This window comes from Eucalyptus grandis, chromosome 4, assembly GCF_016545825.1.
Source record: "Eucalyptus grandis isolate ANBG69807.140 chromosome 4, ASM1654582v1, whole genome shotgun sequence".
Lineage (NCBI taxonomy): Eukaryota > Viridiplantae > Streptophyta > Magnoliopsida > Myrtales > Myrtaceae > Eucalyptus > Eucalyptus grandis.
Window position 1 is genome coordinate 9,936,196 of NC_052615.1, and position 72,089 is coordinate 10,008,284.

Below are 72,089 nucleotides of genomic sequence, written 5' to 3' on the forward strand. Positions count from 1 at the left end.
ACTATTCTTCCAGTTTGGCAATGCCCTTGTTTCCTGTTGTCTCATACGAGCATGCCACGTAACTCATTCTTTTGGTTCAGCATGCCCTCTTGGTAGTTCTTGCCCTTACCTGCTATGTGTCTGGATTGCGAGCAAGCAATGACAAATCAAGGATAAAAAATTGTAAATATTATTAATGCACAACTAAAATATGAAATCTTTAAAATAAAGTTGTCTCTCATAATGAAAGACGGAGTCCTAAGTATGACTTTAAAATGCTTCATCCGAGACCTCGTGTGGACCTTGGCTTCCCTTGGACATAAAGCAACGAGAAGGTATTCCCTCCTTCTAGGGAAGATAAATATTGAAAACTGAGCAATAATATGTTTGTCCTCGACATCTATTGTTTGTGAGAATTCAGTCTTTTGACAAAATTTCATTAATAAGGGACTTGGAAAACTGCCTATCTTAGCAACTCCAAACTCTTATGCAAAGACGTCATCCCACAACAATCAATCGAATACCCGTTGTTGACGCCTTAATTTTATTTAGGCTTTTATAATTAAGTTTTAATTTATTTTTCGGATAAATATAAAATAAAAATAAAAACAAAAATAAAAACAAGCAGAAAAATAAGCCAGCCCAGCCCCTCTTTTTCTCGCAGGCCCAAGGCCCAGCCTTTTCCCCCAAAGCCCGGCCCCCTTCTCCTCTTCTTCTTCCTTCTTCTCCCTTCTTCCCCCTACGCCTCTGCAACTCACGCGCTCGAAGACTACCTATGGCCGAGGAGGGTAGGCCGACGTCGGCCGGAGATGATAGATCTCAGGCGCCACTAATGGCTACCTTCAATGCTAAGCACACTTTGTTGGAGGAGCGAGGATGGGACGCCGGTTCGGCCGCGGGCGTCCGTTGGGCGTGCAAAGGCCGGCGGTCGAATCCCCATCAACCAGCCGCCCCCTCACCTATAAATAGCGAGGCATCACCTCCGTCGAAGAGGGTGGCAAGCTCGGAGATCTTTCACTGAGAGACATCGGGAAAGATCGAAGGGTGAGCGCAGGAGAGAACTCGAAGTTGCGAGCTCAGCCCACCCTCCACCGACAGACTTCGGGGAAGGCCGGCGGCGAGGGACTTCGAGAAGGTCAGATCTAGCCGGTGGAGGCTCGGATCTGGCCTAAGTGAGAGAGAATCGAGGCTGAGGAAGCTCCGGCCGACATCTACGCCACAGATATGGAGTTCTTGCTGCTGTTGTTTCGCTCTGAAATGGTTGCTGTGACCGATCCGCCGACGCCACACCGGATCCGAGAGTCGAGAAGCTGCCGCCGCTGCCCTGTCGTCGTCACCACCACCATTCACCGCAACTAGGTATCCGCCACCTCCGGTTGCGTAGCCGTTGTCGTCCCCCCCTCTCTTGAAACCCCTCCATCTCTAGATCTCGACCTCAATAAATCAAGGTTTTTGTCGCGTCTCCAACTGCCGCGCCCGAGCCCCATCGCCGATCCAGTTGAGTGGCCAGCCGCTGTCTTCGCCGTCGCTGAATCCGCCGTAGCCGTCGTTGCCACCGTCGCCACCGACGCCACCGCACACCTCGGCCTTTCCCCCTTGGCGCCGCAGATACGCAAACCTTAGGGTTTGCGATTTTCCGGGTCGTCGAGTCGGATCCGGGTCTCGGAACTGGGTAGGGTTTCGCGAGATTCGGGGGCGGCGGGAGCTGGGTCGCGATTCGGGTCAGATCCGGGTAGGGTTCGCAGGGAGTCAGGTCACGGAGCGGGCCATTGGGCCAAGTTGTCGGGTCGGGCCGAGTGTCCCCGAACGTCCGGCCACGACGCCGTTTTAATAAAATAAAAAATAAAATAAAATAAAAAGACAAAAAAATCCGAGTCGGGTCAGTTTTAATAATATTTTAATATAAAATAATATTATAATAATTAAATAATTTATTTAAAAAAATCAAAAATATTTTATTTTCGAAAAAATATTAAAAAATGTTTTAATTTCCAGAAAATCGAAAAATATTGAAAAAATTGTTGAAAAATGTTTTATTTTTCAAAAAATAAAAAAATCAAAAATAATTTATTTTCCAAAAATATTTAGATAAATATTAAAAAATATTTTATTTTCCGAAAAATAAAAAAATCAAAAATATTCCATATTTTCCAAAAAATAACCAAAAAATAAATAAAAAATCCCTTTTATGTCCAAAAAATTAGAAAAAGACTCAAAAAATGTTTTTCCTCGAAAAAATGCATGAAAAATCCCTTGAACATCCAAAAAGCCTTAGGGTTTATACAAGATTAGGTATCGAAAGGGCATTAGTGATTAACTAGTGTAATCAAGTCCCCAATCCTAATTTCTCTGGTTGCGCAGGAGCGAGTATTTCTCCCGATACTTCGGTTGGGTTTCTAATCGACCCACCCCAAACCGATTAGTGGCAACTCCGTTTTAAAATTAATTTGCAGGTTAAAAACTTGAACCATTAAGTCGTGAATTAGTGGACTTGGGAGAGTCCGGGCTTAACTAATTTCAATCGAGCCATTAGCCTCCTTAGGTCGCCCGTACTCGAATGCGGGCATCAGAAAAAAAGAGGTCGCGACAGCTTGGCGACTCCACTGGGGACGATTTGAGGACTTAGGCCATTTTATCTTGTTTAAACCCTTTACTGACTTGTTTTTTTTTTTTCTTTATGCAGGTTAGTAGCTTAGAAGTTTATCTTAATTTTCGTTAAAATAAAATGTCTTGTGATTATAAATTGCTATGCATGCTTTACTATTTTAACACTACACATGGCACACACAACCCGGCCGTTGGACCTGGGCCGCCATAGGATTTCTAGGATAGTGTTAAGAAAGATATGACCTCGAACGCGAGACTGCGATGTAGAGGTTACCTTTCTTTTCCCCGAATTTCTTAGCCGAGGTTAGGAGGGTATGCTGCTAACGCGAGACTGCGACGGACGAATATCCTTTTAATCTCACAAAACCTTCTCAGTTAGAAATCGAGCCGCACGTCCCATGCGCATGTCTTTGTGCTTGCCATTTTTCTTTAAAAAGCAAAAGTAATTTCTTTACTTTTACTCAGTCTTTTATGGCCTATGGCAAAATAGGGTCAGGTTGTGTATTTCCCTTTCTTATATGCGATGGGAAGATTTGATATCCAGTTCATTCCTACCCCAAAGGGAGAACTTCTCAGATGGTGGAAGCAGTTAGATCAACTCGGCCAAGAGTGCGTCAAATCAAGAATCGGTCATCTCCTCCCATTGCTCCAAATCAATATCCACTCTGGGGTCATGCAAGCACTACCACATTTCTGGTGCCCTGAAACATCCACCTTCATGTTCGGCAAATTTGAACTGACTCCGACTTTAGAAGAGTACAGTCTTGCCATAGGAATGCCCCTGGGAAGCGAGCTTGCCAAGCCAATCGGCATTGACCCTGTGGTTAGTCTATCACGGTTTCTAAAAAATCATTCGGTAAGAGAAATTGTTCAAGCCAACAACAATGCTTTTCCGCTATCATCTTTAACTGAATGCTTTGAAAAACAGTCAATGACCCAAAAGCCAAGATCTTCCTCTTAGCATTCTTTGGTTTTATTATCTTTCCCCATCGAAAGAATGCTATAGATCCTTCAATCACATGGGTGATAAATCAAGTCATTTTGGAGTAGGATATGTGAATATGGTTTTAGCCGAAACGTTTTTATCCCTTAATCGTTTCAAGGACCAAAAAGAAAAAATCATGAGGGCCGCTCCAGAAATTTTACAAATGTGGTTCTTTTCCCATATCAAAGGATTTGGGCACCTCATGCAAATATTTGAAATCAACGAGTTTAAACACCCATTGCAAAAGTTTCAAACCTTGGAAAAATATTCTCCCAATGAAGAGTATTCTCGGTGGATTAACTTGCTAAAAACCCGGTCCCCGAGACATTCCTATGGCGAGCTAAATGGTTCATTGCAGGAGAGGCGCGCTTTGCGCTTAATTATTACAACCCCATCCCGTTGCTGAGCCTCTCCGAAGCTACCTCATATTATCCATATAGGGTGGCTCGTCAGTACAGGGTCCTTCAAGAAATCCCGCCACCGCTCAAATCAGGATTGTTCCAAATCTTTTTCACTCGTACAGACTACAACTACTTGGAGGAGATTCGCATAATTCAGAACGCATGGAGTAGATGTCACACTGAAAAGATCGTCGTTCCCGGGAACAAGAAAAAGTTCATCATGCATCAACATTCTACATCCTCAACCATATAATTCCCAAGGAGCTGCAACCAGTAATCCCTAATGTAGTTGATAAACTTACCCTGCAAGGGCGAATCGAATCTCTTGAAAAGAGCTTGGAGACCAGCAAGAGACACGTATCGAAGCTAGTACGAAGAAGCAAGCGGCTTCACAAGACTGGAACTTCCCATCACATATAAAAATGGGCAGCGGGACTTTTGATGTGAATATTTCTAATGTGAATATCTAGGGTCGTTCTAACTGATGTAAAAAGCCCTTTTTAGCATTGTATAAATCTCCTGTTAATAAATAAGAATGACTCGACCCTTGCCATGAGCCAGTTTTTCATGTGTTTCCCTCATTTACGTTTTCTCCATTTTCTGTGCTAACAGGTAATCACGTCATAATCGTATTCACCAAATCCAAAAGCTAGAATGGCCGAAGAAAATGTACCAAGCCGTGTCGAGATTATGGAAAGTGAAATGAAGCAAGTCTTCAATGTGCTTCAGCAACTCTCAAAGCAGATAGATTCCATCCAAGGCAAATTGGCTCCCGCCCCAGCCTCAATCGAAGTATTGTTACCGTAATCGTCTACCCGAGGTGATCAAGGAAGAGATACCGATGATAACATGCCCGAATTGGAGGATGATACGCACCAAATCGTAGTCGAGAAAGCAAAGCCCAACAGTTTGTTTAAGACTGAACATGACAAACGCCTTAAGAAGCTTGAAGAGAGGCTAAAGCAATTGCAGGGCCTTCAAGATCCTACTCCAACAGGACTCTCCATCTACTCTAAGGTCAAAATGCCGGAAAAATTCAAAATGCCTAAGTTCGAGAAGTACGATGGCACGACCTGCCCAAGAGCTCACTTGCAGATGTACTTGGTTCGAATGACCCAGTATGTTAATAATGAACCTTTAATAATCCAGTTGTTCCAGTCAAGCCTGATAGGTCCCGCCCTGAGGTGGTACATCAAAAAGAACATAAACCTCATCGAGACATGGAGTGAAGCAAGTGAAGCATTCCTCAAACAATACAAATTCATAATGGACATTACCCCTTCTCGTGAGGATCTTGATCGCACGGAAAAGAAAAAGCAGGAATCTTTCAAAGAATATGCTATTAGATGGAGGAATCTCACCGCCCAGATCAGTCCTGAGCCAACTGACTTTGAATTGAGAAAAATGTTCATCAAAACCCTCCCTTTTGAATACCGCAATCGGATGGTGACTACGATCGCTAAATCATTCAATCAACTCATTCCAGTGGGAGAGCAGATTGAGACAGGTTTAAGGGACGGCTGGTTCACTGAGCCTGCACCTGTCAGCAGAAGGCTCAACATGAAAAAAGATAAAGAATCCTTGATTGATGTCAATGCCACCTACACTGCAAACACCGGTAACCCCCCGACTATTCGGACGAGCACAGGCCAACAACAGACTAATAACCGTCCACCCTAGCGCTACAACAACCGAAGAAAATTCACTCCGTTTCCTGGATCTCCCTCCCAGGTTTTGGCAATCCTTCGAAACAAGAGCCTCCTTTCAACTGAACCAAGACAACCCAACGTTGAAAGCTTCTCTAGCTATGACCCGTCCAAAAAATGTGACTATCACATGGGAGAAGTAGGCCATTCAATTGATGAGTGTTTCATCCTTAAGCATCGAATCCAGAACCTGCTAGATATTAAGGCCTTCTCATTCCAAACTGCGAAGCCGAATGTCCAAAGCAATCCGCTCCCTGATCATGCTGACAAAGTAAACATGATATTCAGTTTTGAAGCCAGTTAGATTAGAAATGTCAATGCACATATGGTTGACATCTATCGAGGGCTAGTAGAAACCGGGTATTATCCGGATGATGAAATACCACCCTTTGCAATAATGGAGGAAAGGGTATTAAGAATGATAGAGGCCGGAATAATCGTGTACGCCGGCCACACCAGCATAGTTTCTACCATATCGCAAGTCCTCATCAACTGGGAGGAAGAATTTTCTGCGCTAAATGCGGAAAAGGAGAAGAAGGACTCAACCTCACCTGAGAGCGTCTTTGAAAGGAAGGAAGCCATTGTTCAAGCATCAACAGCAGAAACAGCTATAGTCATCGAGATTCCCCAGCCTTACAAATACGAGTACAACAATGCAGTACCATGGTCTTATGACCTTGATGTTGGTTTAGTCACGAGATCTGGGCGAACCTATGCTCAAGCAAATACTCAGTTTGCTAAGCCCGTCACTGATGAAGAAGCCAAGGAGTTTTTGGCCGTAGTTAAGGCTAGCGAATATAATGTGGTGGAACAGTTACAAAAGTCACCAGCACAAATCTCTCTGCTGGAATTGCTTCAGACATCTGTCAAGCACCAGAAATCCCTCATGAAAGTATTAAGTGAAGTACATCTTCCTGAAACGATTGAGCATGACAAACTCGAGGAATTTGTCAGTACCATCCTTCTAAAGGATCAAATGGCATTTTCTGATCAAGAAATTCCTGAGGAGGGTAGAGGACACACCAAGGGCCTCTACATATCAGTCAAGTGCAACGCATCTCACGTTGCTCGAGTACTGATTGACAATGGATCTGCTCTTAACATATGTCCACTAGCGACACTCTATCGTCTTAAAATAGAGAGATCATGGATCCAGGTACCCAAGACTTCTGTTCGAGCATTCGATGGAACAAAGAAGGAAACAGTGGGAGAGATCAAGCTCGACATTCAAATTGGCCCAACCATATTCAAAAAAATTTCCAGGTGATGGATATCCCCACTGCGTTCAATTTCCTCTTAGGGCGCCCATGGATCCACGTCGCAGGAGTAGTACCTTCGAGTCTCCACCAAAGTGTGAAGTTTGTGGTTGGAGGAAAACTGATCACGGTCCGAGGAGAAGAAGATCACCGCATCTACCACGAGACGGCCATCCCTTATGTTGAACCTAGTGACAAAAGCGAGGCCAGCTATCAATCGTTCGAGCTCGTGTCTACTATACACGAAACTCGAGGGACTTTGCCCCTTGTCCCCGAGGTATCAAGCGCTGCAATCATGGTAGGAAAAATCATGGTTGGACACAGTTTCATTCCAGGAAAAGGGCTTGGTAGGAGAGGACAGGGCATCTGTCAGCCTATTAAAGCCATGAGGAGACCCTATACTATCGGTTTAGGATATTCCCCGAATAGAAAAGCAAAGAAAAAAGTCAGTCTTGTATACCCCCGTCTCGAGGAAACTTTCCCAGGCCCAGCTAGGATGATGCATGAGGAAGAGGAAGTGAATACTCCAAAATGGTTCAACCCCGAAAGTGTGAAATTGCCCATAATCCAGGAAGCCACAACTTGGCCCTCACTTATAAAGAAAGAAGGGCCAGATGACATGACCACCATGTTCGAGGACATTTTCATAGGTGCCATTGAGGAAGAGCAATTAGAAGAAATAGACGATAACTTCTCGTTCATCCAGCTTCAACACCAAGTCGAAGAATTACGCGAGACTGTACACCATTTGACAGAAAACTTCGCTCAAGCTACCCGTGCATTCCACTCTCGTCACAATGAGGAGCTAGTAGTAAATGAAGAGGACCCTACTGATACGACCTGGCGAGGGGCACGGCTACCCTCATCCCCAAGAAGCACTCGGCCATATTCGCCTCTTCCTAAATCAATGGCCATTATTTTCCCCATCCTCTTAGAGCAGGGGATAATCGGTAGGGAACTGAGCCATCCTACTCCCGAATGCTTCATTGATTATGATCCATCCAAGCAATGTGATTATCATTCGGGGGAATTAGGACACTCGCTAAATGACTGCACCATCCTGAGAGACAATGTCAAGATCTTTTGGATGCTGGGGTATTCATGTTCCATTCTCCGTGGCTGTGTTTTGGTAAGGATCACCTCCTCGTGGTACCCAGCACCCGTACCATGTTCCATGAGCATGCTAAGAAAGCGCGTACGGGAAAGGTAATCATGGACACTTTGGGCCAACCAAGTGGTAAATTTGACTACTATGTCAATTATTCAATCCCCCAAAGTTTCTATAATCATCATCACAACATCGTCCCTGATGGATGGGAAGACATAGATGATCTGAAATCTACAAAGCCGGGAGCACAGGAAAACGTGGCTGGCGACTGGTATGAAGACTTCTTCGTGGGCGCTATTAAGGAAGGACCATCAGGGGAAATGGGTGCAAACCCGCTCGAGTAGAATCCTTTTTAATTCCTCTGCATACTCCCCTACGTGGGAGCCTGCACATATTTTTTAATGTTTGGCTTGTTTTGTTTTCAACATCAGTTTCACTCAAGGAACTTTTTTTTGAAATCACCCTGTAAATCCGTCTACTAATGAATAAAGTTGAAAACATTTTGAGGGCATGAGGAGACACACCAAAACGGCCCGTTGATGATAGCCAGCCGTCAAATGAAAGAAGAAATCTAAGGCCCGGGTCTCCTTATGTTTCCTTGTCCTAAATCTTCAAGCACAATTTATCACATTTTCAAAAGAAAGAAGCATGCATGCTATTAACCTTATTTATTCCCTTAGCCTATCTACTCTATGACACAGGAATAATCTAGCGGCAGGTGAGGGTATGGGAACGGTCTAGACCAACACCGTAAGTAGCCATGATAGCAATTCTGATGACTCAGATGATGATTTTGATGATTCCGACGAAATTCAACGGAATTGGAAGCGCCACGAAGAAACAAGGCCCCCTACTACTGAAGACACCATCATTGTCAATTTAGGCAGCACAGAAGATCCAAGGGAGATAAAGATTGGTGCGAGCCTTCCTGAAGAAGAATCTGCAAGCTTAATTACCCTCCTAAAGAGGTATCAAGATGTATTTGCATGGTCATATGCCGATATGCCAGGCCTTGATCCAATGATCGTGGAACATAGCTTGCCAACCAACCCTGATGTAGCCCCCAAGAAACAACGGCTAAGAAGAGCTAAGCCTGAGTTGTCAAAAAAGATTGAAGAAGAAGTAATGAAGCTCCTGAAGTAGGCTTCCTCGAAGTCTCGCAATATCCTAGTTGGGTAGCAAACATTGTACTAGTGAAGAAGAAAGATGGTTGAATCCGGATTTGTGTCGACTACCGCGATTTGAACAAAGCAAGCCCAAAGGATGATTTCCTGCTACCTCACATAGACGTTCTTGTGGATAGTACTGCTGGATTCAAACTTTTCTCTTTCATGGATGGGTTCTCAGGATACAACCAAATAAAAATGAAGGAGGAAGACAAGGAAAAGACGGCATTCATTACTCCATGGGGAATTTTCACTATAAGGTCATGCCTTTTGGCCTGAAAACGCTGGAGCAACTTACCAACGTGCCATGGTCACCCTTTTCCATGACATGATGCATAAAGAAATTGAAGTATATGTCGATGACATGATCGCCAAAACCAGACATGGAGAGGACCATGTGAAGACCCTAGAAAAATTATTCAACAGACTTCGCCAGTTCAAGTTACGATTGAACCCAGCAAAATGTGTGTTCGGGGCAACTTCTGGCAAACTACTTAGATTCATTGTGAGCTGTAAAGGGATAGAAGTGGACCCGTAAAAAACTAAAGCGATATTCGAGATACCTCCTCCCTCGATTGTAAAAGAAGTTCGGAGTCTCCTGGGAAGATTAAATTACATTGCACGATTCATTTCCCAGCTTTCAGAAACTGCAAAACCTTTCTTTAAACTTCTCAGGAAAGATGCACAAATCAAATGGGATGATGACTGCCGACTGGCGTTTGAAAATTTAAAGCGGTACCTGATGAAACCCCCGGTTTTAGTACCCCCAACTCCAGGACACCCTTTGACCCTTTACCTTACCATCAACAGTGAATCCCTAGGTGCAATGTTGGCACAGAAAGGACCCCATGATGGGAAGGAACGAGCCATTTACTATTTGAGTAAAAAGTTCACCGCGTCAGAACAAAACTACTCCAAATCAGAAAAACATGCGCTACATTGGTATGGGTGTTGCACAGACTCCAGCAGTATACCTTGCATTACCAGACATTTCTTGTAACTGAGAGTGACCCAATCAAGTATTTACTCGGTTGCCTAGCCTTGGTGGGAAAATTGGCCAAATGGCAAATCCTGATCTCAGAAATCGACATCCAAGTAATGTCGCAAAAATCAGTTAAAGGTCGGGTGATTGCTGATATGTTAGCAGATTGTCCTAAAGAAGTACGCGAGGATCATTCCCCAGATGACCGAATTTCAACAGTAGAAGAGGACACATGGACTATGTTCTTCGACGGAGCTATAAATTTGTCAGGATCAGGCACTAGGGCGGTCTTGATATCCCCAAATGGGCAGCATTATCCTGTGGCTACAAAATTGATGTTTCCATGCACCAACAATATAGCTGAATATGAAGCATGCATCCTCGGCCTACAAGCGGCTATTGGAATGGAAGTGTCAAAACTAAAAGTGTTCGGTGACTCCGCCTTAATTATCCTCCAGACTGTGGGCAAGTGGGAGACAAGAGACACCAAACTAGTGCCTTATCACGACTACTTGGAAGAATTGGTAGGAGAATTCTAGGACATCTCATTTGAATACCTATCTAGAATTCGTAACCAGTTTGCTGATGCACTAGCAACACTATCATCCATGTTACAAGTAGCGAAGGGGTTAGAAGTAGAGCCTTTGAAAATTGAAGTCCTGACAAGACAAGCCCACTGCATGACTATAACTGAAGAACCCGACAGGAAGCCCTGGTATTACGACATCATGAAATACATCCAGAAGCAGGAATTCCCTAAAAAAAGCACTCCCTCTGATCGAAAATACCTATTGAAAATGGCTTCAAAGTTCTTCGTCAGTGGTGAAAATATGTACAAAAGATCGTATGACTCAGTCCTGCTAAGATGTGTGGATGCAGCTGAAGCCACACGAATAATGCAAGAAATACATGAGGGAGTATGTGGCCCTCACATGAATGGACGTATGTTGGCCAAGAAGATAATGAAACTGGGTTATTACTGGCTCCCCTTAGAGAATGATTGTGCTCAGCATGTACGGAGTTGTCATCGTTGTCAAATTCATGGGGATAAGATAAAAGTCCCTCCAACTAAATTGCATCAGTTGTCTGAGCCATGGCCGTTTTCAATGTGAGGCATCGATGTAATTGGCCCAATTAACCCAAAGGCGTCAAACGGGCATCGGTTCATCTTGGTTGCAATTGATTACTTTTTGAAATGGATTGAGGCCACATCATATGCAAGCGTAATCGCACGGAATGTCATGAAGTTTATCAAACGTGACATAATCGCCCGATATGGCGTGCCGATTCCATCATCACCGACAATGGGACAAATCGAACAACAAGCTGATTGATCAATTATTTTCTAAGTTCAAGATCCAGCATTTGAATTCATCCCCTTATCGTCCGCAAATGAATGGGGCTGTAGAGGCCGCCAACAAGAACATTAAGAGAATCCTAGCCAAGACGGCTGAAAATTATCACGACTGGCACGAGAGGCTACCCTTCGCACTGACAGCATATCGAACTTCTATTGGGGCAAGCCCTTTTTCCCTGGTTTATGGTATGGAGGCAGTTTTACCCATGGAAGTATAAATCCCTTCCCTACGAATTTTATCCCAGGCTGGATTATCTAAGGAGGAATGGACACAACAAAGGCTCGAGCAGCTGAACATGATCGATGAAAAGCGACTGAAAGCCCTCTGTCACGGTCAGTGTTATCAGCAGAAGGTAGCTCGATCGTTCAATCAAAAGGTGCGACCTAAGCACTTTGAGGTAAACGAGCTAGTTTGAGAAAGACATTGCCAATCTTTCCAGAGCCTGGAGGCAAGTTCGCCTCAAATTACAAGGGTCCTTATGTAATAAAAAAGATATTCCCCGGAGGAGCCTTGATCCTAACTGAGATGGATGGGCGAGAATTCTCTAAATCGGTTAATTTCGATGCTGTGAAAAAGTACTACCCTTGAAAGATGTTCATTGTCTGGCAATGCCAAGCACTTCTCTATCAAAATGAAAATGCCTATGCACCTTTATATATGAGTGATGTATTTCCACCATCATAAAAAAATGTGTGTTTGGTTGACTTGATGAAGAAAATTGAATGATAACCACCAGCATTTAAAGAAGTGTCGAAAATCAAGTAGCAAATTCGATGGCATAACTTGAGCAAATTGACATTACCCAGGCAGACGCGTAAGAGCAATCCATGTCAATTTCGCCCAGCTCGGTGTAAAGGACGCGTCATTCAAGAACCGGTCTGGTTAGAAGGAACCTTCTGTCCCAGTCAATAATCTTAGAATCTAGAAGCTTCACTTTTTGTTCTAGACGCAAGCTCTTGCAAGAAGTAATTGCCATAAGAGAAATTAGAGGTTTTGATTGTCCATATCAGATTCCATAGAAGCTTGAAGCATGACTTTACTCAATGCTGCTAATGGTCAGATGGTCGAAGACAGAATTCCACAGAAGGAAGGCGTTGCAAATCATCAATCATGTACACAGAGCCACAAATGAGGAGGGCCAATCAAAAGAGACATTGAACTGTGTCGAAAACAAAAGGCCGTCATTGACATTCAAATATCCCTAGGAGTCAGCAAATATAAACTCTGGGGAAGAGTAATTTGGTATCGTTTCTAGTACTCCTAGTATCTGAACTCACTTTTGACATATTTTCTCCTATTGACAGGAAGCATAGAATTCAAGAAGCAAGCTTAATGGTTAATTTGGACAAATCAAATGACCCATATCAATTTACCTAACTTGGTATGAAAGGACATGACATCTAGGAACCGAGTCGGTTAAATGAAAAAAACAGCACCCTCCGGACACCGTCGGCTCCTCTAGTCGAGTGGTATCCGGGAAGAAGCAAAATGGTCCGAAGTCGGGGGTTCGAATCCCCGACACGGCAGTTAGCCGCTTGGTAAAAAAATAATAAACAAAATTTTGCTTCTCTTGCACCTGCAAATTACGAGAGAGCAGATGACCTAATGAAGCAAAAGACATAAGACTTTGTGTTCCACTTGCACTTCAGGTCCATCCAATCCAGTGAAGGGTAATGTTGTATCGCTTCCAAAGTTATTCGACTCTTGAAAGAGTTTTTGACTAACATGATCCATTTTATCTGTTGCAGGATCACTTGACCATAAAAAATGCGGATAACAAATCAAGGAAAGACATGTCAAACTCTGATAAGCTCTCATAAGCAAAATGGCGGCTCGAGTATCGTCAAAGCAAATGACAGAGATCCTTCAGGCCTCAATTCACCTTTAATTTTGGCCCCGTTGATTGATCCATTTTCATCTTCTCTTCTGTAGGGGCAAAAACAAAGATGCCCGATTAGATCCCCAACCTCGGTTGATCCTTCATGTGTCATATCCCTAATCAATAAGGACAATCATTGACACTCATTTGCAAATAACCCTTTTGATGTTCAAAATTTAACACCATTATGTTAGCCCCTAAAGTTGTCAATAGGGTCTTTTTTTGAGTCAAAACCATTCACTTGTTTTGAAGAGTTCAAACTCCATCATATTAAAAATGTTGCATGTCGTTTCCAGATGGATTCTACATGATGATTTTGTCTATCTAGATCACTGATTCCACTGAGGACTATTAGAATAGACAGCTTAGTGAAGAATACAAGATTAATTGAGCATGCTGGATGAGGCGCGTCAGAATGATGAAAGGCAACCATATCCTACACACAGTCCCCCATCTATACACTTGTGAGATGAGTGCAGAAGATTCCATGACCGCAGGGTAAAGAGTTCTCTCGCGAATGGTATGATAACGAAAACAGTGAGAAGCATTTCACTACTCACCCCATTGAGCCCCATACACTGATGAAATCTCTGTCCTATCCATGTCAAGAACCACCCCACACTGGGGCAGATCGGAGGCAAAGCAACATCACAAGGTGAGAAGAGAGATAGAAATTTTCTTGCTTGCACTTGCATCAATCTCCGAGTGTCTTTATTGCATATGAACACTCGCGTTAATTTAAGTGCCTTAGAGTCATGAAGAGCAATTCTTTCTTTACGCACTTGTATTCATTGTACAACCCAAGTGAGCCTGTAATTTTACCCTCACATCGAGACAAAGCAGAAGTTATTGTCATAGCCTGAGCGCCGGTTGAAGATGAAGACTCAAGAGTCTAATAACGGTGCTTCGATTAAACTTGTCAAGATCAGCTCTCAAGCAACAAGAATAAAAAACATGGGCATAAAAAAGCAGTGTACCTGGTAAAAGCAAGGTCAATACCCATAAATGAAGAACTGGAATAAAAATAGGGGCATGAAAAAGCAGTGTGCCTGGTAAAAGCAAGGCCAATGCCCCCCAGTCAAAAATGCAGCCAAGAAAATGTTGCTATTGTGGTCCATAGAACCTCTATTTGACAGTGAGAAGAAAGACTGGTGACAAATGCCAAGGCAATCACCAGCTCTCACCCTTTTACACATAAATCAAGCCTACATTACATCCCATTGTAAAAGTCTCTTCAGACTAGGGGCACTTCAATTAACGTAAGATTTCATATGTCTATAAGCATCGCTCGAAGAAGTATGAGCAAGACTATTCTATCTCTTTTCACAAGGTTCTTGACTTGTAAACCCGGAGATGATCGTGCAACATTTTCGTCCATCGGCTTCGACCTTGATGGTCCCCTCTGATGAGCTGCTGACCAAGACTTCATCACATTTTCGACAAAGACCTCTCACATTGGTAAAGTCGTACTGTTTGCGAGAATACTCGGACCCCTGCTGACATGATGATAGTGAGATAGTGTGGTTCTTATAAATCCTGCATCAATGGTCGGGATAGCCCTTTCCATGAGAGTGAGTGGAAAGTCCTTTCAGATTGAAAGTCCCTCATCTGGCATGCTCAAGACATCTACATTCTAAATGAAGGTTGTCTTTCAAAATCTTCCCCAGTGGAAATCAAAATATGCGAAACTGACAAAATTATCATGCATGAATCTCATTTGAACTCATAAATTTACAGCATATACAATCATGTGTGCATATTGTGCAAATAGCAGACATACTCTTAGAGATCAGAGATATTGCTAGGTTAGCGTATCTCTATCCCCATTTGTCTTAAAATACTTACCACTGTCCAGGTACTCTCTTATTGACACTCGACCTATTCGGGTTGTCCCTAGAGTATTGATACTTGTGACTAACCAAGTATCCATTTATCTTTGAATACCTAATGATGTCTAGGTATCTCCATATCATCAAGTACCCACCATCGTTCAGGTACCCCTTCGATACTTGCAAACGTCGAGGTATCCTCCAAGAGTTCGCACTTGTAATCATCCAAGTACCCGTCTATTGCCTATTATCAGCCAAATGCCCCTTTTTGATGCCGGAAAAGGCCCAAATATCCTTCAGGTTAGTACTTGTGAATATCCAGGTACTCATTGATATGCCTGTGAATGTCCAGGTATCTTCCAAATCGATGCCCTGAGAAAGGTTGGGGTATCCTCCCGAGAAAGGTCGGGTTCTAACTGGTGTCTTCGATAGAAGTCAGACACCCCACAAATCGATGCCCTGAGAAAGGTCGGCGCATCTCCCGAGAAAGGTCGGGTTCTAACTGGTGTCTTCGACAGAAGTCAGACACCCCACAAATCGATGCCCTGAGAAAGGTCGGCGCATCTCCCGAGAAAGGTCGGGTACCAACTGGTGTCTTCGATAGAAGTCAGACACCCCACAAATAGATGCCCTGAGAAAGGTCGGCGCATCTCCCGAGAAAGGTCGGGTACTAACTGGTGTCTTCGACAGAGGCCAGACACCCCACAAATCAATGCCCTGAGAAAGGTCGGCGCATCCTCCCGAGAAAGGTCGGTGCATCTCCCGAGAAAGGTCGGGTACCAACTGGTGTCTTCGACAGAAGTCAGACACCCCACAAATAGATGCCCTGAGAAAGGTCGGTGCATCTCCCGAGAAAGGTCGGGTACTAACTGGTGTCTTCGACAGAGGCCAGACACCCCACAAATCGATGCCCTGAGAAAGGTCGGCGCATCCTCCCGAGAAAGGTCGGGTTCTAACTGGTGTCTTCGACAGAACTTAGACACCCCACAAATCGATGCCCTGAGAAAGGTCGACGCATCCTCCCGAGAAAGGTCGGGTTCTAACTGGTGTCTTCGACAAAAGTCAGACACCCCACAAATCAATGCCCTGAGAAAGGTCAGCACATCCTCCCGAGAAAGGTCGGGTTCTAACTGGTGTCTTCGATAGAAGTCAGACACCCCACAAATCGATGCCCTGAGAAAGGTCGGCGCATCTCCCGAGAAAGGTCGGGTACCAACTGGTGTCTTCGACAGAAGTCAGACACCCCACAAATCGATGCCCTGAGAAAGGTCGGCGCATCTCCCGAGAAAGGTCAGGTACCAACTGGTGTCTTCAAGAGAAGTCAGACACCCCACAAATCGATGCCCTGAGAAAGGTCTGCGCATCCTCCCGAGAAAGGTCGGGTTCCAACTGGTGTCTTCGACAGAAGTCAGACACCCCACAAATAGATGCCCTGAGAAAGGTCGGCGCATCTCCCGAGAAAGGTCGGGTACCAATTGGTGTCCTCGATACAAATCAGGCACCCGCAAAAGAGATGCCTTGAGAAAGGTCAGTGCATCTCCCGTCAAGGCGACCGAAGAAAGGTTCGGATCCTAGACAAATCATTGATTGTTTTAACAGGCAACCGAAGAATGGTTCGGGTCTTGGAAAAGCAATTTCCCGTCAAGACAACCGAAGAAAGGTTCGGGTTCTAGACAAATTATTGATTGTTTTAACAGGCAACCAAAGAATGGTTCGAGTCCTGGAAAAACAACCTCCTCATATCACCAGGTAAAATGACGCCTTGATACTTGCCAAACTCGGGGTTCACACCCTATCTCACTCACTCTCGGTAAGTAACTACAGGTATCTTATTATCTGTCTTAGTATATCTTTTTTTTTTTTTTTTTTTTTTTTTTTTTTTTTTTTTTTTTGCATAGGACAATAAGTCCCAAATAAAATCTATAATCCGCTGCGCATGCTGGATAAAATTTAAGCATCAGTTTATCTTTGAATGCAACCTCTACGAGCTCACCTTCAAAGAGGGGCGCTTGTTGACGCCTTAATTTTATTTAGGATTTTATAATTAAGTTTTTAATTTATTTTTCAGATAAATAGATAATAAAAAGAAAAAACAAAAATAAAAACAAGCAGAAAAATAAGCCAGCCCAACCCCCTCTTTTTCTCGCAAGCCCAAGGCCCAAATTTTTTCCCCCAAAGCCCGGCCCCCTTCTCCTCTTATTCTTCCTTCTTCTCCCTTCTTCCCCCTACGCCTCTGCAACTCAGGCGCTCGAAGACTACCTATGGCCGAGGAGGGTAGGCTGACATTAGCTGGAGATGACAGATCTCAGGCGCCATTAATGGCTACCTTCAATGCTGAGCACGCTTTGTTGGAGGAGCAAGGATGGGACGCCGGTTCGGCCGCGGGCGTCCGTTCAGCGTGCGAAGGCCGGCGGTCGAATCCCCGTCGACCAGCCGCCCCCTCGCCTATAAATAGCGAGGCATCACCTCCGTCGAAGAGGGTGCCAAGCTCGGAGATCTTTCACTGAGAGACATCAGGAAAGATCGAAGGGCGAGCGCAGGAGAGAACTCGAAGTTGCGAGCTCAGCCCGCCCTCCACCGAGAGACTTTGGGGAAGGCCGGCGGCGAGGGACTTCGGGAAGGTTAGATCTGGCCGGTGGAGGCTCGATCTGGCCTGAGTGAGAGAGAATCGAGGCTGAGGAAGCTCCGGCCGAGATCTACGCCACAGATCTGGAGTTCTTGCTACTGCTGTTCCCCTCCGAAGTGGTTGCCGTGACCGATCCGCCGACGCCACACCGGATCCGAGAGTTGAGAAGCTGCCGCCGTTGCCCTGTCGTCGTCACCACCACCATTCACCGCCACCAGGTATCCGCAACCTCCGGTTGCGTAGCCGTTGTCGTCCCCCCCTCTCTCGAAACCCCTCCATCTCCGGATCTCGACCTCAGTAAATCAAGTTTTTTGTCGCGTCTCCTACTGCCGCACCACGAGCCTTATCGCTGATCCAATTGAGTGGCCAGCCGCTGTCTTCGCCGCCGCCGTAGCCGTCGTAGCCGTCGTTGCCACCGTCGCCGCTGTCGCCGCCGCGCACCTCAGCCTTTCCCCCTCGGCGCCGCGGATTCGCAAACCCTAGGGTTTGCGATTTTCCGGGTCGTTGAGTCGGATCCAGGTCTCGAAACTGGGTAGGGTTTCGCGAGATTCAGGGGCGGCGGGAGTCGGGTCGCGATTCGGGTCAGATCCGGGTAGGGTTCGCAGGGAGTCGGGTAGCGGAGCGAGCTGTCGAGCCGAGTTGTCGGGTCGGGCCGGGTGTCCCCGAACGCCCGGCCATGACGCCATTTTAATAAAATAAAATAAAATAAAATAAAATAAGACAAAAAAAAATCCGAGTCCGGCCCGCATCGCGGGCCCGTCCGCGGCGGGTCGCCGGCCGGGTCGGACCCAACCCGCGGATCCGACCCGGTCAGTTTTTATAATATTTTAATATAAAATAATATTATAATAATTAAATAATTTATTTAAAAAATCAAAAATATTTTATTTTCGAAAAAATATTAAAAAATGTTTTAATTTCCATAAAATCGAAAATATTTAAAAAAATTGTTGAAAAATGTTTTATTTTTCCAAAAAATCAAAAAAATCAAAAAAATTATTTTCCAAAAATATTTTATTTTCTGAAAAATAAAAAATAAAAAATATTCCATATTTTTCAAAATAATACCAAAAAAGAAAATCCCTTTTATGTCCAAAAATTAGAAAAAGACTCAAAAAATGTTTTTCCTCCAAAAAATGCATGGAAAATCCCTTAGTGATTAAACAAGATTACGTACCGAAAGGGCATTAGTGATTAACTAGTTTAATCAAGTCCCCGATCCTAATTTTTCTGGTTACGCGGGAGCGAGTATTTCTCTCGATACTTCGCTTGGGTTTCTAATCGACCCACCCCAAACCGATTAGTGGCGACTCCGTTTTAAAATTAATTTGCAGGTTAAAAACTTGAACCATTAAGTCGTGAATTGGTGGACTTGGGAGAGTCCGGGCTTAACTAATTTCAGTCGAGCCATTAGCCTCCTTAGGCGCCCGTACTCGAATGCGGGCGCCGGAAAAAAGGAGGTCGCGACACCCATCTCGATAAAAAAAAAACATTTCAATTTTATTAGTTCAACAAGTTCTTACAGTTGGTTTTCATAAAGAAATTGCAATGTAGACATGCTAATACAATTGGGAGGTCGACTAGTCCAATCGTTACGTGGGGCCAAATTAGAAGGATTCGCTTATGCTTCATCCGCTTCCTCTTTAGTCGCTCAATCCGATTTTAGACGTCCTCATGAGTAGGCCAAACCCAGGTTTTTGGGAGAGAGGGCAAGTAGGCGTATCAATGATCCGGTTCAGTTTGGGGACTCCTAATACCTAAACTAAACTGAACATTAAAGATGCATGGTCATTCGGAACCAAACAGTGGACCCAAACCGAAAAGACTGTTTGGTTCAGACTTTCGGTTTTTGGTGTCTTTTTCTTATTGGTCCCTCCTCCTCCTCCTTCCATTGTTCCACCTTTCCTTCGATTCACCTCATTCGAGACTACCCCAAAAGTCGCAAAAACTGAGGCTAGATCCATCTATGGCATGGTATGGCCAGAACAAAATCTTCCCAAGTCATCGAAGGAATCAATGTTGTGTGGAGCAAACTCTGAGGCTCGATCATTCACCTTCAAGTTGGGACTGGAGGAGCAGATCGGAGGGGATGGTGCCGGTGGGGTTTGCGGTGGTCGGGGTGGAGGGTGGGTCGGGGCTCGGAGGCGCGTATGGTGTGGAGCTGGTGAAGGAGATGGTCGGGGATGAGCTGTGGGGTGGGGCCTTTGGGGACTGGATGGTGGTGGAGGGTAGTAGAGGGAGAGGATGTTGGTGGCCGCCATGGCCATTAGGAGGACCAAATGGGGTTGTTGTCTGGGAGTAGACGAAGCGATGTATATGGCTTCTCTGAGACAAGTGAAAACCAGAAGGAAGAGTGAAAACTAAAGGGCTTTTGCTGTGTTTCGGTTTGGATTGGATTTTTTATAATCTAAACCAAACCGTTATGATTTCTGCCGAAGTATTCCAGTAAGTTGTGTTGTTCCTTCATCTTTCCTTCCAAATCTTTAGCCCATGTAATCTCCGCAAGCGACAATTGTATTGGGCGTTCCTAACCTCATCCACTTTCTTTCAATATATAGCCACATTGTTTTGTGACATATCAAGGTTCATCAGGGAGAGATCTAGTTAAAATAAGCCTGACCTTAAAGGTGGTGGAAGTATTAGGGGGCCAAACTATCAAGTAACCTTGAGTGTTTAATAGGATGTATACAAAGTGAGTTCCATAAAAGGAATCGGGTTATCCGACTCCGAATTAAGGCTTGTTTTAATTCACTTTGTCAATATTGGTTGGGCGGGGCCAGGGGATGGTAGGCGCGGGGGAGAGAGTCCAAAACTGATGTTGAGGGTCCAAATGAGCCTAGGGCCCTTTTGTAATTTTCAGGTCGGATTGCATAAGAAAAAATCATGATCTTGCTTATGTCTAAGTTCCTAATTTCTAAATACGAAGAATGCAATGAAGAGCAGGACTGCAAGACCAATCTGGATCCTTCTGTTTAAAGGTCAAAATCCGATATTAATAGCCAACTCAATGCGAAATTTTCAAGGAATGCGGAAGGGATTGGAGTAAAAAACTCTAGTATCAACAAAGGACCAAATAGTTTATGGCATTAGTCAAATTTATTGCAACTATTATTTTCTTCGAGGTAACAGATCTAATTTTTTTTATCACGAAACTATCTTCATGATCCAAGGTGAAACCTATTGCTGTGAATGATTGGGGGATACTTCAGCAAAATCCAATAAATATTTGTCGAGTGAAACTTTTCTTACCCAATTCGCTTGATTACTAGGCTTGGATTGCTAAGTTTATAATATGGAAGATCACGTCATTTCTTAGCACAACGGGACAATTCTAAAAGCACTTCCCATTTTAAAAATCTTGCACCTTTCTGACGAAGATGCAAAGGCGTATTTTAACTTAGAGAAATGTTGAAAAAATCAGAAAACTTTGAACAATCTTTAATGTCCAGCAAAGTTATCCTTACTCTAACTATACCTTATTAAACATAGTTTGTTATTGAGTGTCACTAATTCTAAATATGCTAACTAAATATATTTCTATTTTCAAAAAATGATTCTATATATTATGAGAAAAGTGAAAATTTCAAATAAGAGTTCAAAGTGCTCTCAATTTTTCAAATAAAGGCTTGAAGTGAACATTGTTTTTAATAGGGGCTTGAATTATCCTTAATTTCTAAAATAAGAGCTTGAAGTAGACTTTATTTTAAATTAAGGATTGAAGTGGCCATGTTAAACTCAAAAATGACTTGACCTTACTAGTTGGTCAAGGGCATTTCCATCATTTACTCTCTCTTTTTTCTAATTTCTTCCCTTTTTCTCTGTTTTTCTCCACACAAAAAAAAAAAAAACTTAAAATAAAAAAAAGAAAAAAGAAAAAAAAGGCTAATATATACACACACAAGTGAGAGGGTTGGCAACTCTCCCCTGCCTATGGCGGCCACCCCATCATCGGTGGGGCATCGGCCGCAAGTGGTAAGACTAGCCTTCCCGCCTAGTTTTTACTTTATTACGAGTTTTTCTCTTTTTTTTCTTTTTGTTTTATACTATTTTTTTAGAGAAAAAACAAAAAAAAAAAGGAAAAACATAAAGAAAATAAGGAAAGAAAATGAGAAAAGTATGAAGGATGGAAATGCCCTTAACTAGCTAGTGATGTTGTGTCCTTTTTTAAGACTGACATAGCTATTTTAAGCTTTTATTAAAACAAAGTCCACTTCACACTTTTTTTTAAGAAAATGATGGGACTTCGGTTCCTTTTTTTGATAAATTGAGAATACTTTAGGCTACAAAGTGGAGACAACACTCATTCACTTTCTCCTTTTAATCTCAACGAAAGTAGAATACTCATTAGATTTAGAATTTTATCTGTTCTCCTATGAACTGATGTATTTGACCAAGTACAGTTGCAATTGCAGCCAATCAAGCTTTATAATTACTAATGGCCCATCGAGAATATAATTAAGTACTGAAAATTAAAAAGCTCAGCACTCAATGAGTTTAAACGTTATCTGATGATTAAAACTAATATCAACATAAAAATTCCATTAAATCAGGAAAATTACTTAACGTGGTAAGTAGGTAGGGGTTACTTAACTTTTTAAGTAGAAAGAAGTAATTTATGGCAATGAGAATATTGTCAGTTACAAATCAACCTATAATAATCACAATTTTATGTATGGTTCCAGTGATCAATATTTCAATTACCTATTAAATAACTTTTTATTTCTACTTTCAAAACTTAAATTTGTCGGCACCTAAAATTCATTGCTTAAATTCTTAATACCTAATTTCAACTTTATCCAGTGAGCCTTCAGTAAATAGATTATATAAGGAATTTTACTCTAATAGTGGGGTCTAATCAGCCCCACCCACCACCTTCTTCCACAAAGAATATGGAGCCTAAAAAGCAATATCTAGAAGGAGGGAAACATGAATATCTAGAAGAAATGAAAGTTTTGACAATGGGAGTGTTGACTAGGCGCACCAAGGAGCCGTGTACCTTATTCGAAGGAGAGCTTAAGTTTGAATTCGTCGACATTATTAGCAATGTAGAAAAAATTTCGCCTCACACCTGAAAAGAGAACCGAAGGACCACTCTTAAGAGGTTCTAACGTTTTCCACTCCCCTCGGACGCTACACCAAACTCTTCTGATCTAGTCACATCTCCAACCTTTGATCCTCATTTAATTAATTGAGGTACTTTGACGGGACCAAAGTTTACCCATTTAAGTCGGGTTCCCTTGTTATCAAAAACAAAATGCTATGAGGATAAAAAGGAGTAATGATATGCATAGTTCCAGAACTTTATTTCAATAATAATGGGGTCGATACAATTTTTTTATTTAATTTTGTCCATGAACTTTGACCGAATTGATTCAATTGGAAAAATGTGAAAGGGTTAGTACTCAATTGGCATAATTAGAAATTTAAGACTATATTCACAAAAATGCAATAAATTTATGACTTTTGAACAATTTTCCCCATATACTTTTTTAACGTGGACTGCTCTATTAGCATTTATTGGCCCTAAATAACGATCTAGACTACCACCTCATTTTCTCCAATTAGGAAATGTTTTTGTTCCTTTATATATATATATATTTGTAAGTCACGTACATGCAAGCCTAGTGAATCTACATTAAGTTAACGAAACTATGTCCACATCAAGTAAGTGTTAGGATTTTCAATGGAAAAATTACTTTGCTTAGAATTATAAAAGTTCAACAAATTTATTAAACAAAAAAGGTTCATAGATCACATTAAAAATTGAAAAAAGTTCAGTATCATTATTCCTACTTTTTATGCACAAACAAAATCTGGCAACTTAAAGTTTCGAACTAAATTTCCAAACTAGGGGAGTAAGTGTGTAATTGAGTTGAGTCAACAATCAATTCAATGATTGAGTCTGACTCAAATCAAATGGTTAAAGGTAGATAATTGATTTACATAAGTTTTTAATAAGCTTCACCTTGACTCAATTGGATAATGGTTCTCTCTCAAAACTCACAATAAAACCCAAACTCAAGCTGGAATCATTAAAATACGCTATAATTGAAAACTAGTACTATATTTATTTAGTTCATATTTATTAATGAATTTTTATTATTAAAATACATAAAGATTGAATCACTCGATTAGGCTCACGAGCTATATTTTTAAGCTTGAGCTAGACTCGATTAATTAGTATTTGAGCTACTTGAACTCAAAAAGAATCAAGCCAAGCTTGAGTAATCAGCAAGTCGAACTCGAATAGCACGTGAGCTTGACTGAGTTGCATGCTTATCGCCAAATATGGGAATCTAGAAGTTCTTCTCAAACAAAAAGACACGTTGATATGGCTAAGTCAAGCAAAATAGGAACTTAGCCAATGGCCGTCTAAAGTTGATATTGGTTATAGAATATGATTTCAGCGTTGAAGTCTAGTTTTCTTGTTGCGCACCACTAGCCAATCTCAGTATTTATGACTATGTACGTGGCAGCAATTCATTGGCAGAGAATCACACCTTCAAGATTAATAATATTTCATTAGCAGATGCCGACCAAAGCTATTTGTTTCACCGAAGAAAGCCAGTTCTTTCCCATAGGAACATGAATCACCATAACTTACACATGATTGGAAGGCAAACATAGATGCAAGTACATATCCACTAACAGCACGCTAATATAGTTTATGAAAGGTCAAAAAGGTTGATACATACATACATACATACATACATACATACATACATACATACATACATACATACATACATACATACATACATACATACATATATATATATATATATATATATGGAGGCAAAAACATAGGGGTAGGCCTAAGTTGCTAACCATCGACAAATGGAAATCAACCACCGATATGCTTTTGGCTAGAATTTAAGACCACCACAAAACCAACAAACAGCTTAGAACCATAAATCTTTGCACTACATAACAATGTCTAATGGTAGCATTTCGATTAATCACCCATCAGTCAATATGAACCAAAGTCACTTCAATCACATCCGTGGTATTCATAAATTTTTGCCTAAGACCCGTGCACTTGCACCTTGACTTTGCCAAGTTTGGCAAGAGACAAAACTCTGCCCTTCTAATTTCCCATTAATCACTTTGGCCCAACCAAACTTAGCAAAAGCGCATTATTTGTCACATCGATAGATGAGTCATATGCAACATTCTTGCTTTAAAATATTCACCAGCTACCCATCTATACATATTTGACCTATTCAATCTAATCAACCATTGATTTTGATACCACTTATTGAGAATTAACAACAAAAATCTGAAGTCCTCGACAAAGGGGATCCCCACGGGAGAACCCAAGCTTGAGCCTGACCTTCACTGAAAAATTTAACATCCTCACATGTGCACCTCAATTTGGAGTTTTATGATGCTCCTGGATTATAGGGCAAATACCAACAAAAAACCCTAAACCATACCCATTGTGATACAAATACCCCTCTTTTTTCTTTTCTTTTCTTTTTTTTTTCTTTTCGTGTTACCTAAAACCATAAACTTGTTCACCAAGATACAAATGCCCCAATTTTTTTTTTTGGTAACCCAGGGAACCCCGTAAGCCACTCCAGATAAGAATCCCTAACGACATCTCTGGGATTCAAACTTCTGCCCTTCATGAGGGGGAGGGAGCCTGAGCCAGCTACACCACTGCGGGCGGTGGTGCCCCTAACTTTTTTGTACCATGAAGAATTCCAAACTTATACATCTATGTCATATGTATCCCCTATTTCAATTACATCCAAGTTATATTTGTTATATTGGAGGCACGGACACCTGAAGTGCGAAAACTTCATATAGTGGGACAATTAAGTATTAAAAGTTTGAAAAAATACACTTAAGTGTCAAAATCGGAGCAAAATTGATCAGTTAAGTGCCAACAACAAGAACATCCAGCCAAAATGCTGACATTGGGTTTTTTGACAAGACAAGTGCAAAATAATATTATTTTAAATGTTGATGTGGCTAGATAAGTCAAAAACAATATCATTTTGCATATTGATGTGGCTAGATAAGCCAAAAAAGATGTCATTTTGCCTTGAATTTGAATTTTAATATAAATATTAATTAAACTAAAGTTAAAAATAAATTATTAAAAAAAGGAAGAAAAAGCCCTTGCACAACACCTTTTGCAACTTTTTTTTTAAGTTTTTAATTTAATTTATTTAATATTTATATTCAAATTCAAATAAGAGGCAAAATGACGTTGTTTTTGTTATTCTATATTGACTCAACTCTTTGGTGAGCCATGCGGGCTAGTTATATTATTACAAAAAAATGCCTCATAGGATTTCGACACTGTCATTAGAGTTAGCACTTAATGTCTCATTTTTCAAAGAAAATGGCACTTATGTGTATCTTTCTAATTTTTGGTGCTTAAATGGCTCCCGTGCCAAGTTTTTCACTTGCGCTATACTTTTGTTATCATACCGATATAAGCTTGGGTTTTTTTTTATGACACGAGAAAAAAGTTTAGAGTATTTATGTGACAATAAGCAAGTGTAAAGCTTTTAGTTATACAAAAAAAGAAAGTTAAGGGTAGTTGTGTTATAGTGGCCATAATTTGGTTTTATTTTATTTTATTGTTTGTTATATTAACCCTAGATTATAAGTAATTCAACTAGCATTTTTTTTTTCCCAAAAATGATATTAAAATAATGTTAATAAATGATCTTGCCCCGCAAAAGATATCAAGGATGATTATGTTGTCCTGACTAGCAACATAAGTAATTCTCAGTCATTCATGATCGGATGACATTAAGAAAAAGTAGAGCATGCATTAGTGTTGTTGATCAATTAGATTGTGCAATTCACCATAATAAGGAGATTAATAGAAAAATGAAATAACAAGATTAAGGTGGTTCGATTTGAATTACCAAGACCCATGTTCGTGGAGAGAGTGAGAGTGGTAAATCTACCTTGAATAAGGAGGTTACAAGTTTGAAATAAAGCCTCGCTTAACGTCAGGTGCTGAGCTTTCGTTGATGTCATTAGGTCCCCATGACTTTTATTTTTTAGCTGGAAGCATGGTATTTCCTTAAATTTTAGATTTCCAGTGTTAAGCGGAAGAGTGATCTGCTTATGTTTTTTTTTTTTTTTTTGGTTAAGAGTGATCTGCTTATGTTTGACACTATCTTTTACAATGATTTCGTGTAAACTCGCAAAAAGAACCGGAGGAACACTCTTAATAGGTTCTAATTTGTAATCATATAAAAATTGATTTAAACCAGACTTTAGAAAACGTTCCGATTGAAAATGCAATGCAATCTAGGTGCTTGCTCGAGAGGCCGTGGACTCCAATTTATACATTGGATGGCTTATGGGCATTCCCCTTCGGACACAACACCAAGCTCCTTCTATGTACTCTACATTACTTCTCCGACCTTCGATCCTCATGTAATTTATTGAGGTACTTTGATGAGACCAAAGTTTACTTATTTTAAGTTGGGTTTTCTCACCATAAAAACAAATGCTATGAGGATAAAAAGGAGTAACGGCATGAGTAATTACTAAACTTTTTCTCCAATATTTAATGGGGTTGCTATACTTTTTTATTTGTTCAATTTTATCCATAACCTCTTAAAAATCCACTACATGTAGTCCTTCCATAAAGTATATCCACATATCATATGTACCTTTTTCACATGGACTGCACTATTAGCATTCATTGGCCCCGAATAACGATCTAGACTACTATCTTGTTTTCCCTAGCAAGCAAATCTTTTGTTCATTTCTTCTCAGTGTGAATGATAATCCTCCTATTTTAGAAATCAATTTCTATTCTAAAAATAGATTATTTTATTTATACTTCCCAAATGAGTTTCTGAGCAAAACAATCAAGTAGCATTTGAGCAATCTACGTCAAACTTGAATAGCTCAAGAGCTTGAGTGAGTTACATTCTTATTTCCAAACATAGGAATCTAGAAGCACTTCCCAAACCTAGAAAACACGTTGATATAGTTAAGCAAAATGGGAACTCAGCCAATGGTCGTCCAAAGTTGATATTGGTCATAAAATACGATTTCAGTGTAGAAGTTCAGTTTTCTTGAAGCGCTCCACCAGCTAATCTCAGTTATTTATGACTATTCACGTGGCACCAATTCATTGGCAAAGAATCACACGTTCAAGATCAATAATATTTTATTAGCAGATGCTGACCCAAGCTAGTTGTTTTACTTTAGAAAACTAGTAATATCTTGCCCATGATTGGAAGGCAAACATAAATGCAAATGCACATCCACGTATAACAACGCACAAGCCTCTTAGAACCATAAATTTTTGCACTACATGACAATGTTGAATGGTAGCATTTTGATTAATCACTCATCAGTCAATGACAACCAGAGTCACTTCAATTGCACCCGTGTAATTCATGATGAGGGTGCAATAGCAAGCTTAATTTTTGGGGGTCTAAGTCGCAACAGCTATCCAGGCACAAAGGAGGAGGAGAGGGTCCACTGAAGCATTATCGAGAGAGAGTGAGAGTGACGACAGTTGAGCAGCATTTTGTCTAGAAAAACCCAACACGCCCATTTGGAGTTCCTCGTGCACAAACTGAAAGTTACGACTCACCAAGTCACTCCAATTGTGTCCTAGACAGTACCCAGAGCACGGCTATGGCCAAACAAAACCAATTCTCATTCCTCACATCAGCTGCTCTTTTGGTCATTATAGTTTCTGTTTCGGAAACACTTTGTCGCCCTTTTGAAGAGGAACAGTTGTTAAAGCAACATGAGGAGTGGATGGCAATCCACGGGCGTGTCTACAAGGGCACGGACGAAAAGGCAAAACGGTATGAGATATTTAAAGAGAACGTTAAGCGCATCAACGCCTTTAATAATGGTAAGGACGTGGGGTACAAACTGGCTGTGAATAAGTTCGCAGACCTAACCAATGAGGAGTTCCGCGCTTCCTACACCGGCTACAAGAGGAGGCCCACAAGGGTCCTGTCCTCTGGCCAAAAAAAAACCGTTCAAGTATGGCAACTTCACCGCCATTCCAGCTGCCTTAGACTGGCGAACCAAGAAGGCCGTGACACCTGTTAAGGATCAAGGCGGCTGTGGTGAGTGGAAAATAAAAAATTGTCCTACGAAAATGTCAAAATTCTCATGTCGTACTCAAGCTGTTAAAAAGAGGCAACAATTGTGCATAGAGCAGATAACAATATTATCTGTAATTCACTGTTACATTCCTTTTACGCCCATCATACTACATGTGTACATATGTCTCTTTGTAATTCATTTTACTATCTCTTTTTTCAGGGAGTTGTTGGGCATTCTCGGCTGTGGCAGCTATGGAAGGGATTACCATGATCAAGAAGCGGAAGTTGGTGCCACTCTCGGTGCAAGAACTCGTGGATTGTGATGATAACGATGAAGGCTTCGGGGCGGGCTCGTGGACAGTGCCTTCAAGTTCATTGTAAGCAATGGTGGCCTCACGACTGAGGCGAACTATCCTTACCAGGGAAATAAAGGGACCTGCAATACGGCCAAGGCAGCAAACCCCGCAGCCTCAATAACTGGATATCAGGATGTGCCCGCCAACAACGAGAAGGCCCTCTTGCAGGCCGTGGCAAACCAGCCAGTCTCGGTGGCAATTGAGGGGGCGGGTTTGATTTCCAATTCTACTCAACCGGCGTGTTCACAGGCTCATGTGGGACCGACATTGACCACGCGGTCACGGCGGTCGGGTATGGGAAGACCTCTGGCTCTGGCGGGACCAAGTATTGGCTGATGAAGAATTCGTGGGGCACCGGGTGGGGAGAGAAAGGGTACATGAGGATCCAGAAGGATGTGAGCTCTAAGGCTGGTCTCTGTGGTCTTGCCACGGAAGCTTCTTATCCAACTGCATGAAGAAAGAAGAAGAGGAAAAAATAAATTATGAGTCTATATACGTGATAGTGGTTCTTGGGCTCTCTATATGTATGAAATGTAGTCTAGCGTCTCTGTAAAAGAAGCAAGTGTTAAGTGACAGTACGTCACTAGGGTTGGTGTGTCCTACAACAGAAACTGAATGTTGTAAGCAAAATTAGGGGCCTCCCAACTAAACTCGGTTCTAAGTGTTCGAATAAATGAGTGGGACAAGATAAAAGAACATAGTCCCGTGAATGAATGGAACAGTTTCGTCAGCGTAATTTTATAGTACTGAATTGTCCCAACAATAGGAATTTAGTTATTTCGAGCAATTTTGTCAGCGTCAACCATTCTGTCTTGTGAGAGGCGTGGCCAGCACTAGCAAGAACAATTATTTGTAATTTTATTTTTTTCTACTTTTCTATCCTTTTTTATCTCGGAGAGCAACCACATGTGAGGGCCAGCAAGCATGGCCGGTCAGAAACGTCACCTTGCCCAAATTTGATTTGACTGTACTCGAATTACAATTATCCTCATGGATTTGAAGGTTTTCCAATTAATTGAAAGTCTGATCCAAATTTATTTGCATACTTATCGGGTGAAGCTTAAAACCGCTTAATCTGGATCGGGATTGAATTACACTAGCTCTTATCCATGGTCAATATTCAGCTCGAAAAACGGGGATCTTCTTTCTTCGGACCAGACGTGTGCACCCCCTTGAGATTCATCGGCACTGCCTCTGTGTTTTTATCCTAATGTGAACACCATCCACCTATCATCCTCCTCACTAGATATTCATTCTTATCGTCAAGCAATAATATCTATGGCTCCTTCTTATGTTTTCACACACCATCTACATTAAGTTTCAACCCCCGATGTCCTTTTCCCAATAATTAGCTTCTGAACTTATCTTTACTCTGTTCTCCTCTCTAAACTTGTTCGAAAATTCCATAAACTCCTATAAAATCAACTTAATTGCTTGTGAAGAATTTGGAATAGCTTGATTGTGTAATACGGTATTCCTATACAACCACATTCTAGTGCATATAAGGTAAAGAGCTTGCAATCTAAGCCCATTCTTTGTGCAATCCACCCTTGGTCAAGGAATTGGTTTATCATCTCCTCTTGCATTGGGAAGTTCCAAGCAGATGGTGATACCCCCATGACTTTGTTTTCATAAACTCTGAATCAAGGGGCATAGGCCCGGTTTGGTTTGGTTTTCGGGGAATGTTTTTGGGAAAATACAAATATCTTTGAGCTAAAGAGGTTCTTTGAAATGCAAATAGTGTTTGGTGAATTGTAATTCTAAAGTGTATTGAAAAATAACTTTGGCTTAAATGTTAATTGGTAAAAATTGCATTTGTAAATGATTTATTACTAAATAATTTTTTTTTTTTTTTTTTTTTTTTGGAGTTTAGCCAATGACAAACCAAATCTGGCTGACGAACAGCTAAATCTAGCCACCAAATGGCCTTGCCTAAGGTCACCCACCTCAAGCAAGGCTACCTAAGGTTGCACGATCTAGGCAACGCTAGCCTGGGTTACACAATTTAGGCCAATAGTCACCTAGGTCACGCAACCCAAGTGTCGCCTGAGGTCCAACAGTGGTTGTTGGGGTCAGGCAACCCCCAGGCGGTGGTTGCTGGTTTGCATGACCCCTTAGTCAGTGGTTGTCGACCTCCAATTGGCATTTTTGTGCGATGGTTCGAAGAAGATGCATAGTAATCGAGGGCCAAAACTTGCATTCCAAGAATGCAATTTCCCAAAGGACCTCTAAATGTGCTTTGAGCTAAAGGTCTTTAGAGCTATTTGGAGATACAATTGTATTTTATTAAAGTTGAGCAAAAGCACAAGCCAAATGCATTTGCATTTGGCCAAGAGACATTAGAGTCGTGAAGCCTATTGTAAATATTGAACCAAACGGGACATATTCTATAACTAGATGGATTGAAGTTTCTTTTTTAATTTCCACTTAAATGATTTGGGACTTGTGGGGTAATTATCAAACCCAATTGATTGCCCCCCACTTGATAAAGATTTCCAATTTGAGTATTTCTCTAGGGTTCATGATTGCCTTCCACAATTGAGATGCTGATGCCTTAACCTCGTGGTTTCAAAAACTGTATCTCCGGAAATATTTTCCCTCACTTGCCTCTATCTTATATCAGTCCCTAATTGAGTTTGAGGATTGAAATGTTGTTGAAATCGTTGGCTTGTCTAAAACCTAATTCGCCGCTTTTCTTATTGCTTCATAAAAATAAAATAAAAACCCCAACATTTAGATTTGGAAAGCCTCTATGTTGTTTTTATGCTACCATGATCATCATCCTCCTTACTTAATTTCCATTATCACTATCATCGTTAGTGTTAGATTATTTTACATGGTCTAAGCTCTCAAAAGTTGACTTATCTCTGGAGAATTGCTTGGGAGTATAGGTTGAATCACCACAATGGATGAAACTACAACTCAATAATGGTTTGAATATGATCACAAGGAAAATACTCTTTTGCCACAATGCAAATGTCAATTACCTTCTCAATGCAACAATGGAAGCCTTAATATAATGAGTTCTGTTTTTTCACATCATCTTTTTAGAGAACTTATGCCTCTTGTAGATAGCAGATCATCGGGATAAGTACTCTAATGGTGCCATAAGTTGTGTATGGCGCTCACTTTGGTGCCAAAAGTTTCCATCGGATCATTTAAGTGCCAAAAATTTTGAAAAACGCTCACTTTGGTGCCAACGCTGATATGATTGGCCGGAAATCTGACGTGGCCTTTTTTTATTAATTTCTTATGCTGATGTGGCTCGCCGGAGTTTCCATTAGATCACTTAGGCCTTCAAACGACGTCGTTTTAGCATCCAAACACCAAAACGACGCCGTTTTGTGTCTTTCCCCCAAATTCAAAACCCTAAATCCCCAAACGACGCCGTTTTGTGTTGTCTTCTTCCCCGAGCAGATTCGTCTTCTTCCCCGAACAGATCTAGTAACACCAACAGCACCAAACCAACGACACCAGCAACAGAGAACTAGCAACACCAGTTATTTTCCAGAAAAGAAACCACGCATTCGCCTCCACCCTCCCCCAGTAGTTTTCCCCCATTTTCAATCACCTTATCAACCTTTCAAATCCCTGAATCTTAGCCTCACCACCGCCTTTTCCCAAGAAATATCGTTGGGTGCAGAGGAAACGCGAGCTCAAAGAATCCCCAAAAAGCACGAGCGATCCGGCCAATGGTAGCCGTGAAGATCTGGAACGCCACGAGGGTTGTCGGCGAAGCCAGCTGCTACGAAGGCAGCGGCCATGGCCCCGCCATCCCCTCCTCCGCCCTCATCGTCGACACCTCCCTCTTTCTCGGGATTTTCTGTTCGTTTTTTCTTTCTTTCTTTCTTTTGTCTCGCTGTGGCAAGCAACTACAATGGAGGTTGAGGGATGGCGGTTGGCCGACGGTGGCCGAGGGACGGCGGCCAAGTGACGTGGCTGAGGGACGGCGGCCGAGCGACGGTGGACGAACAATGGCGGACAAAAAAAACCCTAATTTCAATCTCCAAATAAAATCAACAAAACGGCGTCGTTTTTGTGAGGCTATCCACGTAGAACCACAAAACGACGTCGTTTTCTTAAGGAAGATGGAAAACGACGTCATTTAAAAGGCTTCTCGATTTTATTTTTAAATATAAAAGCCACGTAATCATTTTGGCCGGAATCTGTCGTCGGTGGTACCAAAGTGATCGTTTTCCTCCGATTTAGCATTTAAGTGATCCGGCGGAAACTTTTGGCACCAAAGTGAGCGTCGTACACAACTTATGGCACCATTAGTGTACTTATCCCGCAAATCATCAAAAGTTTTTTAACTTTCAATAACGAGAATGAGATGTCAGGAAATTACAAATGAGATGGTGGGAAGTTAAAAAAATACTGCTCCCACCTCTGCCCATCAGGGGCGAAAACTGCTCAAATATGACAGTTAGCACCATCTTCCACCACTCCAATTTTGCAGATCAGACCCCACCAATCACGCGACTTCTTCATCTTTCACGGGCCAAACCATCTTCACCCGTTCTTGGATCTTTATTTCCTTCGTATACGCCACTTATATCAAGCACGAGACACTTTCCGACCACCATTCGTTGCTGCCGTGGATTGTCGTGCCAATGGAGTTGTCCGGTTCAATCAAGTCCATTCGGGTTTTGTTGTTCCTGAACCTCTGGAGTTGTAAGATTGCCTCCACCGCGCGTGGTTGACACTGACTTGCCACATCACCGCCAGGTAGTTTCTTCTCAAGTGAGATTTGGAGCTGATCGAGTGCACGAATTTTCCTCTCTGGTGTATATCTTCTGGAGTTGTGAGTTAACTTGAACTTATGCATAAGCAAGCTGAGTTATTGCACTTGCTGTTTGAAGCCAAATAATCGCCATCACTGAATTGTAGAACGCCGGTTGCCTCATGGTTGCCATCGCTCTTCACAAGCCTCCACCCTAAACCATGTCACCGAGTCATTGATCTAATGCAGTCATTAGTCAGGTATAAATTGTAGCTTATTTCCGAGCAGGTTTTTGATAGCAACCGATTGTGAGGTTCGCATATTGGAATAGAAGAGGAGCTAAGCCCAATTGGTGTCGAATTAGTAATGCTTGATCTTAAGTGGATTGCATGCCTATTGCAAGCACAGAACTGGGCAGAATTAATGTCAAATTCTTGCTGGCCAGATTTAAATTGTAGTTTGATTGGATTATGCATCGTGAATTTTGAGCTTATTTAAGCCTAGTGCCGTTATTAGGTAACATATGTGGGTGAACACTTGATCGAACCTGAACTTGGAACATTGGAATTAAATATTACTATTTTTTCTGTCCATGTTGGGATTTTTATAAACAGCTTTGTTAGCATAATACTTTTTGGGATACAGTGAGATTAGTAGTTTGTTGTAAGCCACAAATTCTCAAAAGAGTAAACCCACAATATTTTATAATTATTTGTTATTAAGTTTTTATGATTTAGAATAGACTATTATTTTCACATAGATTAAAGACTGTTACCAAATTATTTCTCTTTTATAAATATACATTTTCCTAGGATACTTTAGATCTTGTCGTCACAATTAATTTCACATTTGCATTGCACATAATTGCTTTTCATTAAGAGTCATTCATGCCATGTTGATGTTATAGAAATTCATAATACTCACGATTTGCATGTTAGAAGAATGTTTAATATAATTTGAAAGTTCAACTCAAAAATTAGGTCATATGTACATAAATAGCATGTAAACCGATGTCGGAGTGGGTGGATGCACATATGAAATAAGTGAAACTTGGCTCTAATATCATGTTAAGCTTAAGCTGTTAGATGGAGAAAACCACATGTGTATAAAAAAGCATATAAACCAAATTGCAAAGGCTATCAAAGGATGACCAAAGCTGGTAGGTGGTGGAAGAATTTTTAAGAGGCTGGAATGATTAACTTCAGTGGATGATCAAGGCTGCCAAAGGCAACGAGTTGGTGGCAAGACTTCTTAGGGTAACTTTCTTAGCAATCACAAATTGCATTTGGATGGAATGTAATCATAGACATCTACAAAACAAGTCAAATGATGTCTGCATCATCGTGGCTAAAATTTGTAAACTTGTCATAGGGCAAGCTTCATATTTCAAAAATTTAAGACCTTCCTAGATAAATGTAATATTGACTAGCATATAGAGACTTCATCACTCCATTTTCACATCTATAGTTATCTATATAATGTTGGGGAATGCCCTTAAACTTCTATACATCATCTTATAAATGATACTTACATTTCAAATCAAGAAAAAGAAAACCACATTGTCAAGCGACGTACTGGTAAAATATTTCAACGACCATTGATTTGGATTTCTGCACATAGGAAATTGAATCAGGAATGTTTACATATCTTGAAAAATTCATATCTGGATATATATATATATATATATATGGGTGTCCTTATTTAGGCACATTTCGTACATCTTTGCATATTATGATAGGATTGGGCATTATCTTTGCATAATTACTCATGACATGTCAGAATAATTAGAATTTTCCAAAACTAATTGTTTTAGTGCAAATCTTGGATTTTTCATTTGCATTATGATTTAATTGTCATATTTACACATTTACTTTCATAAATCACATGTCATTTAATGAAAAATATAAATAATCAGATATCGCGTCTTGGTAACTCTAGATCGCATCTTCATTGAAGAATTCACAAAAAATTTGGGGGTGCATTTAGGAAATTTTAGATTTGTTTGCACATTTTCTTGATACATATATGATTAGCTCTCTAGGGACTGCATTTCATTATAGATCACATTACGTCAAATGAGCGGGGAAGGCGCGGGGGAGAGAGAGTCCAAAACTGATCTTGAGAGTCAAAATCAGCTTAGGGCCCTTTTCTAATTTTCAAGTCGGATTGCATAAGAAAAATTCATGATCTTGCTTATGTCTGCGTTCCTAATTTCTAAATACGAAGAATGCAATGAAGAGCAGGACTGCGAGACCAATTTGGATCATTTTGCTTAAAGGTCAAAATCCGATATTAATAGCCAACTCAATGCGAAATTTTCAAGCAATGCAGAAGGGATTTTTGGAGTAAAAAAGTTTAGTATCAACAAAGGACCAAACAATTTGTGGCATTAGTCAAACTTATTGCGACTATTATTTTCTTCGAGTTAATAGATCTAATTTTTCATCACGAAAACTGTCTTCATGATCCAAGGTGAAACCTATTGTCGTAAATGATTGAGACATACTTCAGCAAAATTCAATGAATATTTGTCGAGAGAACCTTTTCCTACTCAATTCAATTCATTACTAGGCTTGGATTGTAAGTGTCTAATATGGAAGATCACGTCATCTCTTAGCATGGTGGGACAATTCTAAAAGTACTTCTCATTTAAATTCATTAAGAAATCTTGCACCTTCCTAGCGAAGACGCAAAGACCTATTTTAACTTCTAGAAATGATGGAAAACTTCGGAAAATTTTGAACAATCTTTAATGTCAAAGAAAGTTATTCTTAGTCTAACTATTCCTTATTAAACAAGGTTTGTTATCAAGTGTCATTAATTCTAAATATGCTAACTCCATATATATTGGTTTTCAAAAAATGATTCTACACATTATGAGAAATGGAAATTTCAAATAATGGTCCAAATTGCCCTCAATTTCTTAAATATAGGCTTGAAGTAATCATTGTCTCTAACAGATGCGTCTTTAGTTTCTCAAAAAAAAAAAAAAAAAAAAGGCTTGCAGTAGACCTTATTTCAAATAAAGCCTTGAACTAACCATGTCAGTCTCAAAAAATGACCTGACTTTACTAGTTGGTCAAGGTTATTTCTTTCCTTTATATATATTTATTTTCTTCCCTTTATTCTTTCTTTTTCCTTTTTCTACTTTTTTCTACTCAAAGTAACTTAAAATAGAAAAAAAAAAAGACTAATTAATGTTCTTATTTATATACAGGCGGGAGGGTTCACAGCCCTCCCTTGCTTGTGGCTATCGCCTCATCATCGTTGGGTGTTAGCCACAGATGGTAAGTTGGCCTTACCTTCCCGCCTAGTTTTTTTAAGACTTTTTTTTTATCTTTTTAATAAACAAAAGAACAAAAGAAAGAAAAAAGGAATGATGTAAATTAGGGGTGTGCAACCGAACCGGGTCAACCCAGTTCCCGGTTCGGCCCACCCGGAAAACAGGGTCGGGAACCGGTTTCGGTTGAAACCGGTCCGGGAACCGATTCCCAAAGTTCAGACCCTGTTTGAACCGGTCTGGGAACCGGTTCTGAGGGAATACCCACCCAGGAACTGGATCGACCGGGCTAGTTCGGGAGCCGGTTTGAGAATCGGTTTTTGGGCCCCAAAAGTCCAAAAGACCAAAACCCTAGTCGTTTCTATCTTTACTCTCACGCTCGTCGCTCTCAGCCTCTCACCTCCGCCAATCCATCCGAGCGCTGCACTGCTAACGCTGCTTCCGCTCGCCCATCGTCCCCTTCCTCTAGATCAACACCCCCATCCTGGTCTCGGCCATCCTCGCCACCCCGGCGCCATCAGCCTCGGACACGAACGTGACGGCGCTGCTCGAGAAGGCCGGGTGCAAGACGTTCGCGGGCCTCCTCGTCTCGAGCAGCGTCATCAAGACGCACCAATTGGCGCTGGACAAGGGCCTGACGGTGTTCACACCCAACGTGAGCTCGTGTCGCTCTGTTGTACCACGCGGTGGCGGACTACACCTTGATCGGGTCCCTAAAGACAAGCAACGCCCGATCAGCACCCTTGCCACGAACGGCGTCGGGAAGTACGATTTCACCGTGAAGACCGCCGAGACATCGAGGTCGACCCCTCATGGGTGGCCAGCATGGTGCTCTACTCCACCCCTGTCGCGATCTTCACCATCGACAGCGTCCTCCTCCCCCGCCGAGCTATTCAGCAAGTCCCCGTCCCCGCGCTTGCGCCGTCGCTAGTAAGCACGATTTTTACTCTTCGTCGTGAGCTGCTAGCTAATTAGTTCTACTTACCCCATGATATGATTTGTATTGCTGAATTTGATCCCTTTTCTAGTTGATTTTTTTGCTGAATTTAGTGGTTGGCTAATCTTCTAAGGTTTCATATGTTATTCCCTACTTTGGACTAGTAGAAGTCTAGCATCTTAATTCGCAGAACTTGCCCAAATGAAGTAGGTCCGTGAGGATCTTAATTTTCGCGAGTGACTGTGTAAACTGAATGGTTGCTCGAGTATGTGAGCACTGTGAATTCCTCTTTTATTTTATGAAAGTCTAGTTTTGAATCTCTCCGGTTGTTTGCTCTTTTGATTCGTTCTGGTATTTTAAGAAGCTATTGATCCGTTGGACCGTTCTTGTATTGCGAGTCTGGTGTTTTTTTTCTCAATGGGATGAATCTTGAGAATTGGTCATGTCATAAGTGGTGGTGTCGCATGAAGCCGGAAGCCGAAGGGGACGACGATGCACCCGATCAGGTGGTATAAAAGAGAAAGAGAGTTGGTTGGCAGTTGAAGTTAATGTTTCTTTCCAGCGTCCTGCTTTGTTAATCTCTTTTCTACTTTAGGAAGCCAACGTATGTCTGATGATATCGGACTGTGTCTACTGGTACCACATATGATGACTTGCTTTCTTGAACAATGTTGTTTGCATCTGCCCTCGTACAAGATGGATTCTTGTTCTTCAATCTTTATCACATGAACACATGTTATTCTTTTCTTTACTAGTTATACAATGAAGATTTAGCCATTGTTTTCAGCATTGAGTTATCAATGAAATGCAGGCTTTTTGTTATTCCACAGGGAGTATTATGTGAAATTGCAAAACATGTTCCAATATAAACATGGTCAATGCTGTTCCTGGACCAGAAAAACAGGGTGGGTCAGAATAGGGTCCAACGTAATTAGGGTCAGGAACATGGTCCAAAAAAAGAGAACTGGTTATAACAGGGTCAGGTACAGGGTCCAAGTCTAAACCCCACCCACCCTGGACTCGATCACCCCTAATGCAAATGCCCTGAAGTCATGTCTTTTCTGAGATTAATATGACCACTTCAGGTTTTTATTCAAACAAGGTCCACTTCAAGCTTCCATTTGAAAAATTATGATGCTTCGGGCTCTTTTTTGAAAAATTGAGAATACTTTGGGCTTTTATTTGGAATTGTTTTCATGAGAAAAACAATGCATTGATTACTGCAATTTTTCCTTTTTGGCAAGAAGAAGAACACTGTAATTTTTTCTTAGTTGCAATGCATAATATATGGCTCACAAGACACCTTAAGTAAATCTATTAAGTTATAGTGAATTCCCAAATTATAAAAATAAAAATAAAGAAAATTAATTTCAAATAGATTTTCATGAGTCGCGTCCAGCAATAATTTCGGTAAAAAAGAATTAATATTTACAACGGATGTGACTTAACTAAGATAATGCCATAAAGTGGAGACAACACTCATCCACTTTGTCCTTTTAATTTCAACAAAAGTGGAATACTCAATAGGTCTGGAATTTTATTTGTTCTCGTACGAACTAATGTATTTGATCAAGTACAGTTGCATTTGAAGCCCATCAAGCTTTATAATTTCTAATGGCTAGTCAAGAATATAATTAAGTACTAAAATTTGAAAGCTCAGCACTCAATGAGATTAAACATCATCTACTGCTTAAAACTAATATCAACATAAAAATTCCATTAAATCAGAAAACCTACTTAATGTGGCAAGTAAGTCGGGGTTACATAACATTTTAAGTAGAAAAAAAGTAATTTATGGCAATAAGAATATTATCACTTATATTACTAAAATCAACCTATAATAATCACAATTTCATGTCTGGTAAACAAGTTAATAATGTTCAGTGATCAATTTTTCAATTACATATTAAATAACTCTTTATTTCTACTTTCAAAACTTAAAATTGTTGGCACCTAAAATACTTCTCTGACTATAGTACGCTGGTGGATGTGGTTCTCTCTGCCCCTAAGTTGGGAGGTTCAACCTTTAGTGGATAGGGCTAAGCGTAAACTAGAGAACTCTTCGGGTATTACCTTAGCCCATTACAATCGAGATACGAACAAAGTGGCTGATTGGCTAGCCAAAGCCCAACGAATGGGTTGCCTTTTTAGAAATTGGGTTAATAGTCCCCCGCCTGCTCTTTTGGACTTATTATGTGATGATGCTAGAGACGTTTGTACTAAAAACTTTTCTTACTAATGCATTTTAGTATGTTTGTTCAAAAAAAAAATTTCTGAATACTTAATTTTCAACTTTATCCAATGAGTCTTCAGGAAATAGATTATTAAAGGAATTTTAATCTAATAGTGCGGTATAATCAGCCCCACCCACTACCTTCTTCCACACAGAAGTAGAATATGGAGCCAAAAAAGCAATATCTAGAAGGAGGAAACATGAATTTCTAGAAGCAATGAAAGTTTTGACAGTGGGAGCGTTGGCTAGGCGCACCAAGTAGCCGTGGACCTTATTCCAAGGAGAATTAAGTTAGAATTCGTCAACATTATCAGCAATGTGGAAAATTTTTCGCCTCACACCTTAGAAGAGAACCGAAGGACCACTCTTAAGAGGTTCTAACGTTTTCCACTCCCCAAGGAAGCCACACCAAACTCTTCTGATCTAATCACATCTCCAACCTTTGATCCTCATTTAATTAATTGAGGTACTTTGACGAGACCAAAGTTTACCCATTTAAGTTGGGTTCCCTTGTTATCAAAAACAAATGCTATGAAGATTGTTGACACCTAAATTTTGACGACCCGCTTAATCATCCAATAGGGGTTAATTTTATTCCGGAAAAAATAGTTAATTGCATAGCATATAGTTTTAGGTGCATTTGTTTCTTAATTTGCATTTACATTGGGTCGGTGACAAATGGGTTTGATTTAGTAGTTCTAAGCTTTAATTTGGCAGGTCGGACTAAGCCCACGAAGCAAGTAAATTGGCCCAAGCCCGTTTTCTTTTAATAACAAGAATTACCTAAATTGAGATTTGAAATAATATTACGGTGGATTTTGGAATCTAAGAAAATCGGGTTGCAATCTTATCTTTAGGTGATAAAATCAGGAGATGTGGAAAATAAAATAAAAGTGATATTGCGTGCGAAAAGAAATTTTCGGATGCTGATTTGAAAAGGAAAATAAAACCCTAATCTTCAGCCTATAAAAGGTTTTTCGCGTAGGGTTTCGGAGGAGGCCACACACATTGAATATACGGCCACACAAGAGAGGGACTTCTTCTTGGTTTTCTCTTGAGTAAAAAGGAAAATCGCAAAAGGAAGAAGGGGGAAGTCTTTACCGTGGTTTTTCTTTCGTAGAAGATCACGAGAAAAGAAAAAACCGATTGATAAGGCAACAGAGGGAAAAGCTATAGGAAACGTGAAGAAAGAAAAAGAAACAGGGAAGGTACAGCTGCAACAGTGCTTTGCAGAAAGAAGTGATCGGACGTGCAGCTGAGGGGAAAGAGGAACCACTGTTTGTCTTCTTCATTGGACCCTCTGCCGGCGCCTCTCCAGTCACCGATAACCTCCGCCGCCGCCGGCAGCTGCGCCCACGTCACTCAACCGCGAGCACTGTGCCACCGCGCCTTCCGCCCGAGGTCCAGACACGACGTCGCGCCGTCGCCGCTTCGCCTTTGCCCCGACGACCCGACGTCACCTGCCCTGTTCGTTGCTGCTGTTCCAGTGCCGATCTCCTTCGCTGTCATCTGCTGAAGCCACGCTGGTCCCTGCCGCCCGCGCAAGCCGCGACACCGGCAGCCCGACGAAGCCGTCGCCGTGTTGATCCGCGATGCCTGGGTCGCTTCGCCCTCTGTTGCAGCGTCACCGGGCCAAGGCGCCCCCGCCTTTTATCTCTGCTCGCAGCTCCGCAGACGCCACCGCCGCACGACCCACCGCCCCTGCTCGCAGCACCGCTCCAGATCTGGAGCCCGAGCCACTATACGCCCATCCGATGCCCCGGCGTCCCCTGTAGCCCGCACCTCCGCGCCGGTCCGTGACCAGTCGCTGCTGCAGATCCGGTGGTCCGCTCGACGCTAGCAGGCCCCGAACCCTGCCGCCGTGTTGCTCTGCCATATCCGACCCGATGCACACCCGAGCGACGAACCAGCTGCGGCTTGCTCCCAAAACGCCGGACAGCAGCCCCCCCTGCCCGCAGGTTAATGTTGCTGCCGCCGGTCCACCCGCCGCCCTCACCGGAGCTCCGAACGGCAACCCATTTAGCCGCCGGCTAACCCTAGTTTAGGAGGCCAAAACCCTAATTAGGTAGATTTCTTATTTTATTTTATTTTTATTTATTTATTTATTTAGTTTTTATTATTCATTTTGTTTCTTTATTTGATGATGAGGTGTTCGATATGAAACAGCATGTGAAATTTGTGATTGATAGTCCGATTTTCGCGTCCGAAATCCGACTCGCAATCGCAATCGTCTGAAAAATCGTCAATCCGATCTCTCGCCCGAGATTCGATTCGCGATTTATTTAAAAATTGGTCGGCCCGATCTCATGCGAGAGATATGGTTTGCCGGTTTGTAGATATCGATACTATCTTATCTAATTTGTCGTCGTTAGTTGAATCAATTTTATTTTGTTAAATAAAAAGATCCAAAAAATATTTGAGTTAGGATTAGGATTGTTTTAGAATATTTCTTGTTATCTTACATATTTAGAATAGAGATTTTATTTCGAATCCAAAAATAAAAAAAATAATAAAAAATCAAATCAATCCATTTAGGTTGCTAGTTTTTTTGACTTAGGTTGCAGGTTTAATAATTTGATAATTATTAATTTCGAAATTAATAAAACAAAAACACAAAAAGGTCATCATGCATATGTCATGCAGAATTAGGACATTCTTGGTACGTCATTGCATATTGGATAATATTGCATGTCTCATTTTGAGTTTAAATTGATTTTTAGATAAATTGCATCTTAGGTTAGAGATTGCTAGGTTAAGATATATCATGGTTTAAATTAGGATTTAATATGACTTAATCCCTAGTTTAAATTAGATAGAATCTTAATCTAGCTATAGATCATTTGAAATTTCATAAAATTTGTCTTAGGATAAATTAGTTGCAATTTCTAAGATAGATTGCATTTTTTTAATAAAAATGTCATCTGCATATGTCATATAGAATTAGGGCATTCTTTGCATGTCATTGCATGCTAAGATTGCATATTGTAGGTTTAGATAATTTCTCCTAAATAGATTGCATGTTTATTAGGAAAATAAAAATCATGTGCACGTCATATAGAATTAGTTTCATACAATGCACGTCATTTAGTGATTTTTGTTAGGTGCATTTAATTAGAAATTGCCCGTCATTAGAATTAAGTCATTAGATTAATTTAGATTGCATATTTAAATGTTGCATTTCTTTAATTTCGAATCTCATAGAAAATACAAAAAAAATTATTTAGAATAAATCATCCCATGCTTAGGATAGACTACATGCTTAGTTATGTCATATTGCTTAGCTCATATAGCTAAGTCATGTTGCCATGTCATATCATTTCATGTTAAATTAGTGGCATACATTGCATATCGCATGATTTTCATTAATTAAGTGAAAACAAAACAAAAAATGCGTGTTAATTAGAAATCATATTTATGACTCTGATGTGAATTCTAAACTAACAACGCAGATGCTTTCGTTGCTACGAGATAAGTCCTGCAATTTATTCATTGCTTTCTTGGATGTTAAATTGGTGGTTTGCGCACCCCGCATGATCACCTCACATGTTAGAATTTAAAATCAATTCAAGCTGCCTGCAAAAACATTTTTGAAATTAAAAGAATGGTACCGAAAGGGCATTAGAGAAATCTAGTGTAACCAAGTCCCCCGTACCCATAATCTCTGGTTCGTAGGAGTAAAGTAAATCTCCCATTACTTTACTTGGGTTTCTAATCGACCCACCAAAAATAGATTAGTGGCGACTCCTAATTGAAAATCAATTGCATGTTATAAACTTGAACCTAAGTCGCGATGGTATGGGCTTGGGAGAGCCCGAGTTAAATCTAGGCTTAACAATCCATTAGCCAAACCCTAAGTGGTTCACACCCCGAAAAAAATTAGGTCGCGACAAAGATAAAAAGGAGAAACGATATGTGTAGTCCTAGAACTTTCTTTCAATAATTAATGGGATTGCTATAATTTTTTTATTCAATATTTTCCCTAAACTTTTAAGGATCCACTCAATGTAGTCGTTCCATTTAAATCCACATGTCACATGTACTAGAGAAAATTATCCAAAACATACTAAATCTATTACACTTTTATTCATAAACTTTTTGATTATATTAATTGAGTCCATTCGACAAATTTTGATCGGAAACCACTCATGTGAACATTGGCCATCTAACATGATATTACCAATGCTAACATGGACATTTTAAATTTTATATATTAATATCTTCTTATTTCTTTTCTTTTATTCCTTTTCTTTTTCATTCTTTACTTTTTTTTTTTTTTTTGGGAGGGGGTCTTTTCTTATTGTTAAGGCCTAGAAGGTGGCTGCTGGCCACTGACCAAGGCTCAACAACCTCAACCACTAAGGCTCAACAACCTTAGCCACTAGGTGAGGGCTAATCCTCACCCAATGGTCAGCAAGAGTGGCTAGGCCTCCGCAAGTGGCCGTTGGCCCCCTACTAGCCTTAAAAATAAGGAAAAAAAAAGTAAAGAAGGAAAAGGAAAAAGAAAGAAAAGGAAAGAAATAAAAATGAAAAAAAAAATATTAGTAAAAATTGTCAATATCAACGATTTCATATCAAAATTGACGGAATGAACTCAATTGGCAAAACGTGAAAAGATTTATGATTCAATTGGCATAATTAAAAATTTATGACTATATTGACAAAAGTACAATAGATTTCTGGATTTCTGGACAATTTTCCCCATGTACTCTTTTTGACTTGGACTGCTCTATTAGCATTTATTGGCTGAGAATAACGATCTAGACTAATACCTCGTCCTCTCTAGTTAGGAAATGTTTTTGTCCCTATATGTGTGTGTGTGTGTGTGACATGGAAGCCATATGGAAGTCACGTACATGCCACCCTAGCAAATCAACATTAAGTTAACAAAACTCTGTCCATATCAACTAAGTATTAGGATTTTCAATGGAAAAATTACTTTGCTTGGAATTTTAAAAGTTCAACGGATTTATTAAACAAAAAAAGGTTCATAGATCACATTAAAAACTGAAAAAAAGTTCAGTATCATTATTCCTACTTTTTATGCACAAACAAAATCTAACAAACTAAATTTCCAAACTAGGGGAGTATGTGTGTAATCCAGTTGAGTCAACAACCAATTCGATGCTTGAATCTGACCCAAATCAAATAGTTAAGAGTAGATAATTGAGTTACATAAGTTTTCAATAAGCTTCAACTCGAATCAATTAGATAACGGCTCTTTCTCAAAACTTAGAGTAAAACTCAAACGGGAAAAGTATCAAAAAAGTCATAAACCTTTTGTCTTTGTGTCAATTCAGTCCTAAACCTTTTCTTTTGGCCGATTTAATTCTAAACATTTTTACGTTGTGCCAATTCAGTCATTTCCGGCCAATTTTGGCTGGATTTTGCTGACTAGATGTCGGTCAGTTGACATGGTCTGATCGGCGCTAATGTAGACAACTTTTAATAATTTTAAAATTTTAAAATTTTAAAATTTTAAAATTTTCTTTTTTTTTTTTTTTCTTCTCCTCTTCTTCCTCTAGCCGGTCGCTGAACCTCGATGACCCGCCAAAGGCGACAACGGCAAGGTCAAGGTCGACCTTGTTGACCACCTCGCTAGTGGCCACGAGGCCACCCAAGGCCCCTAGTTGGTGAGGGCGAGCCCTACCGGCTCTGCGTGAGGCCAACTCAAGGCCGCCTCCTCGCGCCAAGCTGGCAGGGCTTGCCCTCGCCGCCCAAGCCTCGAGGGCGGCCTTGTGCTGGGTGGGCGAGACTTGCCCTCAACGGATTTGGCGAGGTCGAGGCTCGCTGGCCATGGGCGAGGTCAAGCCTCGCTAGCCATGGGCGAGGCTTCACCCTCGCTAGATTCGGCGAGGGCAAGCCTCGCCACCCAACACAAGGCCACCATCGTGGCACCGGCGAGTGCCGGGCGAGGTCGACCTCAACCTCGCCAATCGTCATCTCTGGCCGGTCGCCGAGGTCCAGCGACTAGCTGGAGGAAGAAAAGGAGAAGAAAAAGGGAAAAAGGAAAAAGAAAAAATAACAAAAATAAAAAGAAAAAAATTCAAAAATATTAACATATTATTTAAAAATGTCCACGACAAAGATCGATCGTGCCATGTCACCGACTGGTATCTAGTTAACAAAATCCGGCCAAAATTTGCTCGAAATGACCAAATTGGCACAACATAAAAAGATTTAGGTCTTAATCGGCACAAAAAAAAAATTTAGAACTAAATCGGCACAAAAACAAAAGGTTTATGACTTTTTGACACTTTTCCCAATCTCAAACTCTAGCTAGAATCATTAAAATACACTACAATTAAAAAGTAGTAATAAATTTATTTAGTTCGTACCTATTAATGTATTTTTATAATTAAAATACATAAAGATTGAATAATTCGATTAGGCTCACGAGCTATTATTCTAGAAGCTCTTCCCAAACTTAAAAGACTCGTTGATATGGCTAGGTCAAGCAAAATTGGAACTCAGCCAATGGCCGTCTAAAGTTGATATTGGTCATAGAATATGATTTCAGCGTTGAAGTCTAGTTTTCTTGTTGTGCACCACTAGCCAATCTCAGTATTTATGACTATTTACATTGCAGCAATTCATTGGCAGAGAATCACGCCTTCAAGATTAATAATATTTCATTAGCAGATGCTGACCAAAGCTATTTGTTTCACTGAAGAAAGCCAGTTCTTTCCCATAGGAACATGAATCACAATAACTTACACATGATATCTTTGCACTGCATAACAATGTTTAATGGGAGCATTTCAATTAATCACCCATCAGTCAATGCGAACCAGAGTCACTTCAATCACATCCGTGGTATTCATAATTTTTTGCCTAAGACCCGCACACTTGCACCTTAGAATTTTTTTGTTTCGCATGTGAATGTCCTATATTTGGCCCCCTGCCCCTGAATGCAAGTATCCTGCTACAACAATATAAACTCTACTCCATTCTGCACCTTGACTTCGCCAAGTTTGGCAAGAGACAAAACTATGCCCTTCTAACTTCCCATTAATCGCTTTGGCCCAACCAAACTTAGCAAAAGCGCATTATTTGTCACATCGATAGATGAGTCATATGCGACATTCTTGCTTTAAAATATTCACCAGCTACCCATCTATACATATTCGACCTATTCAATCTAATCAACCATTGATGTTGATACCACTTATTGAGAATTAACAACAAAAATCTGAAGTCCTCGACAAAGGGGATCCCCAGGGGAGAACCCAAGCTTTAGCCTGACCTTCACTGAAAAATTTAAGATAATTCCATTATGAACCTAAGCTTGATCTTGGCCTTCACTAAAAAATTTAACATCCTCACATGTGCACCTCAATTTGGAGTTTTATGATGCTCCTAGATTATAGGGCAAATACCAACAAAAATTGTGACACAAATACCCCTCTCTCTCTCTCTCTCTCTCTCTCTCTCTCTCTCTCTCTCTCTCTCTTGTGTTGCCTAAAACCATAAACTTGTTCACCGAGATATAAATGCCCCTAACTTGTTTTGTACCATGAAGAATTCCAAACTTAGTATAGTGGGACACTTAAGTATTAAAAGTTTGAAAAAGTACACTCAAGTGTCAAAATCGAAACAAAATTGATTAGTTAAGTGCTAACAGTAAGAAAATTCGACCAAAATGCTAATGTGGAGTTTTTTTTTTTTTTTTTTTGACAAAACAAGTGCAAAATAACATTATTTTCTACACTAAAGTGGCTAGATAAGTAAAAAAAAACAATATCGTTTTGCATATTGATGTGCCTAGATAAGCCACAAAAAGATGTCGTTTTGCCTTGAATTTGAATTTTAAAATAAATATTAATTAAACTAAAGTTAAAACTAAATTATTAAAAAAAAAAGAAGGAAGAAGAAGCCCTAGCACAACACCTTCTGCAACTTTTTTTTTTTTATGTTTTTAATTTAATTCAAATAATATTTATATTAAAATTCAAATAAGAGGCAAAACGATGTTGTTTTTGTTATTCTCTACTAACTCAACTCTCTAGTGAGCCATGCAGGCCAGTTATATTATTAAAAAAATGTCACATAGGATTTCGACACCCGTCATTAGAGTTAGCACTTAAATGTCTCATTTTTCAAAGAAAGTGGTGTATCTTTCTAATTTCTGGTGCTTAAATGGCTCCCGTGCCAAGTTTTGGTACTTGCATTATATTTTTATTATCATATTGATATAAGTTCAGATTTTTTTATGACACAAGAAAAAAAGTTTAGAGTATTTATGACAATAAGCAAGGGTAAAGCTTTTAGTTATACAAAAAAAAAAAAAAAAAGTTTAGGGTAGTTGCATTACAGTGGCCATAATTTGGTTTGTTTATTTATTTATTTATTTATTTTCTTATCTTAACCCTAGATTATAAGTAATTCAACTAGCATTTTTTTCCCAAAAATGATAGTAAAATAATGTTAATAAATGAACTTGCCCCGCAAAAGATATCAAGGATGATTATGTTGTCCTCACTAGCAACATAAGTAATTCTCAGTCATTCATGATCGGATGACATTAAGAAAAAGTAGAGCATGCATTAGTGTTGTTGATCAATTAGATTGTGCAATTCACCATAATAGTGAGATTAATAGAGAAATGAAATAACAAGATTAAGGTGGTTCGATTTGAATTACCGAGACCTATGTTCGTGGAGAGAGTGAGAGTGGTAAATCTACCTTGAATAAGGAGGTTACAAGTTTGAAATAAAGCCTCGCTTAACGTCAGGCACTAAGCTTTCATCGATGTCATTAGGTCCCCATGACTTTTATTGTTTAGCTGGAAGCATGGTATTTCCTTATATTTTAGATTTCCAGTGGTAAGCGGAAGAGTGATTTACTTATGTTTGACACAATCTTTTGCAATGATTTCATGTAAACTCGCAAAAAGAACCGGAGGAACACTCTTAAGAGGTTCTAATGTGTAATCATATAAAAATTGATTTAAACCAGACTTTAGAAATCGTTCTGATTAAAAATGCGATGCGATCTAGGCACTTGCTCGAGAGGCCGGGGACTCCAATTTATACATTGGATGGCTTCTGGGCATTTCCCTTCGGACACAACACCAAACTCTTTCTATGTACTCTACATTATTTCTCCGACCTTTGATCCTCATGTAATTTATTGAGATACTTTGATGAGACCAAAGTTTACCTATTTTAAGTTGGGTTTTCTCACATAAAAACAAATGCTATGAGGATAAAAGGAGTAAAGACATGGGTAATTACTAAAAAAATTTCCAATATTTAATGTGGTCGCTATACTTTTTATTTGTTCAATTTTACCCATAACCTCTTATAAATCCACTACATGTAGTCCTTCCATAAAGTATATCCACATATCATATGTACCCTTTTGACGTGGACTGCACTATTAGCATTTATTGGCCTCAAATAACGATCTAGACTACTATCTTGTTTTCCTAGCAAGGAAACCTTTTTGTTCATTTCTTCTTGATATGAATGATAACCTTCTGTTTTAAAAATCAATTTCTATTCTAAAAATATATTATTTTATTTATACTTCCCAGACGAATTTCTGAGCAAAAGAATCAAGTAGCATTTGAGTAATCTAAGTCAAACTTGAATAGCTCACGAGCTTGAGAGAGTTACATTCTTATTTCCAAACATAGGAATCTAGAAGCACTTCCCAAACCTAGAAAACACGTTGATATAGTTAAGCAAAATGGGAACTCAGCCAATGGTCATCCAAAGTTGATATTGGTCATAAAATACGATTTCAGTGTAGAAGTTCAGTTTTCTTGAAGCGCACCACCAGCCAATCTCAGTTATTTATGACTATTTACGTGGCACCAGTTCATTGGCAAAGAATCACACCTTCAAGATCAATAATATTTTATTAGCATATGCTGACCCAAGCTAGTTGTTTTACTTTAGAAAACTAGTAATAACTTGCCGATGATTGGAAGGCAAACATAGATGCAAGTGCACATCCACGTATAACAACGCACAAGCCTCTTAGAACGATAAATTTTAGCACTACATGACAATGTTGAATGGTAGCATTTTGATTAATCACCCATCAGTCAATGACTGAGGGTGCAATAGCAATCTTAATTTTTGGGGGTCTAAGTCGCAACAGCTATCCAGGCACAAAGGAGGAGGAGAGGGTCCACTGAAGCATTATCGAGAGAGAGTGAGAGTGACGACAGTTGAGCGGCATTTTGTCTATAAAAACCCAACACACCCATTTGGAGTTCCTCGTGCACAAACTGAAAGTTACAACTCACCAAGTCACTCCAATTGTGTCCTAGACAGTACCCAGAGCACGACTATGGCCAAACAAAACCAATTTTCATTCCTCACATCAGCTGCTCTTTTGGTCATCATAGTTTCTGTTTCGGAAACGCTTTGTCGCCCTCTTGAAGAGGAACAGTTGTTAAAGCAACATGAGGAGTGGATGGCAATTCACGGGCGTGTCTACAAAGACGCCGTCGAAAAGGCAAAACGGTATGAGATATTTAAAGAGAACGTTAAGCGCATCAACGCCTTTAATAATGGTAAGGACGTGGGGTATAAAATGGCTGTGAATAAGTTTGCAGACCTAACCAATGAGGAGTTCCGCGCTTCCTACACCGGCTACAAGAGGAGGCCCACAAGGGTCCTGTCCTCTGGCGAAAAAAAACCGTTCAAGTATGCCAACTTCACCGCCATTCCAGCTGCCTTAGACTGGCGAACCAAGAAGGCTGTGACACCTGTTAAGGATCAAGGCAACTGTGGTGAGTGGAAAATCAAAACTTGTCCTGCGAAAATGTCAAAATTCTCATGTCGTACTCAAGCTGTTGAAAAGAGGCAACAATTGTGCATATAGCAGCTAACAATATTATCTGTAATTCACTGTTACATTCCTTTTACGCCCATCATACTACATGCGTACATATGTCTCTTTGTAATTCATTTTACTATCTCCTTTTGCAGGAAGTTGTTGGGCATTCTCGGCTGTGGCAGCTATGGAAGGGATTACCATGATCAAGAAGCGGAAGTTGGTGCCACTCTCGGTGCAAGAACTCGTGGATTGTGATGATAACGATGATGGTTGCATAGGCGGGCTCATGGACAGTGCCTTCGAGTTCATTGTAAGCAATGGTGGCCTCACGACTGAGGCGAACTATCCTTACCAGGAAAATAAAGGGACCTGCAATACGGCCAAGGCAGCAAACCCCGCAGCCTCAATAACTGGATATAAGGATGTGCCCGCCAACAACGAGAAGGCCCTCTTGCAGGCCGTGGCAAACCAGCCAGTCTCGGTGGCAATTGAGGGGGCGGGTTTGATTTCAATTCTACTCAACCGGCGTGTTCACAGGCTCATGTGGGACCGACATTGACCACGCGGTCACGGCGGTCGGGTATGGGAAGACCTCTGGCTCTGGCGGGACCAAGTATTGGCTGATGAAGAATTCGTGGGGCACCGGGTGGGGAGAGAAAGGGTACATGAGGATCCAGAAGGATGTGAGCTCTAAGGCTGGTCTCTGTGGTCTTGCCACGGAAGCTTCTTATCCAACTGCATGAAGAAAGAAGAAGATGAAAAAATAAATTATGAGTCTATATACGTGATAGTGGTTCTTGGGCTCTCTATATGTATGAAATATAGTCTAGCGTCTCTGTAAAAGAAGCAAGTGTTAAGTGACAGTACGTCACTAGGATTAGTGTGTCCTACAACAGAAACTGAATGTTGTAAGCAAAATTAGGGGCCTGCCAACTAAACTTGCTTGTAAGTGTACGAATAAATGTGTGGGACAAGATAAAGAACATAGTCCCTCGAATGAATGGAACTATTTCGTTAATGCGATTTTATAGTACTGAATTGTGTCCAACCCTAGAAATTTAGTTATTTCAGATAATTTTGATTGGAAATTACTGGTATAGCGGGTCTAGTTATCATCGGCCATTCCATCCCACGAGAGGTGTGGTTGGCACTAATGACGACAATTGTTTGTAATTTTATTTTTACTTTTTTACTTTTCTATCTTTTTTTAATCACCGAGACCAGCCACATGCGAGGGCCAATTTGACTGAACTCGAATTAAAATTATCCTCATGGATGATCAATTTTTTTAAGGTTTTCCAATTAATTGAAAGTCTGATCCAAATTGATTTGCATACTTATTGCCTGAAGCTTAAAAAAACCGCTGAATCTGGATGGGGATTGAATTACAGCTTAGCTCTTATCCATGGTCAATTTTCATCTCGAAGCATGGTGATCTTCTTCTTCGGACCAGACCTGTGCACCCTTGAGATTCATCACCACTGCCTCTTTGTTTTTATCCTATCATGAACATCATCCTCCTTACTAGATATCTATTCTTATCGTCATGCAATAGTACTTATGGCTCCTTTGTTATCTTTTTACGCACCATCTACATTAAGTTTCAACACTCGATGTCCTTCCCCAAGAGAATAAGCTACTGAACTAATCTTGACTTTATTCTCCTCTCTAAACTTGTCCGAAAATTCCATAAACTCCTGTAAAATCAACTTAATTGCTTGTGAAGAATTTGGAAAGACTTGATCATGTAATATGATATTCCTATAGGACTACATACTAGTGCATATAAGGTGAAAAGCTTGCAATTGAAGCCCATTCTTTGTGCAATCCACCCTTGTTAAACGAAGTGGTTTATCATCTACTCTTGCGGTGTGAAGTTCCAAGAAGATGGGTCTATCTCAAAGAACATTTAAACCCTATTATAAAGCCCTAAAACTTGTTTAATTTTGAGCACAATTTTTTTATCAAAGATTTTCACTCATTTTAAGGGAAAGCTACTGAAAAACTAACTTTTAAGCATTTTCATAATTTATAGGAAAAGAAATCGGAATTCTTCAATTTTTTTGAATTTTGAATTTAATTTTTTAAAGAAATATTTTTTAAAATTTTTGTATAAAATATTTTAATTCAAAAATAGGTACGGGGCCAGGCCCTGGGGCCCAGTATGAGCTGACGCAGGTCACACAAATTTGGGCTCAAGGACACGAATGGGCTTTACATATTAGGAGGCTTTAATCAATAAAAATAAGAATTGGGCTCAGCTCCCAATTTTCCTCCAGCACTTATCTAAGCCCAACCCCAACAGATCAAAGTCGGCCCGATAAAGCAAAACCAGCCCAATATGCCTAATTCTACCTAGCCCGAGAACCAAACTCTAATTGGTCCGACCCAGCTCCTACGCCTGACTTGGGTCCGACCCGGTAACCTCAACAAACCCAACACCCTTTGGCGTCCCCTGCTCTTCGAAGTCTCAATAGAGACGACTAAGGTGAGCGACGCCACTCGCCTCAGCTTGGCCGTGCATCCTCTCCAGCATTGCCTCGGTCAACCCTGGTTGAGGGCTCAACCTCCACCTAGCCAGCCATTGCCGCCAGTCGGGACTTAGCTTGGCCTCCCCAAAATTGGCCAAGATCTGGCTTGGCTAGACTTGGCTAGCAGAAACTACTTAGCCTAAGGCTTCCATGACATCGCCACTCCTGATCTAACACATGTTTGAGGTAGTATAAGTGATCAATGAGTGGTAACTCATATCACGGGAGGAAGGGGATTCTTATTTGTACAAACGGTACTTCAAATTTTGCGAAATCATTCTCGATTGTCCTAAATGGTTAACTGTTAGATAAAAATGAGATTTAATATTTAAATGTTCCAATACTCCTCCTCATGCATAGGCTGTTCTTTGGCCCAAACCTAAAGAGTAGAAATATATTAGGGGGAGGCATTTACAGGTTGGAAAGATTTGAACTCAGAAATTTTTTTTGCTTTGATATCTTATGAGATTTTGTAAGATCATTGTTGACTCTTTTAAAAGTTTAAGCCGGTAGATGAAAACGTGCTTTAATAATATATATTTTAACAACACGTAGTTATTGTAACTTGCCATATTCAGCATGTAGTACTTGAGGTAGACCTTTGGGCATATAACGGCGTCATAATTCGTAAAGTTTCTCACCTCGAAGCTTTCAAGTACTTTGAATTTAGCATGGCGTGAGAGATCCTGTCTGTTTGCGGTGTCTCCAACCCTTGTAATGTGCTGAACTGTTTCTCCAGCTTGAGCGATGCCATTGCTTCCTCTTGTCTAATATGAGTAGCCACCTCCGCCAGTATGGAATCTAATTTCATTGTGGCAGGCGAACTAAAGGGGTCTGAGGCTGCAATGGCTTTACCTCTTCGGCTGAAGTATCCCAGCAAGGTGTGTCGTGCCTTCATCTCTCCTTCCAAATCTCTTAGCCCATGAAATCTCTACGGGCGACAATCGTATTAGGCACTGTCAACATCATCCACTTTCTTTCGGTAAACATCCACATTGTATTGAGACATATCAAGGTTCATATGGGAGGAATCTGGCTGAAATAAGCCTGATCTTATAGGTGATGGAAATTCCTAAAGGGGACCAAATTGTTGATCGAGTAATCCTAAGGTTTCAATAAGATGTATACGAAGTGAGTTCCATGAGAGGAATCGGGTTATCCGACTTGGAATTAAGGCTTGTTTTAATTTAGAGAAATACTTATATGACTACCCTTAATCCATTATGAGAATAATAACTTATTTTGTGCCAAAAAAGTAAATAATGAATAATTAGAAATTGTTGTGGGGTTCACTTATTTAAGAATTTGTGGCTCACAAGATAGTGTTAGTCTCATAGTAGCCCTAAAACTTTTATGCTAACAAAGTCCTTGAATTTGCTTTGTCAATAACAATTGAAGAGAGAGAGAGAGCTTGGGCTATATCTTGCGAGTCAAAATGAGCTTAGGAGCTTTTCTAATTTTCAGGTTGGATTGCATAAGAAAAATTCATAATCTTGCATATGTCTATGTTCCTAATTTATGAATAAGGAAGATCCCGTCATTTGCTAGCAGAGTGGGACAATTCTAAAAGTACTTCCTAAGTTAAATTCTTTAAAAATCTTGCACCTTTCTGGTGAAGACGAAAAACAGTATTTTAACTTATAGTGACGATGAAAAACTTCAGATAATTTTGAAGATTCTTTTATGTGAAACGAAGTTATCCTTAGTTTAAGTAATCCTCATTAAACAAGGATTATTATTGAGTGTCTTTAGCGCACTAAACATGCTAACTCAAAATATGTTGGTTTCAAAAAATGATTCTGTATAATATGTGAAAAACAGCGCGTTGAACGCCGTAATATATCCTTTCTAACCAAAAAAAAAAAAAAAAAAAAAACAGAAAACAAAAAAGCACCGTAAATTTTCTTTAGTTGCTGCATAACATATGGCTCACAAGACACATTAATCAAATCTACGAAGTAATAGTAAATTCTCTAATTATTGTAATAATAAATAAAATTCTCTTCAAACAGATTTTCATAAGTCGTGTCAAGCAATAACTTTAGTAAAATGAATTAATATTTATAACGGATGTGTCTAGACTATGATAATGCTGTAAAGTGGAAACAACACTTATCCACCTTTATTTAAATTCAACGAAAGTGGAGTATTCAACGGGTTTGGAATTTTATCTACTTTCATACGAACTAATGTCGTTGACCAAGTACAGTTGCAGTTGAAGCCCATCAAGCTTTATAATCACTAATGGCCTATCGATAACATGATTAAGTATTGAAAATTAAAAAGTTCAGCACTTGATTAAATTGAATGTTATTTGATGATTAGAACTACTATCAACATAGAAATTCCATTAACTCAGAAAACTTAAACTTAACGTGGTAAGTTAAGTTACATAATTTATCAAGTAGAAAAAGGTAATTTATGGCAATTAGAACATTGCTAGTTATATAACTAAAATCAACGTATAGTAATCACAATTCATGTATGGTAAGAAAATCAATAATGTTCAGTGATCAATTTTTCTGTCTTTTTATTTCTGCTTTCAACACTTAAAGTTATCGGCAGTTAGAACTCAGTGTTTAAATTCTCAATATTTAATATTCAACTTTATCCAATGAGCCTTCAATAAATATAATATTTAATAAATTTTACTCTAATAGTGGGAATTAATCAGCTCCACCCACTACCTTCTTCCACAAAGAAGTAAAATATGGAGCCAAAAAGGCAAATATCTAGAAGGGAGAAAACTTGAATTTCTATAAGCAATCAAACGTTTTGACAGTGGAGTGTTGGCTAGACGCATGAAGGAGCCATGCGTACGGGATGTTTTGCTTTTCCAATATATAAAAAAAAAAAAAAAAAAAAAAAAAAAAAAAAAAAAACTCTCTGTTTTAGACCAAAAAAAAAAAAGAAAAAAAAAGAAGAAGAAGCCATATGCCTCAATCAGAGAGATATTCCAAGGAGAGGCCAACTTTGAATTCGTCGACATTAGCCATGTACCAACATTTAAGAGCTAAGCCAAGTGGCCAACTAAATATGTTAATTGCTCCATCTTACACCATATCAGTCTTTTTTGGCCCAAGACCTGCGCACCTGCAGAAAGGTAATTCTCAGTCATTCATGATCGCATAACCTTAAGAAAAAGTAGAGCATACATCGGTGTTGTTGCACAATTACATCTGCAATCCACCATAATAGCGAGATTAACAAAGAAATGGATGACAAATAGAGAAATGAAATAGCAGGATAAGGTGATTCGATCTGAATTACTCTCACCCACATCGCGTAAAGAGCGAGAGTGGGAGATCCACTTTGAATAAGGTAATTACAAGCTTGAAATAAGACCTCGCTCAATGCCAAGCACTGACGTCTCATCCATTACAAGAGGCGCTGATGTCGTCAGTCCCCATGACTTTGATTTCTTAATTGGAAGTATGGTACCTCCTTATATTCGTGGCTTCCTATGATAAGCAGAAGAGTGATCTGCTCATGTTTGACACAATCTTTTACGGTGTTTTCATGTAAACTCAGAAACAGAACCGAAGGAACACTCTTAAGAGGTTCTAATGTGTAATCATATAAAAATTGATTGAAATCAGACTTTAGAAAACGTTCTGGATTGAAAATACGCCGCCATATAGGCCCTTGCTCAAGTGGCCTGGGGCTCCCAAATTCTAAGCTGGATGGCTTCTGGGCATTTCTCTTCGGACGCCACACCAAACTCCTCCTTTATACTCTACATTACATCTCCGACCTTCGATCCTAATGTAATTTATCGAGGTACTTTAATAAGACCAAGATTTACCCATTGAAGTTGGGTTTCCTCATCATCAAAAACAAATGCCATGAAGATAAAAAGGAGTAACGACATGGGTAATAACTGCACATTTTTCAATATTTAATGGCGTTGCTATACTTTTGTTTTTTCTATTTTGCCCATAAACTTTTAAAAATCCACTCCATGTAGTTCTGTAAAATATATCGACATGTCACATGTGCCCTTTTGATATGGAATGCACCGTTAACATTTATTGACCTAGAATAACGATTTAGACTACCACTTTGTTTTCCTAGCGAGCAGATTTTATTGTTCCTTTCTTTTGGGCCAAAAGGACATGGAAGCCACGTGTGAGCCATGTACGTACTAGCCTGCAAATCTAACATTAAGTTAACAAAACTATGTCCATGTCATCTAACTGTTAGGATTTTCAATGGAAGAATTAAATTGATTGGAATTTTATAAGTTCAACTACTAGAATAAACGGAAAAAAAAAAATTCATAGACCACATTTAAAATTGATAAAAAGTTCAGTATCTTTATTCCTTGTTTTAATGCACAAACAGAATTTGGCAACTTTAAGTTTCTAACTAAATTTTCACACTAGGGAAGTACATGCATAATCAGGTTGAGTCAACAACCAGTTCGTTGCTTGAGTTTGACAAGTCAAATAGTTGAGAGACTAGATACTCAATTTACGTAAGTTTTCAATAAGCTTGAGCTTTACTCAATTAGATAATAGTTGTCTTTCAAAACTCGAATAAAACTCTAACTAGAGCTTGAACCATCAAAATACATTATAATCGAAAACTAGTAGTACATATATTCAGTTCATATTTATTAATGTTTATATATAATTAAAATACATAAAGATTGAATCACTCGACTAGGCTCGTGAACTGTTAAGGTCAATTATTTTCAAGCTCGAGCTAGACCGAATTAATTAGTATTTGAGCTACAAGAACTCAAAAAGAATCAAACCAAACTTGACTAATCTGCAAATCAAATTTGAGTAGCTCATGAATTTGAGTTACATGCTTATTAACAAACATAGGAATTTAGAAGTTCTTCCCAAGCTTAAAAACACGTTGATATGGTTAAGTCAAGCAAAATGGGAACTCAGCCAATGATCGTCTAAAGTTGATATTGGTCATAATATGATTTCAGTGTTGAAGTATAGTTTTCTTGTTGCGCACCACCAGCCAATCTCATTTATTTATGACTATTTACCTGGCACCAATTCATTGACAAAGAATCACACCCTCAACATCAATATTATTTTATTAGCAGATGCTGACCTAAGCTAGTTGTTTCACTGAAGAAAACCAGTTCTTTCCAATAGGAACATGAATCACAAAAAATTACACATAATTAGAAGGCAAACATAGATGCAGATACATAGAGGTTATGAAAAGTTGAAAATTTATACATCGATATATATATATGGAGGCAAAAATATACATATGGGCCCAAATACCTAATCATTGACGAAAGGAAATCAACCGTCGAACCACAAAACCAACAAGCCTCTAAGAACCATAAATGTTTGCACTACATTGCAATGTTCAATGGTTGCATTCTGATTAATTAGCCATGAGTCAATGAGAACCAGATTCACTTCAATTGCATCCATGCTACTCATGATGAGTGTGCAATAGCCATCAAGGCACAAAGGAGCAAAATTCCACTGAAGCATTATCGAGAGAGAGTGAGAGTGACAACGATCGGGCAAAATTTTGTCTATAAAAACTCATCATACCCATCTGGATTTCCTCGTGCTCAAATTGAAAGACACGACTCAACAAGTCACTCCATTTGTGTCCTAGACAGTACCCAAAGCATTACTATGGCCAAACAAAATAAGTTCTCAGTCCTCACATCAACCACTCTTTTGGTCATTATAGTTTCTATTTCGGAAATGCTTTGTAGCCCTCTTGAAGAGCAACAATTGTTAAAGCAACATGAGGAGTGGATGGCAATCCATGGGCGCATCTACAAGGATGCGATCGAAAAGGCCAAACGGCTTGAGATATTTAAAGAGAACGTTAAGCGCATCAACGCCTTTAATAATGGTAAGGATGTGGGATATAAACTAGCTGTGAACAAGTTCACAGACCTAACTAACGAGGAGTTCCGTGCTTCCTCCACCGGCTACAAGAGGCCTACAAGGGTCCTGTCCTCTGGGGATGAAAAACCGTTCAAGTATGCGAACTTCACCGCCATTCCAGCTGCCTTAGACTGGCGAACCAAGAAGGCTGTGACACCTGTCAAGGATCAAGGCGACTGTGGTGAGTGGAAAATCAAAATTTGTCTTACGAAAATGACAATTCTCATGTCGTACACAAGCTGTTAAAAACAGGCAACAATTGCACATATAGCAGATAACAATATTACCTGTAATTCACTGTTGCATTCATTTTACACCTATCATACTACACGTATGCGTATGTCTTTTAATTTGTAATTCATTCTACTATCTTCCTGTGCAGGAAGTTGTTGGGCATTCTCGGCAGTGGCAGCTATGGAAGGGATTACCATGATCAAGAAGGGGAAGTTGGTGCCACTCTCAGTACAAGAACTCGTGGATTGTGACGTTGACGATAATGGCTGCCATGGCGGGCTCATGGACAGGGCCTTCAAGTTTATCAAGAGCAAGGGCGGACTCTCCACCGAGGCGAACTACCCCTACCAGGCAAATAACGGAACCTGCAATACGGCCAAGATGGCAAACCCCGCGGCCTCAATAACTGGATACCAGGATGTGCCGGCCAATAACGAAAAGGCCCTCTTGCAGGCCGTGGCAAACCAGCCAGTCTCGGTGGCAATTGAGGGGAGCGGGTTCAATTTCCAATTCTACTCAAGCGGTGTGTTCTCTGGCTCGTGTGGAACCAGTATCGACCACGCCGTCACGGCGGTCGGGTATGGGAAGACCTCCAGGGGAACCAAGTATTGGCTGCTGAAGAATTCATGGGGCACTGGATGGGGTGAGAGCGGGTACATGAGGATCCAGCGGGACGTGAGTTCTAAGGCTGGTCTCTGTGGCCTTGCCATGGAAGCTTCTTATCCAACCGCATGAAGAAAGAAGAAGAAGAAAAAATACAGTATGAGCTTATATATGTGATACTGGTTCTTAGGCTCTCTATACGTATGAAATAATGTCTAGTGTCTCTGTAAAAGAAGCAAGTGTAAGTGACAATACGTCACTAGGGGTGGTGTATCCTCCAACGGAAACTGCATGTTCTTAGCAAAATTAGGGGCCTGCCAACTAAACTCGGTTTCAAGAGTTTGAATAATTGTGTGGGACAAGATAAAGAACTTAGTCCCGTGAATGAATGGAATACTTTCATCAACGTGATTTTAAGTACTGAATTGGGCCCAACACCATAAATATCATCCTGAAATGTGCTTTTCTTGATAGATTACGGACCAGCACAGGTGGTTATTCCTGTTTGGTTAAAATCTGCAAACCGTAGTTCATCGCATTCACCCATTACGCTATGTACTTCTTCTCAAAAGAATGAAGCCAAAAAAAAAAAATTGCAGAAAATTGTCTAGTAGGATTCGACGCAGTATGCTGCCTCGTAATGGGAGGACTTAAGAAGGAGTTAAAGTTTAAGGGTGCATTTGTTCGTGAAAAATTTAATGATAAATGAAAATATTTTTTTGAAAAATGCTTCATAGAATACGATTGATTTTCCTTTGTTTGTTGTTATATGATCGAAAACATTTTCTAATGCTTGGACCCTATTAGAAAATAATTTTAATCTCATAACTTATCTCCCCTCGATTTCACTCGACACTTAAAATAAATGAGTTATTGACCATGTAAGCATGGTATTTGCTCATTTTTATTTTAATTAGTTCATATGAGACTTATTTTTTATGCGCACCTAACGTGTGAATTCTCACTATCTTGTCACTCCTCTATATAAAGGTGGGTTCCCTATGTTTAATCAAATTGAAAATGGAAAATCATCGCAAAAAAATTGGCAAAGAAAGCAAGTGGAGAGTACCCTCTATGAAGGTGAACCCAATTAATGTACATTGTTGGATGAGATCAAATCCACGTGATCAAACCATGTACGTGAGTTGAGTTCATATGCACCCAAGTTATTTTTATTGCTGAGACTTACTATTGAGATGTAAGTATGAATTGTGTTAAAAAGTTCTACATTGAAGAATTGATATAGTATGTAATAATTAATATATCATAATTGATTCAAAACTTATTGACTTAAGTTTTTAAGTAATTGTGAGTCAAATTGATTAGATGATGTGCATGAATTTAGCCTCTCTCTTGGCAATCTCCCCCAAGTGAAAGTATTACCTTTTTATTATGCACTCCCAACAGTTACTTCGGTATAGTTACTATCCAGTGACAATATAGGTCTAGACATTTTTGCAAGAAAAATGCCTTTGATAATTTGGAGGGTCAATAAGAACCACCAAAGTTAAGTTTCTGAAAAGAAAGCATGACACTGAGAACTATAATTTAGTGGAACATCAACATGAAGTTCGCCTTGTATCTTGGTGAAGCCCTTGTGGAGATCAGCGCCTAGAGAGAGGCCTACGCCGCTTCGTCTTGGGCGGCCTCCTCGCTTCTTCTCAACGACTAGTCAGATGATGATGAGGATCTTACTTTCTTCGATTGTGGGGGTTAAAACAAGCCTAGACAAGGCGGCCAAGACCAATCTATATATCTGATTTAGCTAGCTAATGATCTACTTTTCACGGAAAAATTTCACTTTCTTCTTATTTGATGACTTTGATAGTACGTGGATGACTTGAAAGATGTCAAATTAACATTGTATCCACATATATGATTTTTTTTTCTTTTTTTTTTTTTGGTAAGGTAAGATTGTATTAACTTTCAACCAACACACCCCTTCTTAATTTCATGTTAAAAATAAACAATGCACTTTGGATAAACATTGGATTACGTGCCCTGTTATATGAATCCAAATATACTCATTTTATGTCGAGATGAGGAGCATTTTGTTAGGAATTATTACCCAACTTATCTCTGAACTTTGATGTAATGTGTAATATCGTCCATGATTTTTAATTTATTCAATGATATCCCTAAAATTTAGCTCAGTGTCCAAAGTCATCTTTAAATTTTTAACTTGTTTAATGTAATCTCTGATTTTTTTTTTTTTTTTTTTTTGTGAATGTTCAATTTATCCATAAACTATATGAAAATATTTGATGTTCTCCCAAATTTGAATGAAGGGAAGGAAAACATTGAAAACTTTTATATAATCCAATGATTAAATTAAACATATAGGAATCACATTGAACAAATTAGAATTTAGGAACGACATCACATAATAGATTAAAATTCATGGACCACATTGAATAAATTAAAGATTTAAGGACGACATTAAATATTAGGTCAAAGTTCTAGAATTATTTATGTCATTGTTTTATCAATTTCTACCAATTACATAAAAATTAATTTACTAGAAAAGTGTAAAAATATAAGGGAAATTACATAGAAAAGTATAATAAAATCGAAAGGAATAGAAAGCGGGAATGGTTGGACGTGGTCCACGAATTAGTCACGTTACCCTCTTTCATGCACTTGGTATTTGGACGTGCCAATTAAAAATTTAAGTGGGATGACGTAGGCTATAATGAGTACTATATAATGTGGAACAACGTCCTGCTCTTCTTGTCCAATCACTTTTTCCCTTCTCTTTTTCTTTTATATTGTAGCATATATCAAGATCGATATGTCAGATTTGACAATTTCCATTTCTGATTTAGTTTTTCACTTTTACTCTCTTTTTGTTATATTTTTGTTAATTTTCCTCTAAGCAATATATTAGGTAGTTTAACTTTTTTAATTTCAATGCATCGAAAGCTAGAATCATGAAGATATTTTTTGAGAGTGAAGTGAGACATCTATTTATCTATTTCTAGCTTTCTTAAATTGAGTAATAAATTGTTTGATCTATTCATTATTGCATAATATATCCTAGCCAAATTGACAACTATTATTTTAGATATGGTTATATAAAATTGAGAATGGAATTGCATTTCTATTTCTACCCAATTATTTTAATTGTGCAGCAGATTGGTATACTAGGTGAAAACCGTCTTTGACAAAGACAAAGGAAATAACTTAAGCCTTAGCCACATTAGACAGGATATCAACCAATATGCTCAATGGTTGATTATTCTTGTTCGCCAGTAAAAATAGAAAAGTCAGGAGTCTCAAATCTTCTAGGACGAGGTATGGTATCGATCTAGTTTGAATGTAATTTCATATAAATGGGTCTAATAATTCCTCCTTTTACTACTAACTCCTGTTAAACTTTGTCAGCCAATCTTACGGATTGAAATTTTGATTTGAGAGCATCCTACCTGTTGAAACTTGATTTTTAGCCAGTGTGTCATTAAAATGTAAAAAATTTGAGATTTGGGTTTCCGATAGCAATGGAGTCTCATTTTTCGGCCAAAAAGTGTCTTCTTTTATTTCTTTCTTTTGCATTATTTTTTAAAGCAATTTCTAATTCATTTTTAAGAAAAACCTGAAAGATTAAACGGTTGAATTTTGGGTTGACTTTTTTTATTAACACTTTGACCAAGTTGATAGAAAAGTCAACCCTAGATCAAAATTTGAATTTTTATCCAAAAAGATGCCATTTAGCCTTAATTTCACTTTTATCAAATTAATTTATCAAAATTCAAAGATTTAACCAAAAAATAACTTTTTAAGAAAAGACAATTAAATTGTTGATTTTTTGGTCAAAATTTAACCAAAAAAATTGGAAAAGATAAAAAAAATGCACAAAAATATTTCTTTTAATATCAATTTGACTTTTATGTCAAAAATTTCACAAAATTCGATTAAGAACATTCTTTTATGAATTTTTCAGTTTTAGGTTCTAAATCAACCAAAAATAAAATTGCTTTTATTTTAGTCATAATTAGACATACTTCCTTATTTGATATTTGGTTTATGGACTATTTTAAATTTGCCTATGGATTCAATTTCGCGAATTGTCAGGTCAAAATGTGAATTGCCGTTTTAAGCCTCAATTAGGGGACCGAAATCGATTTTTAATAAATTGCAAACGGATGATTGTTTCTCACTCATTTCCTTAATATAAGTCTAAATTTGAAATTGATTTTGAAAAATTCACACATAACTTATCAATTTGAAGAATTTTATCCTCCCGAGCATAAGAAAGTGAAACAATTAAGCTTCAATCAACAAAATTCAAATTGACCCATTCATGGTTATGGTTTAATTTCATAAATCTAGGTCCAATTTGGATATTGGGCCTAGATTCATTTTTTTATAGAAGCATAAGCGCTTTAATTCAAAGTCAATTCGGACATGATAAGTGATCTTACACATTGGTAGTTTATTAGATAGGACAATTGTGACATTAATTGAATTTAATTTTAGTTAATTTACAATTTTGCTTATTGAATTGTAAATTTATCCATTTTACCCTTTAGGCCCAAGACTTGTGTTTATGTTTCCATCGCTGATGCTTTGATTGTACTAAATTGGCAACCCTCATTTCTCGCTTGCAGTGAATTAATTTGGCGATAGATTCCATTTTTAGTTGCAAAAAATCATTTTCGTGGTAAAATATGGGACAAGGTGTCCTTAAAAAATTGCCACAAGCATTATTTGATGGCCCGGAATGCTTTATACAAGGGATATTGACATGAACATTCCCTAAATTTTGGCCTATTGTGCAATATTGTTTTTGAATTGTAATTTATTTAATACGATCTAACTTTGGCCCAATTGTAATATCATTCATGAACTTGTAATTTATTTAATGTGATCTACGAACTTTTAGCACTTAAAACTCAATGCTTAATTTCTAAGTACTTAATTCTTTTTATCAAACGAGTCTTCAGATGATAGAATATTTGACGAATTTCACTCTAATTGTGGTTATTAGCAAACCCACCCACTACCCTTTTCTTTTTTCTTTTTCTTTTTTCACAAAGAAGGGGAAAATGAAGCCAAAAGGGCAATGTCCACAAGTGATGAAACTTGAATTTCTAGAAGCAATGAAACCCTTTGACAGTGGCAGTGTTGATTCGTCGCACCAATGAGCCATGTACCTCGTCAGGGAGATCTTCCACAGAGAACTCGTGTTTGATCCCATCATTTATTCAAAACTTTAAGTCAATAAGTTATAGAACAACTAAAATATATTAATTACCCCATCTTACACCATATTTGTCATGGTTAAAGCTTCATTTGTTTTATAATTTCCTTAATTTCTTGTTTAACTCATGAATTAAATTTATTAAGCAATATCTCAAATTGTAAAAATAGAATTTTATATAATAAAAAAAAGTAGAGTCCATTTCAAACACGTTTTCGCGGGCCTCGTCCAGTAATAATTTCAGCAAGTTAAACAAATAACCATCACGGATGTGCTCCTGATTATGATAATTCTGTAAATCGGAGACGACACTCATCCACATTCTCCTTTTGATTTCAACGAAAGTGGAATATTCACCACGTTCAGAATTATATATTATTCTCATACGAACTTTCTTTGACCAAATAAAGTTGAAGTTGAAGACGACCAAGCTTCACAATTACCAATGAACCTGGTTAGTAACCCAATTAAGAGTCTAAAATTAAAAAGTTCGGTAGAATTATAACTAATATCGACTTAAAATATTCAATTAAATACACAAAATTCATTCAATATGGTGAGTAAGAAATGTGTTACTTCATTTATTAAGTAGAAAAATGTAATCAATGGCACTTAGAATAGTGCCAATGATACTACTAAAATCTATCGACAATGGTCACAGTTTCTTTTACAGTAAGAAAATCGACAATATTCCCCGTTCAATTCAAATGCTTATTTAAATAACTTTTACTGTCAGCACTTGTACTTCAATACTTAAATTCTCAGCATTTAGTCTAGATGGTGGACTGTAGATAACCCCACCTTCTAAAGATGGAAAAGATGAAGCCATAAAGACAATTTCCAGAGGAGAGGAAACGTGGATTTCTAGAAACAATAAAACGTATTCATAACGGCAGTGTCGGCTAGGCGCACCAAGGAGTCATGTAACTCGTCGAGAGATCATTCGAAGAGAGCTCAAGTTTATCAAAGGAGTCTTCAGTTAATAGATTATTTGAGAAGTTTCACTCTAATAGTGGGTTATAAACAAACTCCACTCACTGCCTTCTTTCACAAAGTAGGGAAAGATGAATTCAAAATGGTAATGTCTAGAAGGGATGAAACTTGAATATCTAAAAGCAATGAAGCCTTTTGATAGCGGCAGTGTTGACTAGTCGCACCAATGAGCCATGTACCTCGTGCAGAGAAATCTTTGAGAGAGAGCTAATCTTTGATCCCGTCAACATTATCTAGTTGGGCTTAACATTTATTCAAAAATTTAAACCAATAAACTATGAACCAACTAAAATATATTAATGACCCCATCTTAAACCATGTTTGTAATACTCAAGATTCCGTTTGTTCCACAGAAAATGTGATATTTATGAAAAGGAAGATAACAAATTTTATTAGTGTTTAACCAAGACTAGAAAACTATGACCACCCCAAAAAAAAAAAAAAAGACAAGATGAACTAGCAAATATTTTTCATAATTTGGTAAGAAAATTTTTATTTGTTTTTCATAAATATATATACACTGTTCAAGTGCTAGTGATTTGTGTATGGATAGCCGAGGAACCCAAAGATGGGCGCTAGGGTCCCAAGACCAAATCCTCAACTCCCGAGCATGAACACAAGCCCTAGTCTTGGATCCTTAGGGATCGAAACTAAGCCCAAGAATTCGATTCACATGCTTGGCTCCCTGGCGCCTCAACCTAAGCTATAGAGATTGTGCCTAGGTCCCCAATGCCCAAGCCTAGGTCCATTGAGACTAGGTCTAGCACATAGGGGTGAGACCCCAGCACTTGAGACTAGGGTAGGACTTAGGTACTGGTGCCCACACCCAGGTCCATTGGAGATTGGGCCCAAACACATGACCCCAGCCTCAATGTTTCTGAGCCTAGCATCATGACCATGGGCATTGGTATCTTGGGCTTGCCTTGGTGGACCCAGGTGCGGTGGCGGGTGGGCATTGGTGTCTTGGGCTCAGCCTTGATGGACTCGAGCATGGTAGCTAGGGTTTGACGCATGACCTAGATTGACCTCAATTAGGGTGTTGGGGACTTGGCCCAACTACATGGGCTCATGGATGAGCATCGAGGTTTCCATGCTTAAGTTTTGGTAGGAAAACATTTTCTATTGACTACGAAAATAGTTTCTATTAACTCATTATTTTGAGTGATTCAAATGCTGGAAAACGAAGAAATTATTCTCCATGAAATAAGCGGAGCCTAAATGTGAGACTTACCGACAAGAAATGTTCACCACGAGCATAGTTTAGTTGCCCAATCGCAAATCATTTACCATTAAATTGCTGTGCGTGGCTAAAAGTCAATCCAACTTCACATCTGTTGACATAAGACAATCATTCATGGCTAATCATCAAATCTCTTGCAACGGTTATATTATCCATGGTAACACAAAATTTATTTTCATTGTTGAATATGAGATATATTACCATGATAAGATTGTGGCATAGTCTAGCGAAATTCAATGAATATTTGTGGAAAGAACCTTTTCCTACTTAGGTTCCATCATTTTGTGGAAAAAAATTTTCATTTTCATTTTTTTTTTTTTGGCATTCGATTCGCTTAGGAAAGTGAGTTAATGGAAAATGTTTTTCTAGTCAATGGAAAATTTATAATTAAATTTTGAAAATTAACTTTTTAAATATCGAAAATCATTTTGAAAAATATGATTAGGGATTAGCACTTGCGCTTGAAACTCTACGATTGAGCACATAAAATCCGACACTTGTTTCAAAGTCCTAGGTATCCAAGACCAAGTCTCTGGTGCTTGTGCTTGGCTTCCGTACAAGCCTAGGTCCATTGAGGCTAGGCCTATGACCCTAGGTCGCTAGTGGCCCACCTAGGTCCATTAAGGCTGAGCTTGAAACCCCAATGGCCGTGCCCATTGCCTCAGCACCTTGGCCTAGGTCCCCAAAGGCCGATCGCAAGATCCCAATACACAAAATTGGATCCCCAACACTTGGCCCAAGTCCACGAAGGCTATACTCGAGTCTACAAGGGTTGTGCCTTGGGTCCATGGAGGCTAGGTCTAGGACCATTATATCCAAATAAAGGCTAGGCCTAAGACCCAAGTGACCATGCCCCAATTCCCGGTGCCTGGGTCAAGGTCCTTCACAGCCAAACTTGGGATTTTGGTAGCTTTTCCTAGTGTCTCAACCGTCTATGTGCAAACTACTAGCACTCAAATAATGTATATCTTGTTAGGAAAATCAAATGAAATTTTTCATACCAAACGACATAAAATATTTTCCAACTCATTTTCAAGTTTCAGGCAAATATTAAAAAAAAAAATTGTATTTTTCTTGAAAAAGAAAATCCATAATTGTGACATTTTTGGCAAAATAAATGAATCCTAAATTTGTTTGATTACTAAACTCCGGATCCTGAGATTTTAATATGGAACTTCAAGTCATTTCTCAGCAGGGTGGGACCACTTTAAAAGCACTTTTGATTTGGAATTGTTAACAATTCTGGTAGCTTTCTAGTGAAGACGCGAAAAATTATTTTAATGTATAAACATAATGAAAACTTTCAGATAAATTTGAATCATTTTGAGGCCAACCAAACTTATCCCAAGTCTTGAGCTTTTCTCATCAAACAAGGTCTTGTTATCGAATGTTTCTAACGTATTTATGAAACATGATAATTATAGATATTTCAACTTTCAAATGAAGTCATTATATATGACCTCAGAAAAATAGTGTATTGAACACCGTAAACTTTACTTCTTTGTTTACTTAACAAATGAATCAGAAGACTCATTAATAGTAAAATCTCACATTTTAAAGATAAACTTATATATAAAAAAGTAAAATTCATTTCAAATGTTTTTCATGAGTCACGTGGAGCAATAATTTCAGTAAATAATACTGTATGGTGGAAACAACACTCATCCACTTTCTCCTTTTAATTTAAACGAAAGTGGAATAATCACCAGCTTAAGAATTATATATATTCCCATCCGAATTGTCTTTGACCAAGTAAAGTTGAAGTTGAAGCCGACCAAGCTTCACAATTACTAATGACCCTGTTTAATAACGCAACTAAGTGTAAAAAATTTAAAAGTTCAGTAGTTATTATAACTGCTATCGATTTAAAAGATATGATTAAATAGAAAAAGCTCATTTAATATGGTGATAAGAAATGGGTTAATCAATGGCAATTCGAATATTGCCAATTATACTACTAATATCTATGGATAATTGTCAACCACTGGGGGTTCGCCCCAGTAGCCACCCTTCCAACTTGGAAGGGGGAGATTGGGGGTTCAAATCCCCACATTCTCAGAGGAGATTGGGTGGGGACAATTTTATTTTAGGAGTAGGTTTCGACTCCCACGCCCTGCAAAGAGGCAATGGCAAAAGTCTGAGAGTGAGTGTTAGAGTAGGATTACCGACAAAAAAAAAAAAAAATCTATGGACAATTGTCACGGTTTCATTTAAGAAGTCAATCAACAACATTCAACGGTCAATTTTCAATTGCTTTTTAAATAAATTTTTATTTCTACTTTCAGCACTTAAAATTCAATACTTAAATTCTCAGCATTTGGTCTAATAGTGGGTAATGATAGCGGCAAAGAGCCGTGTAACACGTCCGAAGAGATCAACCAATGAGAGCTCAAGTTTGAACCCCTCAATGTTATATGATTGAACTTAATTTTTACTCAAAACTTTAAGACAACAATAGGTTATCAGCCAAATTAGCACCCTCGCACTTGCATTTAAACAAATCTCCCTTTCATTTGTGAGTATCAGTTCCGCCGATACCCTTTTCCCTCGCAAAATTTAGTTTTTCTATTTTTTATATTCAACAGTTAGGTAATTTTTTATACATATTTAAATAATTTCATTGCATGAATAAAAAAATAAAAAAATAATTTAGATGCGTTTAGGTTTTCCTCATATTTCATGATAGGATTTGTTTAAATTTATTGCTAGTTTCATCAGATAGATCATTAAAAATTTTATTTTATTAGATTAGTACTCGTTCACTTTTCACGTGTAGTTTATAGGGTCATGTCTCGGGGTGATATAACAAAGCATTCTATTAAATTTGCCCAATAAAGCTTAAATTATTTTCTTTTCTTATATTTTCTTTGTATACTTTTATTTGATTTATTTATTTATTGTTTGAACTCTCATGCATGGTAATATGGAATTGCATATTTAGAAATAAAAACTAGAACTAGATTAAATCAAATATGTTTTATTAAAAGAGAAAACGTACTAGTAACAGATGTTAGGTAAAACTAGCATAATCAACCCCTTAAACCCTACATCTCTAGTTCGCAGAAGCAAGGCTTGCCTCCTATACCTTACATGACTTCTAACCAGCCTGAGAATAGATACGTAGCAACTCTAATTAAAATATGATAAATCAAAAATGCAAAATTAAGTTGCAGTCGGTATGATTTGAGAGAGTTCATGTGAAACATAAATGCCAAATTTGGGGCCACCTTATAAAAAGATCATTTGCGCTCTCTAGCATTGTGTGGAACTCCTTGAGTGATTACCTTGGAAGGATCACGAGACATATAAATAGATTATCCACCATTGATTTGAAAATTATAATTATTTTCTCCTTCAAATCACTCATTCTATGAGATCACAGAGAGAGAGAGAGAGAGAGAGAGAGAGAGAGAGAGAGAGAGAGAGAGAGAGAGAGAGAGAGATGCTGTAGACTAAGAAGTTACGAAGGCAATTCTCATTTTGTGTGTCTATATTATATGTTGAGGAGGAATGGACGCATTAGGAGTAAATAGGCCCTTTACACGCATAATAGGTAAGACTTCATATATAAAGTAGGGGTATGAGTTATTTTAAGTGAGAAATACTCAAGAAAAACGTTTAACTACCTAGCCAATCACTTTTTGGTTTGTTATAAGAATTTTAAAAATGGTTTTCATTTTTTTCCATGGGTCAATATTCAAGGATGCCATTCCAACCTATATTCTCATATATCTTATTTTTTACGAATAGACCAATTTTGACATGCGAAAATATACATAAGTGAAAACCAATCTAATATATAATATGTAAGAAGGAAAAAATATAATGTTAAATAGCCTGAAATCTAATCATTCTTCTAAGGAGAAAAAGCATTACGATTAACGATCTTAAATAGCCAGCCACAGATTGGCAGGAGGCCATGTTCAATATTTTCAGATTGTTAAAGAGTTGCAATTTGAAATTATCTTGAATAAAAAATAACTTGAAATATGTAAAATTTTATTAATCGAGTAAAGTCGAGTAAAACTTAGGCAGCTTTCCAGATGTTTCGTGAATTTTTAGGAAGTCAAATCTCTACAACATTTCCTTATATTATAAAAATAAATAAATAAATAAATAAATACTCTCCCCCCCTCCTCCTCATGAA

The 72,089-nt window shown here is 39.2% G+C and overlaps 3 protein-coding genes and 1 pseudogene across 3 annotated transcripts; all 4 read left to right on the forward strand.

Annotated features, from left to right (window-relative positions):
• The first annotated feature begins 28,511 nt into the window (after positions 1-28,511).
• On the forward strand, positions 28,512-29,943 carry LOC120292480 (annotated as a pseudogene).
• A 3,041-nt stretch (positions 29,944-32,984) lies between these two features.
• LOC120292481 (fasciclin-like arabinogalactan protein 8) lies at positions 32,985-38,226 on the forward strand. Its single transcript, XM_039310684.1, has 2 exons — positions 32,985-33,086; positions 37,765-38,226. Exons 1-2 carry the CDS (start codon positions 32,985-32,987, stop codon positions 38,224-38,226), a joined length of 564 nt encoding a protein of 187 aa, XP_039166618.1.
• A 12,493-nt stretch (positions 38,227-50,719) lies between these two features.
• LOC104442616 (senescence-specific cysteine protease SAG12) lies at positions 50,720-52,289 on the forward strand. The gene is given in 3 exon segments (XM_010056020.3): positions 50,720-51,209; positions 51,409-51,760; positions 51,762-52,289. Coding segments are annotated over 3 exon segments (1,035 nt in total). The 5' UTR covers positions 50,720-50,764; the 3' UTR covers positions 52,000-52,289.
• A 7,074-nt stretch (positions 52,290-59,363) lies between these two features.
• LOC120292783 (senescence-specific cysteine protease SAG12-like) lies at positions 59,364-60,641 on the forward strand. Its single transcript, XM_039311207.1, has 2 exons — positions 59,364-59,853; positions 60,055-60,641. Exons 1-2 carry the CDS (start codon positions 59,412-59,414, stop codon positions 60,639-60,641), a joined length of 1,029 nt encoding a protein of 342 aa, XP_039167141.1. The 5' UTR covers positions 59,364-59,411.
• The last annotated feature ends 11,448 nt before the right edge of the window (positions 60,642-72,089 follow it).

What these genes read in the sequence shown, in the direction of transcription:
- LOC120292481 (XM_039310684.1), top strand. Translation starts at nt 32,985, where the DNA reads ATGGTAGCCGTGAAGATCTGGAACGCCACGAGGGTTGTCGGCGAAGCC. An exon ending in TCCCCTCCTCCGCCCTCATC is followed by an intron (nt 33,087 to 37,764) that starts GTCGACACCTCC and finishes CCCTTCCTCTAG; the next exon opens with ATCAACACCCCCATCCTGGT.
- LOC120292783 (XM_039311207.1), top strand. Translation starts at nt 59,412, where the DNA reads ATGGCCAAACAAAATAAGTTCTCAGTCCTCACATCAACCACTCTTTTG. An exon ending in CAAGGATCAAGGCGACTGTG is followed by an intron (nt 59,854 to 60,054) that starts GTGAGTGGAAAA and finishes CTTCCTGTGCAG; the next exon opens with GAAGTTGTTGGGCATTCTCG.